The 72,089-nt window shown below is 30.7% G+C and overlaps 6 protein-coding genes across 6 annotated transcripts; 3 read left to right on the top strand and 3 right to left on the bottom strand.

Moving 5' to 3' along the window:
- The first annotated feature begins 7,984 nt into the window (after positions 1 to 7,984).
- LOC130950211 (transcription factor bHLH113-like) lies at positions 7,985 to 9,505 on the top strand. The gene is made up of 5 exons (XM_057878737.1): positions 7,985 to 8,341; positions 8,424 to 8,543; positions 8,761 to 8,826; positions 8,909 to 9,046; positions 9,347 to 9,505. The coding sequence occupies exons 1-5, from the start codon at positions 7,985 to 7,987 to the stop codon at positions 9,503 to 9,505; spliced, it is 840 nt and encodes a 279-aa protein (XP_057734720.1).
- Positions 9,506 to 19,873: 10,368 nt separating this feature from the next.
- LOC130948541 (methylthioribose kinase-like) lies at positions 19,874 to 22,734 on the bottom strand. The gene is made up of 6 exons (XM_057877301.1): positions 22,368 to 22,734; positions 21,948 to 22,257; positions 21,390 to 21,564; positions 21,091 to 21,292; positions 20,253 to 20,467; positions 19,874 to 20,157 (listed from the first exon to the last, which is right to left on the bottom strand). The coding sequence occupies exons 1-6, from the start codon at positions 22,551 to 22,553 to the stop codon at positions 19,986 to 19,988; spliced, it is 1,260 nt and encodes a 419-aa protein (XP_057733284.1). The 5' UTR covers positions 22,554 to 22,734; the 3' UTR covers positions 19,874 to 19,985.
- Positions 22,735 to 26,036: 3,302 nt separating this feature from the next.
- Positions 26,037 to 26,931, top strand: LOC130948542 (uncharacterized). The gene has a single exon (XM_057877302.1). The coding sequence runs from the start codon at positions 26,083 to 26,085 to the stop codon at positions 26,782 to 26,784; it is 702 nt and encodes a 233-aa protein (XP_057733285.1). The 5' UTR covers positions 26,037 to 26,082; the 3' UTR covers positions 26,785 to 26,931.
- Positions 26,932 to 28,857: 1,926 nt separating this feature from the next.
- Positions 28,858 to 32,307, bottom strand: LOC130947479 (methylthioribose kinase-like). Its single transcript, XM_057876183.1, has 6 exons — positions 31,965 to 32,307; positions 31,527 to 31,836; positions 30,908 to 31,082; positions 30,614 to 30,815; positions 29,758 to 29,972; positions 28,858 to 29,281 (listed from the first exon to the last, which is right to left on the bottom strand). The coding sequence occupies exons 1-6, from the start codon at positions 32,148 to 32,150 to the stop codon at positions 29,110 to 29,112; spliced, it is 1,260 nt and encodes a 419-aa protein (XP_057732166.1). The 5' UTR covers positions 32,151 to 32,307; the 3' UTR covers positions 28,858 to 29,109.
- A 7,643-nt stretch (positions 32,308 to 39,950) lies between these two features.
- Positions 39,951 to 44,794, top strand: LOC130950744 (triacylglycerol lipase 1). Its single transcript, XM_057879312.1, has 9 exons — positions 39,951 to 40,206; positions 40,479 to 40,601; positions 41,013 to 41,153; positions 41,724 to 41,834; positions 41,921 to 42,064; positions 42,148 to 42,188; positions 42,290 to 42,366; positions 43,523 to 43,618; positions 44,237 to 44,794. Exons 1-9 carry the CDS (start codon positions 40,042 to 40,044, stop codon positions 44,557 to 44,559), a joined length of 1,221 nt encoding a protein of 406 aa, XP_057735295.1. The 5' UTR covers positions 39,951 to 40,041; the 3' UTR covers positions 44,560 to 44,794.
- Positions 44,795 to 46,389: 1,595 nt separating this feature from the next.
- Positions 46,390 to 48,120, bottom strand: LOC130948612 (putative UDP-glucose glucosyltransferase). The gene has a single exon (XM_057877409.1). It carries the CDS (start codon positions 48,024 to 48,026, stop codon positions 46,545 to 46,547), a length of 1,482 nt encoding a protein of 493 aa, XP_057733392.1. The 5' UTR covers positions 48,027 to 48,120; the 3' UTR covers positions 46,390 to 46,544.
- Positions 48,121 to 72,089: the final 23,969 nt, after the last annotated feature.

A 72,089-nucleotide genomic window follows, 5' to 3' on the forward strand; every position in this document is an offset into this window, starting at 1 on the left:
AACTCAAGCTAACTAAGCATTATGTAATATATTTAAAGTCAAATTAATCTATATACAATCTAAATATTTTTAGTTAATAATTTACTGATTTGAGTACATAACATGACAATAAAAATAAAATATAAAAAATAACGACATAAAAATTAATATTTTTATATTTTATTTTATAATAAATTAAATATAAAAAATAAATTATAAAAATTTAATTTGTTTTTATTTTTTTCATACAAAAAATTTAAAAATAAATATATAAAAATAAAAAATATAATTATAAAAAGCTAATAAAAATAATAACAAATAAATTAAATTTTTTATCAGTATTTTTATATTTTTTTCCTATAAAAGATATTGTTTTTTTTTTGTCAAAAATAATATAAATATACTAATTTAATATATCTAAATATAATATATATTTATGTTTTATTGTCAAATATAATTTTATATTTTTGTGTTTTTGTATTAGTGTTCTGCCGGTAAATAAATCGAGTCGTATAGTTGTATTTAGAGAAAAAGACAAATAGGTCACTAACTTTTTTTTTTACGGACATTTTCGTCCCCAAAGAATGAAAAATACATTCATGTCTCTGACCCCTCCAAAATGTAGACAAATTTATCCCTCCGTTAAAGTCACTCCGTTAGACACAACCGAAAACGCTGACGTATCTCCCGTGATGCTGACCTCGCTGTTACGGGATGACACGTGTACTATAGCTTCTGAAAAGAGGTCGTATTAGTCCCCAAACTCCAAAACGACGCCATTTCTCCCCCACCCCAATTTTTCAAATTCTTGAGCCCTAATCCTTCGAATGCACATATAGGGTGAAGTGGGTGAAGCCGATGAATTAAGAAATTGAGCATTTCATCCCTTGATGGAGTATCATGTGGCTCGAGAAGAAATGGAGGTGGAGGAAGACAAGACCAGTTCGCTGAAGGCTCGGTTCCTAATGGAAAGAATGACAAAGATGGCGTCTCACCAAAGTGTTTCTGTGGAAAAAATGCAATCATATTCATGTCGAAGACGAGAAATAATCTAACAGATTATTTTTGGGATGTCCATTCTATAAGGTATGTGAAGCAAGTTTGTGAAACTCTGTTTGTGTTAGGGTTTATCCCCAAAACTAAATTTTTTTTCTGAGTTATGTGGACTAATTTTGTGTAGGTAAGACAACCCTATTGCAAGTTTTTTTTGTGGTTGGATGAGCACATTGCAAGACTTGGGATGACTGATACAAGGTATCTGGGAGAGAAAGAAATTGGTATATTAAAGAGCATAACTGGATGTAAGACATGAAAGACAGCATTAGTTTTTTTGGAGAAGAGGATAATAACTTTATAAATAAATAAAAAAACTAATAGGGTGGCGTATATGTGTGATTTTAATTGTCCTGATTGTTGCTGTTTTAAGTTGTAAGAATTGATCATTGGTTGAAAATGATAAATATAATAATTTCTTGTCAGAAAAATTCAACATGTCCTTTTTATAAACGTATCAGTATTTAGCCTATATGCTGCAATGTATGTTTAAAATGAAGGCTGGACCAAATAAAAAAAGAAAACCGATTTGCTAGTAATGTCTACACATGTATGCCATGTTACCATTAACAAGTTTTTACTTGACCAATAACGGCTAACTAAAAAATAGCTAACAAAAAAGGAAAATATCTGGAATTTGCCATTAAGAATTACAACAGTAAACATTTATCGCGAAATAACATAATGGCATGACTCTTCATTCCTTGAAATTCTTAGATGTTGACACACTTGGTACAGTTGGGAGTGGAGCCTCCTGATTCTGTACAACAGTTTATATGTTAGATGGAGTTGGCATGTGGGAGACTTCCTGAATTGTTACTGCCTGCTGTATGTTAGATGGTGCTAGTCCTTGACCAAGGGGAGCTGGTGGCCTGAAAATCTTCTACTTTGGTCTGAACTTTGATGGAGCTTTTTCTGGAGGATTAAATAGACGGCTCGAAGTTGAGGCCGGTGGCCTACCTTGAGTAATTGTTGGTCCTGGTGGTGCTATCACAAGTATAGATCTTGTAATTCTGGTTGGATCTGGTGCAACATTTGGAGAACTTGGGCCAGCTGCACTCAGAACCTGTAGGAAGGAGCAGACCAAAACATGACAAAACATAAAGTACATCAAGCTATATTCAGTCAATGCATATATCAAACAGATTATAATGACAAATAAGTTCATCATTACAGTAGAGTGTTGTTGCTGGGGTGTTGAGCTGTCTGGTTGACTATTTGAAGCATTCTAGACATAGTAGTGAATAATACTAAGATATATTAGTCCCTCAGAAATAGCATACTAAGACAGACAAGTCCTTGAAGATTATGGTACTAAGACATACTAATCCCTAAGGTTTATAGTACTAAGACAGTTTAATCCCTGACTTATTTAATGATAAGACAGAATTATTGCTAAAGTGTATAATCAAACACACTATTATCCATAAAGTGATCTTATCTCTGGTGGGGGAGCTGATTGTGACAAAGAAAGCACAACTAGTGCTTGTGAGGTGCTACCTTCCTTCTTCTTAGGCCGCTTTGTCTTCGACTTCCAATTGGGGCTCGAAGGAGCTCCCTTGCAAGTTTTGTAATTGTGGCCCTTTTCACCACACTTGCTGCAAAACACAGAGAATGACTTCTTCAACTTTCCCCCTTGCATCAATGACTCAGCAAGATCTTTATGCTTATTATGAACTTTTTGCCGGCTGATCCTCTTTTCAATTTTTTTGCTAATCCAATGCTGATCAACTGCATTACTCCCTAAATCTCTTGCACAAGTATGTTCAAGCTGGTACATCTTAACTTGATAATATTGTAGGATTTTGTTGTATGACAAATGAATCAAGAATGGACACTCCTCATCCTTGCAACCCACTCTGACCCTCTCCCTATCATTCTTGATCCATTTCAGCTACCTCCCTTCAGCAATGAATGAATCATTTACCACCTCCTTAAACCTTTCAACAATGACAAACCTCGTTCCTAACTCAAATCTGCCCTAACCATGAGCATAATCATCATTAAACTCATTAAATTTTCTATTGTTACCTTCATCCTCATATGAATTGAGTGTATGAAATTTTTCAGACTCATACTCAAATATAATTTTCTCCATTTCTGTTGGAGCTTCACTGACATAGAATCTACCTAGCACTGGATTATCTGGTTGTACATCAGGCCCATCACTACCACCTCCTTGATCATTCGTCCCATAAGCTCCCTGAACTCCACCTTCACTACCTATCCCAACATTAGCGCCTCCACTATTTTCTCCTCTTGCATTCACACTTGTACCATGTTGAACCCTCTTCTTTTTAATTTTAGACATTTTCTTTAACCCTTGTCTCTTTGCAACTGGCTTCTTAGAAATCACTACCTTCTTTTTATCCTTCATATTTCTTTTTTTTTTTATCACCAGCAATCCTGTCATTACTGTCAGTTTCAGTACTATAAGTCTCAAATCCAACTGGTGGAAGTTTATACAACAAATCTTTTGTGCTCTCGTACCCATCATCTGATGAAGAGGATGTCTTCAGTTCCTCTAAAATTTCATCTGCATTCACATCCACTGCGCCATCACTATTCTTGCCAGCATCATCAACAACCTCAGGATCATCAAAATATATATGAAACTCAGAAGTCTGTTGGTTCTTTAATATGTTCTCTCGCATTGCATTGATCCATGCATCCCCAATTAATATGTTCAGTCCATACTCAATGTCGGCACTTGCTGGATCATATCAGTATACTGCCTTGTATAAATGGTATTTCAAACCCTTGAATAATGTTACAAGATCTCCAAAATTCACAAAGTCCAGGTTCATCTCAGGGAACCTCTCTTCCTTTCCATTCTGATAAACCAAAAATCCATCACTTCCTCTGACGAAGTTACCTCCATGGTAGAAAATCGGCACCACAAAAATATCAACCATTTGAAATTAACTCATGAACAACTATGTGTCAATCCAAAAGCAGTTACAAAAATTATGAATGAAACCCCTTTGCCCTAACACAATCCCTCCTTCTAATTCTAGACACAACATTTTAAAAATAATTTTTTCACTTCATAACACCGTTGTTACCCACACTGTCAACATGCACACATAATGCCTTCACCCGTAGTTCACACAACAATAACCAAAACTTCAACGCTAAGTAAGGCGCTCTTACCTTCTGACGAAAACAGCAATTACGACCTCAACAAAAACCTTTTTCTTAGTCTCCGATAGCAACTTCACGCCGCATCAATTGTTTTTCTATGTAGTGTAATTTTTGGAGAGAGAAATAGGGAAGAGAGAGTTTGATCGTTTGTCTTCTTAGGATTTTCAGTAATTCAGAAAATCAAACATAGGTATTATGGGTATTGCAATGAGAATTAAAGTGTATTCGGAGGGGTGGGGGAGAAACGGCGTCGTTTTGGAGCTTGGGGACTAATACGTCCTCTTTTCAGAAGCTATAGTACACGTGTCATCCCGTAACGATCAGGTCAGCGTCACGGGAGCCATGTCAGCGTTTTCTGTTGGGTCTAACGGAAGGGTAAATTTGTCCAAATTTTAAAGGGTAGGAATATAAATGTTTTTTTTTATTTTTCGAGGACAAAAATATCCGCAGAAAAAAAAATCAGAGACCTATTTATTTTTTGGGAGTCACTTAGATAAAGACGCCTAAAACGTCTTTTTTTAAAGATGTTTTTCAGTAATTAAAATTTAACATATATAATCGATTAAATCATGTTATTTTTGTCAAAATTAGGCTAGACAAATTGATTTAATAAAAAAAATGGTGAATCAAATCTTGAACTAGTCTAAATTAATATTATTATTTTATAAAAAATGACTACAATATTTTTATTATAGAGAATAATTAAAATACTCTTATTTTATATATATATATATATATATATATTTTAAAATTCTAAATTCTAACCGTACGATAAAAAAATAAAGGACTAAAATTTAGAATTCTCAAAATTAATATATATAATAGAAATATTTTAGTAATTTTCTATAATAGGGTATTGTAATAATTTTCTATAAAAAAATAATATTAATTTAGTTCAGTTCAATATTTGATTTACCATTTTTTGATCAAATCAATTTATTTAACATAATTTTAACAAAAATAACACAATTTAATCGATTATATATATTAAATTTTAATTATTAAAAAATATCTCTTATAAAGACGTTTTCAGCATTTTATCTTAGTGGCTCCTTTATTCTTTTCTCTTGTATTTATAAACGGAAATTTCCACCGTTAAGGCGAGGTCTGTGAGGAGCGTTGGAAGTACGCATGATCCATCTGATCTTCAGTTACGTAGTTACACCAAAAATATTTGTCTTAAACTCTTAATTTCGTATTAATAAGTCTTCCCCCTTTAGTGGCTCACAATTTGGCATTTTGGCAACTCTTTGACTTACGTGACTTCATGATGATATCACTGAGAAAACTTGGTTTGTTTCAAAGAGATGATATGGAGACATGGAGTGCACCATTTTTGTGCGTATTTAATTATTATTTAGAGTTTTTTTTTTTTACTTTTTATTAATAAGTGTTTTTAGAAAATTGGTTCTAAAAGAGTTGAAGTTGTTATTAGTAGAATTCTTTTAAATTTCGTTCTTAATATATAAATACACTGCAAGTATTTAAAAAGCTACCTTGTCACAAAAAAAAAATTAAAAAGCTATCTTTAATGATTCATTTAAAAAAAAGTGACAATTAAATCCAAAAATATTTTGATTTCAAATTAGTTAATGTAAAAAAAATATTAATAATCAATTACAATAATAAACGATAAATATATTATATCTTTTTGTTAATAGATAATGTAAAACAAAACAAAATTATTTATATGTTTTATTTTTTATAATGATTTATCCCGTGATTATATGAGCATAAGAATGATATTGTCTTTGACGAATTCTAATGAAATAACTGAAATTTTGTTTCAAAAATTATTATTTCTGTAATAAATTTTCATAAATAAACACGTAATTGTAATTAATGATATTTATAAATATTATTATTAAATTTTATATGATAAATTGACAAAAAAAAACATAATATATCTACTATTTATTATAATAAAAGACTTAATTGACACTTTTTTTTCAAAATCTAATTAGTTTCAGATGAACTTTAAAAAAGTCTACTTATTACTTTACATTTTTAAATCCCGCTAATATGTATATCATTTATATTTATAATTTATAATAAACACTTGACGTCAGTATTTTATTGGCAATCATATACAAAGTCTGTTTGTTTTGTTAATTAAAAATATTAAATACATAATTAATTAATAATAATTATATTTTTATACAAGTGTTAAGAGTATTTGATGTAAGTTTTTATTTTTAAGTTTTCATATAGATTAAAAAAAATGTTAGAAGACAATATTTTTATCAATTTTAATTAATATTTTAAATTAATACTTTATTTTGATGTTACTAAAATTTAGAGTACAAAATTTAAGATTTAAAATTTAGTACAAAAATAATATTTATTACTCAATTTTTTTTAGCCAATAATATTTTTTTTAGTAATAAATTCAATTGATAGTTAGCTGATCGCCAAAAATAATAAATTCTGATAATTTTTTAACATTTTTTATGAAAATTAAATAATAGATTTGGAATTTAAAAAATAAAATAAAAATATTTTAAAAAATAAATATTATAAAAATTTCAGTTTCTATTCTTAAAAGTTTTAGTTCTATATATCTCCATTTTTTAGAAGTATCAAAAAGATTAAAATTTTATATCTTATGACTAAAATTTTAATTCTAATATCTAACTAATAAATATATTTTGTATCTCAATCTCTTAATTTCAATCTCAACCTTCACTTTCAAATGCTACCAAAATAAATTAAATTATTGACTAAAAATAGCGGCCACTAAACTTTCTCTTTTCTAAATGCATATTCATTTTTTAAAAAGCCACTAAAATTTTAAAATAAATACTTATGAGAATTGATGGAATACGTTTTTTTCTTTTTTTTAAATGTTTTTAACAGATATGAATAAATGCACCTACTTAAAGGAAGAAATTCATGTGTGAACATGAACCTCTGCTTATTATGCTCTTTTGACTTTTCATTTTTTTGTTTTTGTTATCTACCCTGCTCTTTTCAGTTAGTAATAGACATGCAACTTTAAAACCAATTATTTAAAATTAAACTTATATATTTACAAACTCTGTTGAAGTAAAAATAAAAAAATAAAAAAATAAAAAATATTTACTAGTATTTCTTAAGAAATTGATGAGCAGAGTTAGCACTATATTACTATAGAGAAGTAGCATCCTTGTAGGGTAAAGCAAAACAGAGGGTAAGAAATAAGTAAAAACTCAAGTACAGTTGACTTCACATGAAATTAATAGTTGAGAATTGTTAGATAATTTGACTAAATCTTCATCTAACTATTCTCAACTATTAACTTTATGTAAAGTCGATTCCAGCTGAGTTTTCACCGTAAAAAACTGATAAGAAATTGAGAATAGACAAGGTTGCATTTGCATTGGAGGGCGAAACCACTGTTTTCTCGGGCCTGGTGGGTTTGACCACTTCTTGCCGAAAACCAAAGCCTTCCTTGGAAATAGCCCACTCTCTCACTCAGCCCAACTACACTAATATTTAACCGCATTTTCATCATAAAAAATGAAAACGAAAATATGAATTACCATACTTTTTGTTAAATAAAAATTAACCACACACTTACCACTTTAACTCTCAACAACAGTGAGCAGTGGTGACATTAACGTGGTTACAAATGTCTCTCACACTTTCTGCCACTTACTCATTTATGACCTCTCCCTTTATTATTATTATTACTCTTCCTCCAAATAAAATAAAAAAAAAAAGAAAAGAAAAGAAAAGAAGAGAGAACTTCTCTTCTACTCTTGTAGCTGTGCCTGCAAATTGCTTTTTTCCTTGTGTGTTCTGTTCTGAGTTCTGACATCAGTCTTTAATGGAGGCCAAGGTTGATTTTGAGGTGGACAATTTGACCACAGCTACAGGGAGCAGTAGTTTCTCTCAACTACTCTTCGGAGATGACGATGATCATCATCAACATGCATTGGGTTTTGCTGCCACTGTGGACCACTACAACAATACCCATCTGCCTCTTTTCTCCATTGACAAGCCACCCAAAATGCTCTCTTTTGGAGACTTTCACCATGTACAAGAACAACAACAACAACCTCACCTCTTGCTCCCTGAAACCAACGCTACCCCTCAGAAATCTGTAATCACTTCAAGTGATTCTTCTTCTGCTTCTTCATGCAACCACACCACCACCGCCATTAACTCCATGTCCAAGACCAATGTAATAATCTTCCTTTTTTTTCTTTCTTTATTTCTTTTCTTTTTCTTTCAAATATTTCGTTTTGTTCACCGTGTGGCTCAAGAGTTTGCAGAAAAAGCGAAATTGGCCGGGGCTACAACCCATTGTGAAGGTGCCTAATAGTAACAATAAGAAGAACAAAACAGAGAATCCTCCGAGTTCAACTTCAAGCGGTCATGCAAAGGTGAGAGGAATTTCAAACATTTTTCTTGTTCGGGTTTTGCAGTTGCATGACCCTTTTCTCTTTTCAACTCAACACTTTCGCTGTCACACACACATGACACGTCCTTTTCATATTAAAAAAACAACAAACGTTACATGTGTGATTCTGTTTCTGTATGCATATATACAAGTATATGGTTTTATATATTTTATATAATTAATATTTGGAATTGGTTTAGCAGAAGAAGGAGAAACTCGGGGAACGAATTGCAGCATTACAACAGCTAGTTTCTCCCTTTGGGAAGGTTATAACCATAATATATTAATTAATATTAATAAAATTCATATTCTTCATTGATTGAATGAAAATTGATGATGCATGCGCAGACAGATACAGCTTCGGTGCTTCACGAGGCAATGGGCTACATAAGATTTCTCCATGACCAAGTTCAAGTGCTATGCTCCCCTTACTTGCAGCGCTTGCCTTCTTCTTCTTCTTCTCCTTCTTCATTTCAACATCAATGTGTACGCTTTCTCTTTCTCTCGTCAGATTCTTGTATGCTTATGATTTATTGCAATTAATTGGTTTTCTAAACGAATCCACAAGAAGCCAAGGAAAGGAGTTAGAGACGGTAAAGTTGTGATGTTGAGGGTCCTACTTTTGATGTGGACAACACTACCCCACCCACCTTCCAAACCTTACACTTACTTGAAAATGTTGACCTTTGTTTAATGCGTCAAACTGTGACAGTTTCCCATTTCAAGTTTCAACTCTTTTCATTTTATGACACCACATTTTTTTGGTTTCTGTACCCGTTTTTTCAGGGGGAGGAGGAGGGACTGAAAGAAGACAAGAGGGACTTGAAGAGCATGGGACTCTGCCTCATCCCCCTCCAATCCACCCTACACGTGTCAAGTACCAACGGTGCTGATTTCTGGTCACCTGCTGCTGCAGCCAACAATGTTACACCTTATGCCAAATAGACCATACAATTATTATTATTCAATTACACTCATTTCCTTTTTGTTATATGCAAAAGAATGAGTTAGTTGTAGAAAGTATATTAATTTTCTCATATATGAATTTATTATGAATGAATATATAGTTTACAAATTTTGTATCTTTTGGGGAATGGGGGTGACAAATTTGGAGATGGAAGGATTAGAGGGTAAAGTATAGGAAAAGGGAAAGTGGATATAACTATTAACAGGAATAGTTCAAAGTGTACACATGGGGGTACAAATTGAAAGGTCAAGATTTTGTCCTAAATTATGTATCATCTATTTTGTGGAGGGACCCTTTTCTCAGAGGAAGGATTTAGGGATATGTGTGGCCTCAACTAGGATTCTAGGATGCCATATATTTTTAATCTATGTTTTTGTCCCTTGTAAATCTCGGTAGATTCAGATACTAGTAATTAAAATGAAGTTATTCCAAAAGGGTTGGCAACTTTTTAGCTAGGACAACAATTCTATAATCCAAGTCTTGAAAATGTGAACAAAATTCATCTGCTAAGAGAAAGAATAATATCATATTCAACTAAAAATGTTAGTATTGGAATAATCGTATCAGGGATATTTTATTACCGGTTTCCTCAGTCGTCACCTGTGACGGGATGTGTTTTAGTTGTAGGGTTGTAGACATGGTTTGATTCGTAAATTAGATCTTGTCATTTTTTTCAGTTGTTTAATAAAATATAATATTTTATTATTGTGAAAATTCAGGTGCAGTCGACTTCACACATGAAGTTGATAAATGAGAGTTGTTAAATGATTTGACTGATTTAACTAAATTTTTGTTTATCGATTTTCGGTTATCAACTTCACGTAAAATCGACTACATCTGATTTCAACTTTTATTATTTAATTTTTTTTATATATTTTTTATTTTATTTAAAAAATAAAAAAAATTTACATCTTACCAAATAATTAAAAAAAAACAACTGAGAAAATTTATTCTCAAATTTTAACTTCATAATTTATCCATCTGGCGGATTGTGTTGCTGTATATTCAGACTAAATTAAATTAAATGTGTACAGTGAGTCCGTCAAAGTGAAGAGAAGAGAATATTGTTACGGTCTAAAATTTTGTTTGTGCTTTTTTATCTCAAACTTTCAAACATACCTAGAGAGGCTAATTTTTTGTATGGCAAATTCTATGGTGTCTATGAGTTTTTGTCTAAATGTTGTCTAACTTATTTTTTGTAGTAAGTTTTGATTTTTTAAAAATTATTTATTTTTATAATTTTTAACCCTTTTTAGTAAATAAGCACCACATTATAGGTATCATAGTATTCATCTTTTTTTATATTAAAATATTATTAGTAACTTTTGTTAATATTATGATATTTTAGTGTAATAAAGTGATATAAAAAATATATAACATAAGAAGAAATTGTGAATAATGATTTTAAATAAGACAAAAAATAAAAAAATAATCAAGAGATGAATTACAATTTTAAATAGTACAAAAGGTCACTAGAAATTATGAGTTACGATTTTAATTTTTTAATTTAAAAATTTATAATTTTTAAAATCGTAAATTACAATTTTTTTTATTATACAAATTAATCCACATTATTTATATTGTACATCACACTTATAAAATACACCAATTTAAATTCATATTAGTGTACTACACAACTTCATCAATTATATAAAAAATAATTAGTAACCTAGAGAATTAGAACAATTTTTTTAAAAATTACATTATATGTACATTGTAACACTCTATCACACAAAATCTTAAACTTAAGTCATAAAGTTGAAGTGGCAAGATATTACGATTTCTAAAAGTAAAAAAATATATATAATAATAGTTGAAAGAAATTTTAACTAGAAGTCTATGAAAAAGAGTTAAGAAAGACGTTAAACAGAAAATCGCATCACTCGCACAAGCGATAAATATGAGAGAAGAATTCCAAAGATACATATAGCAAGGCTTCTGACTCGACTCGCGAATCTAGAATCGGCCAAAGCAAATATACACATATACATACATATATAAGATTCCCAAAAGACCCAAAATACAATTTACAGAACCTGTTTCTCCAAGTTGACCTCTAGGAAGGATAAAAACATAAAATATACTTAGTGGAGATATAATAATATCTATATGTACAACTTAACCAAAACATAAACCCAAAAGACTAGGATCCTTCGCTGACATAAGCTCCCAGAATGCTTCAACGAGGTGCGTCTTGACCTGCATCTGAAAATCACAACATATGTATGGGGTGAGAAATAGAGGTTCTCAGCATGGTAACGCTACCCACATAACTAACATATAAGGTCCCGAAAAAGCCAAAAGTGTTCCTATAACTTCCGACAATAGATTATAAAACATAAAAATTTAAAACGGAAACCATAAAATAGGGTGATTCTCTAAGGTAGCGTTTGTTTTGAGGTACCGAGATAGAGACTGAGAGACTGAGACTCAGTATTATGTTTGTTGATTCAGAGACTGGTATTAAAATTTCTGTCTCTATCCTTAAAATTTTAGTATTTCAGTACTTCCAAAAAGTAGGGACATAGGGGACTAAAATTTTTAGAGATAGAGACTGAAACTTTAATAACATTTTATACATAAATACCTTCATTTCAATTAATTAATTTCAATTTTACTCTTTGTACAAATTAAATTAGAATTTCATTCTTGTTTCAATTTCTGTCTCCCACTTTGCACCAAACAGAACACTAAGATTTATTTCAATATCTGTATCTTAGTCTCTGTCTCTCAGTCTCACTATTTCAGTCTCTGTCTCTCCACCAAACACTACCTAAGGTTCTTCAATTTAACTAAACTCTAACTAAAACTCTCGACTATTCCCCCTTCCTCCATAATCCTCCTAAACACTAGTAAAACTACATAGACAAACAAAATAGACAAAGTAAACACAGGTAGATTACAGATACGACAGATAACAATTATAACAGGTAAGCATAGATTATAAATTAGGCAATCCCAAGAAGCAAACTCAAACAAATGCATATGATAAATGCCTACCCTATGACTGATGATATCATTTGTCGATTATATAGCCAACCCGACATGTCCTGATAGCTAACCATGGACTGAAACACCTATTACGGAGCAAGTGAATTTGAGTTACAACCCTCTTGCTACTACCCGCTTAACCCAGAGCCAGTGAAATAACCACTACTGCGTCTACTACCCAGGCGGGTGTTTAAAAGCTCAACTTGGAGCAAGCGGGACGAACCACAATCCTTTTGCTACTGCCTAGGCATCACAAACATTGACCTGGAGCAAGTGGGATGAACTACAATCCTTACCACTGTCCAGGTATCTCAATCACTTACCTAGAACAAGCGGGACGAACCACAATCTTTGCTATTACCCAAATATCTCATTCAAGAATTCATTCAATTTCAAGTCAAACATTAAGTATAATTCATAATCATTTCATCATTAATCATTCTCATTTATCATGTTCATTAAAAATTCTATAATTAACTCTGTTTTTCATAATTTTTCTTTCTCATCTCTTATCCGGAGCAAGTGGACAACGCCACAGCTTATTACTCGGTCACATATATCTCTTTAAATTACAAATCCTCGTTACTCTCATATTCCTCATCAAATCAAGCATCCCTTTCCTCAACTCCTTCGACACTATTTCCATCTTATCCCACTCACTAACCCTTACTCCGTAACCCAAAACCTAACTAATAGATCTTAAACAGAGTTTCTAGTTTTTCCTATAATTTCAAAAATTCAGTTTTTATACATAACTTTTGATATTCATAACTTCTTCTACGAAATTTTGTTTTTCACAAAGTTTATACCATCTTAAAGCCTTTAAAATTATCTTTAATTTGAATCAAAATTCACTCAAGTTCAATATCCGAAACTCAAGTTATGGACTGCCGAAATTCGTTAAAAATCTGCTTTTACCAAAAGAGTTCAAAACCTTTATTTTTCAAATTCTCCTTTTCAAACCAAGTTTCACAACCCAAAACAACATTAAATACACTCAAAACAATTCCATAACCATTTTCTTCATTTCACAATACTTCAACACTCAATTTCATCAACTCTAACCCACAAAATCATAAAGCAACAATACTCATAAATCATTAATATAACATCATCATCATTTACAATCAAACTCAAACCTCATCATTACTCAATAATTCAGCAACACATTCACATATTCAACTCCACAGTTTTATTAATTCACTAAACTTTAACAAGTCATCCTGGTTCAACCTAACCTAGGGTCAACTAGTCTAAGTTTTCACAAGACATTATATTTTAATTACGAGAAACCAAAACCATACCTTGGCTGATTCCTCCCTAATGCTTGGAACACTTCAATTATCCACTATTTCTCAAGTTTCAAAACTCCAACTCCTCACCAATTGAATTTTAGCTCCCAAAATTCAATTCCAAGCTTCCAATATTCACCAATTTAACCCCAATTCAACAAGATACACGATCTAATTCATACAATATCACAATAATCAACACTGAACACACTAAATTACCTATTCACAAGGGTTAGAATTTCCTTACTCACGAGTCAAATGGACAAAATTTGGTGATTATCCACCAATAGACTACCCCTAAACCATTAAAATCACAAAATCTCTCAATTACCAAATCAAAATTACGAACTGCAAAAGGGGAGAATTGGGTGACAAAACGTGATTCACTTACCAAATTGATATATGGGTTTTGTAGAAAAATTTTGAGATGAACGCGTAACTGCTGATGGCTCGTCAATCGAAACTCCAGATTAAAAGTTACGGAGGATTGAATTTTTGAAACAAGGTTAGGTTCCTTTACGTTCTTCAATCTCCCTTCTTCATTCCCAGCGTGAATTCCCTTATGATTTTGAGGGAGGAGGGCTTATGTGTTACTTATATACATGGGCCTTGGGTTTAGTTTGGGTCGATTTGTTTGATTTGGTCTGTTTAGTCTAATTTTAAACTAAAATCTTTAAAATTAATGCTAAAATTCATATGTTAATTATTTCTAATTCATAAAACTATAAAATTTAATTTTTTTAAATAATAATTAATTTATTGGTTAATTATTTACTAATTACTCAAAATTTACATACCTCATCAAATTAATTCTCATATAGTCACATAAAAAATTACTTATTATATATTTGTGTATAAATATAAGTAAAATTAATTTTTTTAATATATATTTTATATTTTAATATATATTCTACACTAATAATTATTTTTTGTAACTAATTTTAGTGCACGCCAAATATGATTAAAATTTGTGTATATAAAAAAATCAATATTTTAGCTCATTACTTTCAAAGATTATATTTTATTGTTAACTTTTTCAATATCAAAAATTTTGACAATAATCTTTTAAAGAAAAATATTAGAGGCTATCAAAATTCATTATTAGCCTTCTAGCATTCATTTTTTTAAATGCTAACAAATTAAACGATAAAATTTAGTGAATTTTAAAAATTGTTAGTCGTTTCACTTTAAATACACAAGTTTATAAAAATATAATTTTTTTAAATTTAATTTTTATTTTTATTAGTTTTTCTATCTTTTATTTTAAATTAAAATATTTTTTTATTAATATTTATATTTTAAAAATGAATATAAATATAAATAAGTTATTAAAAATAATAAAAATTGTGCGGTGTAACTTATATATTTATGTTATGTTTATTTTCTCAATTTTACTAGTAATGTATGCGAAATTGTGATATAATCTTTTTTTAGCATTAGCTGAAAAAGGGTAAAGTATAGATTTTGTTTTTGAAGTTTGTCAAAAATTTGAAAAGTATCTCTAAATTTTATTTTATTTTTATTTTGTACGAAAAATTTTTTATTTAAATCAAATATATCTTTAAAGACTAACTTTTTAAAAAAATTAAGACCAATTTAGCAAAAACTTTTTATAGACAACCTTTAACATAAAAAATTAGCTCTTAATTATCAATCATTATTATTAAATTAGTCCCAAATTTTTTAAAAATTTAGTTGTCAAAGATATAATTGATGCAAATCGAAAAATTTTTGGCACAAAATTTAAACAAAATAAAATTTAAGAACATCTCCAATGAAGTGTTTTTAGAGTATCACTTTCAATAATTTCAAGAAGTGAATTGATTTAGAATTGAAATCTGCATTGGAGTTGATATATAAAATGAAATCGATATTCTCTTATAACCTTATTAGAGATATCATATCAATTTGATGGAGAATCAATAAAATTTTGTTATTTGTATAATTATATTGATAAAATAATTAAAAATAATATAAAATTCTAAATGAACTAAGATTAAGTATTTGAAGAATAAATTTCACTTTAAATTTTAAACTACTATTGAAATTAGAGTATTTTAAATTTTTTTACAAATTTTAAGATAAAAAATATATTTTAGTCTATAATTTTTTACTGTCATTTCAATTGATAAATAATTAAATATAGAATTTTTTTTGTTGGTATTAAAATATAGAATATTTTTATTTAAATAAAAAATCCCGTAATGCAGTTACCAGATGCTATCCAATATGCAGAATAACTACAGCATGAGCCCCAACAAACAATTGTATATGGGCCAGTAGTCCAAATTTCAGGCACGGAAAGTTTTTATTGGCAATGCAAAAACTAAGAAACAGGGCACAGACTCAAATAAACCCTTTGAAAGCATTGGTGAATATTTGTCCCTTTTTTACCCTTAACACTTGTGAAAAAACCTCTTTCAACCATGTGTATTGGACTATTTGTAAATGATAACCTTCAACTTCAAATAGGATGCCCATGAATTTCCACGTAATGGCTTGTATTGACTGCAAGCAATATGAAGTCATTCAAATGGCAGAAGATTACTTAACAAATTTTGTAATAGGAAGTCATCCCCGGTACCATGGATTTTAATTTCTAGACATTCAAATGTTAATAAGTCTAATCAATTAATAAGTCTCTTGCTAACGTTTATTGTAGTAGCCAGTTTTACGGAACAATAGTTTGACTTGACCCAAACAAAGTAGTCATAATGAAGTAGCTACTTAATTCAACATGGTTGTACATTCAGGATAGCGTCGCCACTGCATAAACATATCTTTATATAACAATAATTAAAAATTATTAAATAATTAATATATTTGATAAATTATTATTTTTAGTTATCATTTAATCATCAATTTAATTTTTTTAGTTTAATTCTTTTAATTTAATAATCTAACAACATATTTTATCATACTCTTTAAAATATTAATAATTAACTAATAATTAAAAATAATAAATATTAATAACCTATAATATTTTTTTCGTTATTATTTTCACACCAAAGCATTTTTCCCTAGGTAGTTAATATACACAACTATGAACAGGGTTTAGAGCTTTATGCTTTAAATAATTATAATAATGTCAAAAGTCTTTATAAAAGTTGACTCGTTAACAGAACCAAAAAAATTCAAAAAGAGTGAACTAGCTTAAACAGCAGTTTCCCTCAGTCAGTTGACTTCGTAATACAAATCAAGAGTGAACTACCTTAAACATGTATTAATATAGAGACATCCAATGAGACAATTTAATTTGTTTATTTGCTAACTACGTATTATTATTTTTAGTTTAACCAAAAAAATATATATTTCTAAGAGAGACAGACCAATTCAAACTCCATTTCCAATTTTCTCTATTATTATCTCTTTAAATTCACATCACGTGCAGGCTACCTGCCTGCCTTAGCTAATTAGTAATGCTTTGAATAATGTTTGATATTGTTGCCAAGCTTTACAGGTTTAATTTCCAGTTAGGCAAATTTCTTCTCTACTCATAATATAATAACTTCCATTGCATATGTGTGAAAGGAAACCTTTGAAATTGAGACATCGGTCCAAAAGTAAAACTAACAAGCTAGATAAATAATAATAATAATAATAATAATAACAAGATGGAAGAGATCAGATCAGAGGCATATTGTGATTTGTTAAAAAGTGATTAAAAATGACAGAGATAAGGTTAAAAGGAAGAATTTGGTAGCTTAATATAGTTTGATGGATGTGAAAGAAAGAATTTTGTATATAGTTTGATTGGTTTCTTTGTAAAATTAAATAACACCCACCTAGTTATATATACTTGTATTATTTGTATTAGTGATATTCCAACTAGGTAGCTGACTTATTCCTAACATGCCCCACAACAAACACAAGAAACAAAAGGCTAATTATAGTAAGATTTTTTTTTAATAAGCGCTAACAATAATATTTGTTAAGGTTTAAAAACAATTATAAAAAGGTATAATTTTTAATATATTAAATAGTTAAAAATAAAAAAATAATAGAGAACTATTAAAATATTAGCTATTAACCCAATTCTTTTAGTCTAATTCGTTTAGTTTAGTAATCCAACTAACATAATTTATCGCATATTTTTAAATATTAATAATTCATTTATGACTAAAAATAATAAATTCTAATGACTTTTTATTTATTTCTCTATATAATATTTATTTATTCAAAGTTCAGAGTAGAAAATGAAATGAAAGGTGATGAGAAAATAATAACCTTCAAAGCCCGCTACCTAACTCGGGCCAAACGGTTAAAGTCAAAGAACAAATGGTGCCTTATCAAACTTGAATTCAAAGAAATGAATAAGCAATTCCCACGCTAGCTAGTAGCTATATATAGAGAACTTGTTTCACTCTCATCATGCTTCACACCAACCCATTCCAATTCCAATATATATTGCTTCACTCAAGTAAAGTCCTTATTAAAGAAAAAAAAAAAGAAATGAAAGGTTACTACTCTCTTTCAGTGGTCATGGTCTTGTTCCTCTTGTTCCTTTCATATTCTATGAATACTGTTGAGGCCAGACCACTCCTCAAAGATCATCAATCTTCCTCTGCTTCTTCCTTCATAACATCCATAATCAACCGGGCTTATTCTGGGCCAAGCCACAGAGGTATTGGTCATTGATCACCAACAAATTAAACTTCATTTTTTCATTTTCTTTACAATTAAATTATATGTATTACTATACACTAGGTATGGCAACTGTATGTGTTTAATTAATACTTAGGAAAATTGGATTTTCTTCATGTAGACAAAACAATGATATAATAGTTGTAGCTTATAATGAGTAGGATGAACATGCACGTGACAATTTCACGTGACAATTTGCTCTTATTTTTAGTGTAGCATAAAGCAGTTTGTTCTTATTTTTTTTTTTCAATTTATACAAATTTTATAATATAAACGATTGTATTGTATTATATTGTAAAATGTATTTATATTATTGCTAGTGCTAGTTCTAGTATAATTATTGCATCTGTCAGCTTAATGAAACAGTAATATAAATATATTATATATATGAATATTAATAAACTTTTTCTCTTAATTAGTTGTTAGAAAGCTGGTAATTAGGTGTGAAAAGACACACTTTCAACATACATACACGACTCTATTATGTTAAATTAAAACAAATAAAAATGAAGAGACATACAAGAGGGTGGTTGGTTGAAACATTTTTTCAAGAGTAATGAGTAATTCGTTCCTTTTTGTATTACATTCATCCATGCGTTCACATGTTACGTGCATACAATGAGCAATGAGACAATTGAACCCTATTTTATGTAAACAAATGTGGCTTTAATGAAACGCAAAATTGGAAAATATATTTAAAGGTTTCATCAGATTAAAAGAGATTACCAGCAAATACACTTGCATATATGAAAATTTAACGCTGGTTAAATAACATATATTCACATAATCTATATATACGTATATCAGCGTGGCAGATCAATTTTCTGTTGTTAGTACTAACTGACATTTTGCTAATCTATCCATACATGATTAAGTAAGTTGGGTTGATCTAGTGATTAGTTCACTATTCAGTTTAAGACTTTAAGCAAATGTCAGTGATTTAAATCTCACAGCAGTTCATTGTATATAACAAAACCAATATATACATATAACTATTGTGTATAACAACAAAACCAATTCAAAGCCTATAATGCCGGCCACAACCAGTAACATTTTTTATCTCGGTTTGAATTGTTCCCGACCATGTATAAATGTATGATTACAAGCAACATAAAGTGTCAATAGTCAACAAAATTTTATAAAAAAAATACTCTATACACCCAAATCAGTTATGAATATATTTGTATATAAATATATATATGATTTAATTTATTTTCAATATGTATTTGTATTTTAACATGTATTTTATACTTATGACTGACTTTAGTGGTTAATTTTGGTATACACTTAATATAGTCGAATTTTATATGCTTTATTTGCAATATGATTTTGTTTTATCTTGTGCAGAGAAATGAAAATCATATTCAACATAGAATTTCAAACTGAACAAAACATGAATAAGATTAATAGAAGAGAACCTATCTTCAACTCTGGTTGATTTATTTACTTACTCAGATGATGCGATATAAATATGGTATTTACATAAGATATAAAACATGATACATGATGGGGTATCTATATAAACCATAACTCATGATTCATATTTCCGAATTGCTGATACAATTTCAGCAATGCCTTCAAAATTTCTCCTTTCTTTGAGAATTGTCTTAGCTAAATCAAGTGCCCGCTTTTCACATGTTGCCCGTTTAGCAGCATCAGCAATGGATTCAAAATCTTCAACATGTGCCACACCAACTATTCTCCTGTGTATTAGATAATAATCAAAATGATAAGTGTAAGCTAATATAAACAAAACAAGTATAACATTCTGGTGAAAAATGATGATCAGCAATCTCACCTTATCATTTTGGCAGCACCAAACCCAAGACTATCATGAAACAAATCCGTCATGTATTTCTTCTGTACAAGCAGCTGAACCTCAGGATTATTATAGATAGCTGGAAGATATGCCTCACCAGCACCATTTCTATGCTCATCCCAAAGAGCAGTGAATTTGTGCTGGAAAAGATTCCAGGTATCTTCAATTGTCTTAAGAATCCACTCCTTGTACGCCTGCATATCGTAACATCAGTATATATCAGAATTCAGACAAGGAATAACACACTTTTGCCGCAATAATCATTGGTCTTCGCCATTATCTGATTATCATCAAATGAAACTATAAAAAATCCCATCATGTCATTGTTGCAGCAAAGCTAAGCAATAGAATTACCAGAGCCACAAGTCCAGCAAAATGAAGAGGAAATGCAGCAAAAGATAATGGCAGTTATAACTGACATTCCTGCCGAGTCTTGTTTTATAACTAAGAGAGAGCTCATATTTCTGTGAAACTATCCCTACAGCTTCTTAGATTTCAAATGATATAACTCTGATTGCTCACCAATGTGCACAAAGAAATCCTTCTTAGGATAACAAAGCAAAGTCACTAGCACTACACAAACAAGACGAGAAAACAGAACATTCCTTCAAACCTATAAAAATGCACAAATTTGGATCTGAAATGAACCAAAGAGAATCAAAGTGTTTAAGTCAGATTACGTAAAGTAGGAGGTGAGCAAGTTTTTCTGTTTCCTTCCTTTTTCTTTTACAGTAAAAAATTTTGGACTATATTAAGATCAGAAGGCACACAGAGCCACAGCAGCGCACAATCAATATACCTAAAGAAAGAAACCTACTTTTCGATCATTTGCTTGATCAGCATGTCCATCTTGAGAACAGTAAGCCAAAATCAAATTTCCTAGGAATGCTCCAATATCATAACCCATTGGTCCATAAAATGCAAATTCAGGATCAATAACTTGTGTTGATTCATGAGTAACCATCATAGAACTAGTGTGCAGATCTCCATGTATTAGAGCCTGGGCCCTCTCACAGAACCTACAAAAATGTATATTATTATAAAGTAAAAAAAAATCCTAACACCACAATTGCTGCTGCACATACTGCAGTAAAAGAAGAGTGTTGGTCATAATACTTGGATTTCAGCTCAGCAACTTCGAGCTTCAGCAAATTGTCTTCCCGTAAAGCCTCAGCATCATGATCAAGATAAGGGGAAGTCCAACGATTATATTCAGAAACTTTATAAGGGTCAGAGAACACGACCTGCTCAGTGAGTCTGCACATCTCCACATTACCACAATATTCGGCAACTGCATGAAGCCAGCATGAATTCAGCTTAACACAAGCATGTCTTAAGGCAACATCAATAAGCAATGTTCCTCATACTCACAGAAGCAAAATATCAGTTTATCTATTACATCCATTTTCAAAGGGAGAATATACTACAGAGGCATCACAAATACAAATATGCAAAGTACAAGCAGCCAAACAAGGGAAGGGAACCATTTTTTCTAACGCAAAACTCAAACTGAAATAAAAGTTTCAGCTCAATCAACTTTGAAGCAGAGTAATAGATTAATGAAGGCGACACTATGAATCAGTGAACTTCTTAGTTCTTAGATAAACAAATGTACTGAATTGTACAACAAATGAATTGAGTGTGAATCAATCAATAACAATGGCTCACACATACCGTCCCTTTTGTGCTCAGAAGTTGTACGGAAAAGGAGAGAAGTGAAAAAGAGTGTCTTGGCCATGAAATCAGCCATGTGCTCTGCAAGCAAAGGGTACTCAATCCCAGCCACCAACCCTTTTCTTAGTATTATGTGCGGCGGTTCCAAGTAACGCATGCCGATCAATGACATTGTGCGGTCAAAGTGGTAGACTTCAGGAACATGCTCAGGGCACAAACGACCCTTTTCTTTCAGCGCCAACCATTCAAAATATGATCTCTCCTTCGTCATTGCCCATGACTCTCCAATGGAACGAACATACGGCAAAGCCTAAAAAAGAAACGAACTTTGAATCAGAAAGCTAAAAAATAAACGAAATTTGCGAGTGCCCACGAGTTTTTGGATAAGTGGGGTAGTAGTTTTTTTTTTTTTTAAATTACCTGCTTGATGACAAAAGAACCTGCGGAGTTGAGAACAATGAAGACGAAGTTAAGGTTGCCATCTCCAACTTCTTTGACGAACAAGTTGTCGAAGTCGTTGGCGATCTTAGAAGAGAGGGCAGGCACTGATTTTATGTAGTCGATGAGGGAGTTGTCGTGGAGTGGTCGGAACTCTGAGAAGGCCATTGGAAGCGGCGGAATAGTGGTGGTAGTAGGGTACTAAGCGGGTGGAGAGAGAGCAATGATCCCCAAAGGTGGGAATCTTCAATCTTGTTTTGTGGATTTGGTGCGTTTTGCTTTCGGAGGAGGAACGCCATTAGCTAAAGGTAGAATGGGTGTACTGAAAGACTCAAACTTGGAGCGTCAATGATTCGAGTGCATTGAATCTGGTCACAATTTAGATTAATCAGCTTCGATTCTGTGGAAATTTCAATGCTTCATTCAAAAGGGAGCCAATCCAGTTTCTGCGCTTGGCAGAGTGATCAAAATTTCTATGCCTAATTTAAAAATTTAAAGATATTCTTTTTAATAGATTCTCTTCGTTTTTTTTTTGAGTAATATTATTTTTTTTGTTTATTCAAACGGTATTCCCAACCCGATAGGTTAAGGACTAATCGGTCGTGGATCTGAGCTCTATTTAAGAATAATATTATTAAATATAATTTTTTATTATATAATATTAAGCTAGGCCCATTATCAGACATAACATAACTATGGATTATAATCCATAAAAAGATTCTGGTGGGCGTCTAGTTATCCAGTTATGTTGCCTCCGACAAAAAACCCTAAAAATTAGCCACGAACAAAAATAAATACTTACTACCATCCAGTTTGTCAGTTTTCAACCCAAAATCAATGTCAAGGCCCCAAACACCAAACCCAAATTCAAGAAAACTACTTGCAGTACTATTTTGTAAAGAGAATATCCCCATGACCAAAAAGGAAAAAAAAAACGAAAGAAAAGAGAATACTATCCCATGAAAAAAAGAAACCAGAGAGTATATTATAAAACTTAATAGAATTTTTTATTTGTTTTTTTATGTAAATAATAATTTTTGTGAACAATATAAATAATAAATTTTAAAATTGACATAATAAAATAAAAACACACTACATCCTTAAATTATTCACCTAAATCTTAATATTAGGTCCATCCACATACCTAGTAAATTAGTGTGTGTTTGGATTGTGGTTGGTCAAACTGAAGTTTGAATAAAAGTAATTTTATAAAATTGATTTTGGATAGAAGTAAATTTGTGTCAACATAATTTATGTTTGGCAACTCTTTACCAAAATTGATTTTGATAAAATAAATATTGTTTAAATAATATTAGTTAAAATCACTTTTAGATAAATAATTACTTAAAAGAACATGACATTAAATTATAATATTTTTTATACATGTTTAATTTTTTTTATACTTTTTTTATATGTTTTTTATATAGTATATTTTTAATACTCTTAGTACTCTTTTTTAGTACATTATAATATTTAACTATTATTATTATTATTATTATTATTATTATTATTAATTTTTTTATTTAATTTATTTTACCTAATGAGATCAATAAATTCTATTATAAAAAGATAATAATAAATATAATATACAAAAATTGTAACTATAAAATTATATAATATCAAATAAAAATTAATAAAAAATATAAATAATAAATAATAAAAAAAAAGTTAATATAGAGAAGAATAATAAGAATTCTATAAATAATGCAATAACATGTATAAAGGATAAAGTTGGTAAAAGAAAAATAAATATTGAAGGTATTGGCTAAAAGTACGTTAGTGCAACGGAGAAGTTAGAAATTATTGTTTCTTGTAAACGTGATTTTATGAACAAAATCACTTTTGCGTTTGTAGATGAGAAAATTAGCCAAACAAAAAAGTGAAGCTTTCAAGAAGCTCTAACGTACTTTTTTCATTTAAACGTGGTTACCAAACACACCCTTAAACATCCGATATATCCATTATCCACATTATTTAGTATTTTCATTATTTACCAATATTTTTCTTTTTTCTTTTTCTTCTTTTCTATTTTTTTTGAACAATTCACACACACTCTTTGATAACTTTCTCACGTTTCAACTAAACTTGTACCACTAATTACTAGGTTTATTGAGCCAAAATCATAATATTACCTTGTATTGAACCAAGTTAATTAAAGAGGACTACTAACGAACCTCAACATGAAAGAATTACTTTCCAAGGTAAAATATTCTAAAAAAAATATTTCCATAGAGACTTTTAAGGTTTCCTTCTACGTACAAGCTAGTTTTGTTTCATTATTTAAGCTTAATTTAGCGAGACAAGTAAAGCAATCAAACATTTTGGTACGATTAGATTTAGATTTAGATTTAGATTTAGTAGTAAATTATTTTATTTATTTTGAAGAGAGAAAAGATAAGAAAAAACAAATGAATTTTTTAGGGAGAATACTAGGAAAATAATGACTATTTTGAACAACATGAATAACCACCAATCAAATAAAGATATACTACATTCTAATTTAATGCTACTAATTTAAATTTACTCTTTTAATCCTATTAATTCACATTATTCATACATTGTTCAAAAATATTGTTGGTTACCTATACTTTTTTATTTTTTAAATACATTCAAAATAATCAAAGATTGATATTGAGACACGATAAAAGGAAGCAAACAAGGACATGAGATGAGATGAGGAACTAGCAAGAAAAAATAGTAGGGTAGCCACAGGAGGATAGATAATAAACTTGTCGTGTCGGTTTTAAATATTAGTGTTAAGGACTCTGAATATTCAATATTGACTATAATATAATGCGGCGGCCAGATAATTAACCAAGAGAAATTGACATATGTCCGTAAATTAAGGGTGCGCGCCTCATATTTATTTTGAACAAGTCAGTCAACCCAAACGACCTAGTGAGTAATGACGGCCTTATGAGTTTGTTTGTGGTATCTACAATCGATTCTACAAGGGGGATATCTTAAGAGGCCGGTTTATCATTTTTTAATTTTTGATTCAATCATAATTAACCTGGAAAACATTTATTTAATTTCCTTGGAGAACTTCTTGTAAGCAGTTATGTGTATATACATATAGTATATGCTAACAGAGTTGTTATGTTTAATATACAGTTCAACTAATAAAAGTTTAATAATTTAGCGTTGGTTGCGTCTCATTAATTGCGCTAGCAAAATGAAATGCAACATATTTTTCTTTCTTATCCACTAAGATATAAGAACATATGTCTTTCCCCGTCATGTTAGCAACCTAGAAGACTTGACCAGGTCATCCATTCTCATTTCCCAATTTGAACACAAGACTAATTAATTAGCAAATAATAAATTAATAATGATAACAAGGTGAAAATTTTGCAGTCAACTTTACATGAGGTTAATAACTGAACATCATTAAATAAAAATTTAATCAAATCAATCAAATCATCTAATAATTTTTTGCTATAAACTTCATGTGAAATCAACTTCATCTAAATTTTTAACTAATAACAAATAGAACGAAATATAGTGAATACCCAATTAACTTTACATAAAATTAATAATTAAAAATAATTAAATTATCATCTAAATTTTCCACCGACATCAGCAAAATTTGAATTAGTAAATGTAATTAACTGACCCCTTATTTTTGTCTCTATATAAAGCACCCTATAATGTGTCACAAAACAATAAGCAATAACCTGAAGAAGCAAAGAAAAGCATGATGAAGCATACTCATGAAACCACGCTGTGTTTGTTCCTAGTAATCCTTGCAGCGGGAAGAATGCAAGGATCAAGTGCAGTGGACTACACCGTAACGAACAGAGCCCTCTCAACTTCAGGGGGTGTCCGATTCCGTGACCAAATAGGTGCAGAGTACGCAAGACAAACCCTTAACAAAGCCACACAATTCATATGGTCAGTGTTCCAACAAAACAATAACCCCTCTGAGAGAAAAACCGTCCAACAGGTGAGCTTGTTCGTTGATGACATGGACGGTGTTGCGTACACCAGCAACAACGAGATCCACCTTAGTGCAAGATACGTTGGAAGCTACTCAGGTGACGTGAAGACAGAAGTGACTGGCGTGTTGTACCATGAGATGACTCACGTGTGGCAGTGGAACGGGAATGGTCAAGCCCCTGGTGGCTTGATTGAAGGGATTGCGGATTTTGTCAGGCTCAAGGCTAACCTGGGTCCTAGCCATTGGGTCAAGCCTGGCCAAGGGAATAAGTGGGACCAGGGTTATGACGTCACGGCTCGCTTTTTGGATTATTGTAATGGCCTCAAGAATGGCTTTGTTGCTGATTTGAACAAGTTGCTTAAGAATGGTTATAGTGACCAGTTCTTTGTTCAGTTGCTTGGCAAGACTGTTGATCAGTTGTGGAAGGATTATAAGGCCAAGTATGGCAACATATCATAATCATTTTCAATATCTAACAAAACAATAAGATCAAATCATACTACATATGTATACGTTATACGTTATACCGTAATTTATAATCATCAATAAGTGTTGTATGTTCTACCAATTATATTATAATGGTTTACTTATTGCTTGTTCGATTCATCTTTAGTTATTTCTCTAAGACTAACGTAGCATATCACCATGAATACTAATGAGATTTGAAGAACGTAATAAATAATCTAACTTCAAGGCAATCGTTCATATGCAATTGTTTTTATATAAAGTTGATAATTAAGAATTGTTGGATGATAAATATGTTATAACGACAATTGTTGCCAAATTTTAAACTTTCAGTTTTTTAAAACCATATCAAAAGAGTGGTTAATCTGATTAGCAGGTTATTCTTTTAAACTTGAATTATTGACATAAAATATATTACGTAAAAGAGTTAATATTTATTTAACTAAAGGTAAAAATAAACTAATGCACCAAAGTTAAGGTGACAATAGGATTCGACGAAAATTAATTATGCAAAAGCTAAAGGTTTATAACTATTATTACTCAAACATGCATGCACCTAATTAAGCATTCTAATGCTAAAGCAGATTGTAGTATTATCTTGTGAAGTTTTACAGTCTGGAAATGGGTTTGTGGTGAAATAATGACAAGACAGGCTTATTAAGTTATTGATGCATTTTTTCAGCTAGTGGATTAATTAAGTGCCACTTACCCATTATTCCAAGTGGGGATTGGGGAACCTGCACTCTATCTGCCATAATCAGGTCTCATTAAAGTAAACTCTATAAAGCACTTCTGTTTCATGGTTGGATAGTGTTTTTGATAAAGAAATTAAGTAGCAACAACTAGTGTACCGATTGTTGATTCGAACCGAACATTTTGTTTTGAAGTCGTACCAAACATGATTACTATCAAAGGAAATTTTAGCGTTGATAATCCACCTTTGACTAATGTAACATCGATCTATTTGTAGGGCCGGTTTCCAACAATTGAGAAGTTGAAAATTTCTGGATATGCATATTCTAAAGATCTATTTGGACTTGCAATATGGATACTGCCTGTTGGACAATCTTTGTGCCAACAAAACCTTGTTTCACAAGTAATTTCCACTTTATCACACTCATGTCATGCTCTTGTTCCTTCTATTAAAGCCAAACAGCAACTCAAACGATCTCTATAGTATTCCCAACACAAACAACAATGGCTCTAATCCTCAATCACATGATCCTGTGTCTTGCACTAACTCTAACAGCTGCTACCTTGGGGAATGCAATTGAATACGTTGTGTTAAACAATGCCCTGATCAGGAAATTGGTGCTGAATATGCCCAGCAAACACTCATTGCTGCCACCAACTTCATAGACAGATTATTTGGCCTAAACAGCAAATTTGCAGCAGTCAACAAAGTCTCCATCACAGTTGAGAACATCGATGGAGTCACATTCACTACCAGCGACAACAACATTCATGTGAGTGCAGGGTACATTGAAAAGGTACCCTGCTGGTGGTAGGTATATCAAAAGGGAAATAACCGTGGTCATCTGTCACAAAATGGCGCATATATTGCTATCCCATGGGAGTGACAGGGCCCGGCCGCCTTCAGGACTTGTTGAAGGCATGGCGGATTTTGTGAGGTTGAGGGCTAACTATGCTGCAGATAGCTGGGATGATGTAGGTGAAGACTCTAATTGGGACCAAGGATACCAAGTCACTGCATACTTTCTAGACTATCTGAAAATATCTGAGCTGGGTTTGTTGCGGATTTGAACAAGTTGATGATGCAAAATGGATACAGTAAGAGCTACTTTGTTCTGCTTCTAGGGAAGCCAGTTTCTCAACTTTGGATTGAATACAAGGCCTTATATGATCTCAACAACTGATCAATCCTTAGTTTGTAGCTTTGTAAGAATTACGACATAAGAATAGTTTAAAGTGTTTTTCTAGCCTCACTCACAAAAAGGTATGTACAAGTTATAAAAAGAAAAGCAAGTATAAATTAAATAAAGTTGGTTGTAACTTGTAAGTGTGCCTAAATGTGATATATTAAATGTGTGTCCATGTAAAAAGTAGTTTGCACATAATAATATATCTACAATATAATAAGTAACAACTGAGGTGAACAAAGTTGTGTTAACAAAACGTCCTTGCTGCAAGTAAGACGTAACATAAAACTGTAATTAGTACACTCAAGCAGAAAATTTATATTTTTGATACATAATGTTGACAGTGAAAGTGTTAAATGTAGCAGAACACCAAAATCTCGAGTAGTGTATAGGAGGAAAACGTGATACATGATGAGGCATCGATATGGAAAACCATGAATCAGGATTCATATTGCCGAATTGCTGATACAATTTCAGCAATGCCTTCAAATTTTCTCCTTTCTTTGAGAATCGTCTTAGCTAAATCAAGTGCTCGCTTTTCACATGTTGCACGTTTAGCAGCATCGGCAATGGATTCAAAATCCTCAACATGAGCTACACCAACTATTCTCCTGTGTATTAATGATCAATTGATCATAATGGAAGTGTTAGCCATGCCTCCTAAGAATTTTCATGTTGCTCAAATCATAAATACAAGCCATTGCTTCAGAATCATACTGTTCAAGTTCAACAAATATATATCTTACTGAATATAAAATCAGAACATGGCATGCACAATGGAGATAGTTCTAGGGCCGGGATGACCTCAACTAAACATCAGTGTAAATGATTATATACACATTAGAAAGTAGAGAGCAATTCCAACATTGTCACTGAATTTTATACCTAATATGTTTCCTCACACGAGCACTTTAGACTAGAGTCATGCAAAAGACACATTCTAATATTACCATTCCATATTTTTTATAGGAAGAATGCAAACTACAATCAAAATTGTCGCCATTTTAATAGTTTTATATCTAACTAACAAAATAAGTCCCATTAAACATATAACATTCTGGTTAAATATGATGATCAGCAATTTCACCTTATCATTTTGGCAGCACCAAACCCAAGACTATCATGAAACAAATCTGTCATGTATTTCTTCTGTACAAGCAGCTGAACCTCAGGATTGTAATAGATAGCTGGAAGATATGCCTCACCCGCACCATTTCTGTGCTCATCCCAAAGAGCAGTGAATTTGTGATGGAAAAGATTCCAGGTATCTTCAATTGTCTTAAGAATCCACTCCTTGTACGCCTGCATAATGTAAATATCAGTATATATCAGACAACGAACAACACACTTTTGCCCCAGCGATCAACGGTCTTCACAATTATTACTAAATGCACAACTATAACAAATCCCAGCTTGTCACTGATGCTGCAGTTCTAAGCAATGACATTACCAGAGCCACAAGTCCAGCAAAATGAAGAGAAAATACAGCAAAAGAAAATGGTAGTTATAATTGGCATCCTACCAAGTCTTGTTTTATAACTACAGCTCATATTTCTGTAAACTATCTCTATGACTTCTTGGATTTCACATGATTTAAATCTGATAGCTCACCAATGTGCACGTGCACACCAGGAAATTATTCTCTTCATTAGTATAATAAGGCAAAGTCACTAGCACTACACAAACAAGACAAGACAGGACAAAACAACAGAACAGTCCAAGGTATTTCAAAACTGTAAAAATGCACAGATTTGGCCTCTGAAAAGAACCAAAGAGAATCAAAGTGTTTAAATCAGATTATGCAGAATGGGGTGTGTGTGTGTGTGTGTTTCTCTGTTTCATTCCTCTTTTTTTCCAATAAAAAACTTTGGACTATGCTAAGAGCAGAAGCTGCAAAGAGCCACAAGAGTACACAACCAATATACATAAAGAAGGAAACCTACTTTTCGATCATTTGCTTGATCTGCATGTCCATCTTGAGAAAAGTAAGCCAAAATCAAATTTCCCAGGAATGCTCCAATATCAAAACCCATTGGTCCATAAAATGCAAATTCTGGATCAATAACTTGTGTTGATTCACGGGTAACCATAACAGAACCAGTGTGCAGATCTCCATGTATTAGAGCCTGGGCCCTCTCACAGAACCTACAAAAATGTACATTCTTATAAAGTATAAAAACCCTAACACCAAAATTGCTACACATAATGCAGTAAAAGAAGTGTGCTGGTAATAATACTTGGATTTCAGCTCAGCAACTTCAAGCTTCAGCAGATTGTCTTCCCGAACAGCCTCAGCATCACGATCAAGATAAGGGGAAGTCCAACGATTATATTGAGAAACTTTATAAGGGTCAGAGAACACGACCTGCTCGGTGAGTCTGCATAACTCCACATTACCACAATATTCGGCAACTGCATGGAGCCAGCATGAATTCAGCTTAACGCCAACATGTCTTAAGGCAACATCAATATGCAACAACGTTTCTCATACTCACAAGTAGAATATCAGTTTATCACTTATCACTCATTTTCATATGGAGAATAAACTACAGAGGTAAACTTCCACAAGTACAAATAACTGAATAAGTAAAGCACAAGCAACCAAACGAGGGAAGGGAAACATTTTTTCTAATGCAAAACTTAAACTAAAATAACCAGTTTCAGCTCAATCAACTTTGAAGCAGAGTAATAGATTGATAAAGGTGATACTATCAATTAATGAAGAAGACATAAACAATCTTCTTGGTTCTCCGAGTAACAAATATATCGAATTGTCCAAAAAATGAGTTGAGGAGTGTCAATCAATCAACAACAATTGCTAAAGAAAATAGTAACAATGGGAAAGCTCACACATACCGTCCCTTTTGTGCTCGGAAGTTGTACGGAAAAGGAGAGAAGTGAAAAAGAGTGTCTTGGCCATGAAATCAGCCATGTGCTCTGCAAGCAAAGGGTACTCAATTCCAGCTATCAACCCTTTTCTTAATATTATATGTGGTGGTTCCAAGTAACGCATGCCGATCAATGACATTGTACGGTCAAAGTGGTACACTTCAGGAACATGCTCAGGGCTCAAGCGACCCTCTTCTTTCAGCCCCAAGTATTCAAAATATGCTCTCTCCTTCGTCATCGGCCATGACTCCCCAATGCAGCGAATATAAGGCAAAGCCTTAAAATAAAAAAAAAAAAAATCGAACTTTGAATCGAAAGCTACAAAATAAACTAAATTTGCGAGTGCCCACGATTTTTGGATCAGTGGGGAGAAGTTTTTTTCTGCATATATATAAAAAACGTTACCTGCTTGATGACAAAAGAACCTGTGGAATTGAGAACGATGAAGACGAAGTTAAGGTTGCCATCTCCAACTTCTTTGACGGACAAGGTGTCGAAGTCGTTGCCGATCTTAGAGGAGAGGGCCGGTACTGATTTTATGTATTCGATGAGGGAATTGTCGTCAAGTGGTCGGAACTCTGAGAAGGCCATTGGATGCGGCGGAGTACTGAGGCGGGGGGAGACGGAGCAATGATCCCCCCAAAAATGGGAATCTTGTTTTGTTTTGCTTTCGGAGGAGAGACGCTAATAGCTAAGCTTGAAAGGTTGGACTTAAAATTGAAGTGTCACTGATGCGAGTGCATTTACGGAAGAGGTGGATTAGTTGGTAGTTCATTAGTTTGTTTGAACAAATATTAAGAGATTAAATTTTATTTTGTATATGTAATAATTATTAATTAATAAATTTTTAAATAAAATTTAATACTATAATATATTAATTCTTAACTTGAGATAGTCGAAATATATCCGGTGGCAAAAAGAAATGATGCTAGTGCATTGAATCTGGTCACAATTTGGATTAATCAGCTTCGCTTCTGTGGAATAAAATGATGGAATCTAATTATTAGTAATTACCACCCAAAGGAAATAAATAAAATTTAGGAAATTATGAAAGGGTGTTGTAGTGCAATTGAGTCTCACTTGCTTTCCCACTCATTTGATTATTTCACATCATCAAATTAAATTAACTTTAATAGCAATATATATAATATTAAACATGCTGAAGCATGCTTCATTCTAGCTTTCCGAATATATTCGGTCAACTCTAAACTCATCCCATTCTATCTGTCAAGGATGCGTTTATTCATAAGCACGTGATATTGAGATAAAAATATAAAATTTTATTTAATAAATACGATATAAATTTTATAATTTATTTTAGTTTATTATCAAATAAATTATTAAAATATTAAATTTTGTATCTTTATTATTTATGTCTTATTTTTAATATTTTATTTTATCCTATTTTTATAACCAAACCCATCTTAAGTTATCACATGGAGGATTCTTTTAAATTATTTGAGACTTTATTTTCTAATCTTTTATTAATTAATTAATCTACTTAATATACTAAAATTGGGTTTTCCCTCAACTAATAAAGGTGAGGTATCGATCTCTCGTGACTCCGTTTTCCCTCTAAAATGAACTTTCTTATTTTTTATTCTAAATTATTTTATAAAAAATATTTTTATTATAATTAATATTTAATGAATAATACATAATTATACTAATTTAGGAACATATCTTTATTATAATTATATCAAATCAATATTTAATGCATTATTAAACTACTTATCATTAAAAATACTTTTAATCATTTTAATAATAATAATAATAATAACGCACATTAATTTTATGATATTAATAACGCACATTAATTTTATATATTTTTAGTTTTTTAATAATAATAATAATAATAATAATAATAATAATAATAATAATAACTTGAAAAATTTGTATATAAACTATTTCAATTACGTGTGTATTATTATTAAAATTCTATATGTTCCTAAATATAAGTGTTTTTCAAGACTATTAGTGTAGAGTTGTTTAGGTTTGTTTAGGAAGATATAATAGAATTTATATTTCTAAATTTTAAGACATATATTTCTATTTCAATCTGTGTATATCAAGTATAATATTTTTATTCATTATCCGGAATTTTTCTGATTATGATAGAAGATAATGATTCTAATCATATTATGACAAAATTAATATATAATGTGTAATTACTGTATATAATAAAAAATTATCTTAATAATAAATAATTTACATATTTATTTTTGTTTTACGAAAGTCTATATATAGTGTTTTTCTGTGGTACATGAATCTACATTTGAGAGTCAACTCATAATTTTATGTTTATTATTTTTCTTTTACTACTTCATAGAATAAGAATGTATTTTTCGTTTTTCATCGAAGTTGATTCTTTTAAGGTATAATTTATATTTTTTATAGTATTTTTTATATACTCATTCTATTATATTATTTTTTATTTCTTTTATCTTTATTTATACATTTCATTTTTTTATTTTTTTAAAATTTTTGTTTATTTTAATTGCTTATTATTAGACGCATTTTTTTTCATTTAGCTTCTGATTAACAAAAAAGATGTGTTATCTTTACATTATTTTTAAATAATCTTACTATATTTGTCATGTGTATTTCAATTCATATATATATATATATAGTCTTTTTTTTGTTATTCACAATTAATATATACATTGTTCGTATATGTAGTTTATATATGTGTTAATGTTATTATGGATTCTCTTATTATTATTATTATTATTATTATTATTATTATTATTATTATTATTATTATTATTATTATTATTATTATTATTTGTGTGTCTCTTTGTTGTTTTTTATTTTAGTTATATTCATCGATTTCTCTGATACTCTTTTTTTTTGAAATATCGTGACAATATTTAGAGTGTATGTTGTGACCTATGTGATATTCGTTAATTTATTGTATCTTTTAGATGGTTTATGTTATAATGTGTTTAAGGAGTTGACTTAAAATTATAATATGATTTATAGTATGCTAAAATATTAGGACATTATCATATAGATATTTTTTTATTTGACCATTAGATTCAACGATATAGGATCTTGAAAATTATGCAATCATGTGATTAGTTATTTTTTTATATAATTATTGTATTAATTATTTTTATTAGTGATGAGACTATTTTTTATTAATATTTATAAATATGCTATTATTTATGTAATTGATTGAATCATCTTATTCGTTTACATTTAATTCTATTGAATTAATTATTCAAGGTGCCATGCTATTTCTATTTTTAAAGAATTCTTTATTATTTAACAAATCTAATAACAATTAAAAAAGACAGAACAAAAATTTTGTTAATGTGAAAATAGGCAAAAAAATAAATTTATTTAATAACTGTTTCAGGATATATATATATATAGTAAGGCATGAAAATTATTAAATTTTAACAATAATTATTAAGGATAAATGATTATTATAATTAAAAATAATGTCAATTTAAATGATATACAAATAAACAATGCCAAATATAATAACTTAAAAGGGTTATTTTTGAAAGAATATAGTTTATGATATTTAATTTTTTACTTTTTATTAAAAAAAGCATAATTAATTAATGATATTTATTTTTTAAATTCACTATGCATGCAGTTTTTTTTTTTGACAAAATTTTACTTATGATGGTAATTCTTCTAATGGTGTAAATGCGGATAATTATATTTTTATATTTTGATATAGTTAATATATTATTATTAATGAATGGTAATTAACCCCTCATATTTTTAATCAAAGTATTTTGACGATAGTTTCTATTTATAGATATTAATGAATGATCGTTTCTTTTAAAATAAAATGGAGTACAATTTTAGGTTATTTCATAATTAACAATAATACTTGATTATTTCTTTAAAAATAAATTACATTATGATTTTAGGTTATTTTATAATAATAATTAATGTTCATAATATTGAATTACTCTAAATATTTTTATTTTCTATCGTTAATAGTTAATCCTAAATTAAAAATATTATGTTAAATTGTTGAATAGTCTAAGTATAACCAGAGTTAATTTAGTTTATTTGTTTATTAATATAATTGATTGAAAGCATAAATGATAAATAAGACAAGCAAATAATTAAAAAAATAGAATGTTAATAATTACTTAAAATAGATAACAAAATAAGTTATAGGGTATTACTTTATTTAAATTATTAATAATTAAAAGAACAAAAGGTCAATAATTATTTTTAAAATAGACATTAAATTTAGTTTTATAGTACTAATTTATTTGAGTTTTTAATAAAATTTTATAATTTTTAGATTTATATCTACTCAATTTATGTATTTTATTTTATTCTACTTTAATAAAAAATTATGACGTGCATTTTTAATTATTTATTAGATAGTATAGAAAAATGAGTTATATCAATTATAATTAATTAACGATAATTGATATCAATTAATTGATTGTATTAATTTATAATATGAATAACATATAATAAATGTTATGAAATTAATTATAATAAATTAATAATTAATAAATAAAAAACTAAAATGAACTTTTTATTTTTTGAATGGCTATAGTTTTGATAATTTCACTTTTTTTATCTCTTCTTTTCACGTTTATTTCTTTTAATTTATTAAACTAAATCAATTATACTAATTATTTGTATTAACTAATTAAGTACTTTTTAATGGGTTATTATAACTGTGTTTTTAGACCATAAGTTAAAAATATTATAAAAAATATTTTATAAATATTATTGAAAAATAAATATTTTTAAAATGTGTCCTTAAGACACAAATTAACTAAATTATTTTTCAATTTAATGTGTTTGATTCATTCAATTGTATTAATTATAACTAATCAATTATGTAACTTGATTTGATTAGAATAAATATTTTATCATTTAATATTTTATTTGATTCATTAAATTACATTAATCATAACTTTAAATATTTAAATTAGAGTAAATATCAAATTATTTTAAATTTTGTTTAATTCATTAAACCAAATTAATTATAACTAATTTATTATTTAATTTGATCAAGATAAATATTAAATTATTTAATAAATATTATATAAAGTAATAAAATAAATGAACTCAATTAATTTATTTATTATCTTATTATTTTATATATCCCTTTTCTTCCTCTTTATTTTGTACTTCAGGTAAAATATTTGTAATTTTTATTTTTGTTTGTTTATCTTAATTTTGCTAATATATTTCTATGATTTTATTTTATATTAATTCTTTTTTATTTATTTTGATTAATAATTCTTAAGGGTATTATTATTTTATTTAAAGATAATTTAAATTTTTTGTAATATTTTTATAAAAGTTGATTAATAGGTTCTTTTTTAAAATATTGTTTTTGAACTTTTTTTAATAAGATTGTATCTTAATTTTTCTCTTTCATCCTTTGTATTAATTAATTATATTAATCTTCAATTGAAATATATTTTTTATCTACTCCTCACATTATTTTTTCTATCTTCTTTTACTTTTCTTAATTGCTCTTTCTACTTTATTTTTAATTGTTTATTTTACTTTTACTTATTATATATAGATTTATTATAGTTCATCAAGGTTCTTTTTTAATTTAAGTGATTTTTTAGGTTATATTTTACCATTGATGCTTTTATTTTGTTTAGTGTATTTTTTTTAGTCTGTATTTAAGATAATAATCTGTAAATATTTATTATATTATATAAAAATTAAATTTCTGCACTTAATGATAAAACTGTCGGCATGTTTCTGATTGTATTTTTTTATTTATTTTTTTTAACTCATTAAATTCAATTTATTATAATAAATTATTTATATCAACTAATTGATTTTGTTAATTATTTAAATATCATACAATTTGTTATAATTTCTATTAATCAATTAATTGTAATTCAAATTGAATGATTATTTTGTTACAAAATTATTATTTCCTAATCTATTTATGGGCAATACATATATTAATTATAATCGCAAATTAAGCTATTTTACATTAAATCACTTATATAATGGTCATCTCATTTATTATCATAAATGTTGAATTAAATAAGTCATTATTACTTTAGATTTAGAATTAAATGAGAATAAAATTAGAGATACTATTTTATTTGGCCTTTCGGGTTTAATGGGTGTCACACTTAAATATAAATAGTGACTTCCAAATTTTGGTCTTCAACACATCAAAGCCACCTTCGTAACTCTTTTTCCATAAAGAAATTGTAATTCAACTATATCAGGGATACAGAAGGTTTTTAAAGAACAAGAGAATGGTCTGAATTTACACGAATTCTAAATATTCGAATTGAACTTACGATGTTGTTTCAGTTGGTTGTCGTTACGACAATGACTCTAATCTATACGTATATAAAGACTAGAATAGATTAAATATTATTTAAGTAATTTATTTCTAATATTGGTATTTGATTAAATTAGTTTTAGAGAAATTTAAATTGTTGACTCAATTTATATATTACAACTATTCTTTTTTAATATATTATTTTTATATTTTTTAATATAAAAATTCCTTTTTTTTCTGATTTTTAAGTTTTTTTTTTGGATATATGTATCACTTTTTTTTTCATTTTATATTTCAGATTAGTAATGTGATTATTAAGAAAAATGTATATAAAAGAAGAAAAAGAAATATTAAAACATCACTATTTAAAAATAAAAAGAAAGATACGTGAAAAAAAGGATAATGAAAAATTAAAACATCACTGTTATAAAAAAAACTGTTAATATACGTATGAATGGGGCTGGAATTAAGGAATATATATGAATATAAAAAATAAAAAATTATTGCACAATTGTAGAATAAACAATAATCATATATATAAAATAAAATAATTATAACAAAAAAATAATTAATATATGTGATTTAAATGTTTTTAATAACCAGTAACATAAAGTTTAACAAAATATAATTTATATATTTTTTTATTTATGTATATGTATAGAATTATTTATATATATGTATATATATTAAGAAAAACTACCGTAATACATACATACATACATATATATATAATTATTTAACAAAATTAAATATAAGGTGAAAAGTAGTTTCATTTAAATTTGACAAGAACACAAGACGACTTACATAAAAATGGTTCTCATGAATAATAAGGTAAGTTTATTATTTTTCATAATTCTTTCAAGTGATGCTAGGTCCATTTTTAAGTTTATTTGATAAATAAACCCTTGCACGAATCAAAGACAGTGCGATTTTATAGATTTATAAGTGCTAATAACCTTTATATTTAATTTGTTTTATAGTGTGATAATAGCCAATATATTTGTTGGTGAATTTAACTATTACTATATTATTTATGATCACATTCAGTATATATGTCTGATTTATTGAAGAAAGTAGATTATTAAAACCAATTAATAACTATTTTAAAGTTAATCCAATTAACACTAAATTAAAAAAAACAAATAATGCATAACATGTTTTTTTTTATTAATCAAATTATTATAATTCAAAATAATTTTTAAAAAATAATTTAAAATTATAATTTCAATCTTATTACGTGCATGGCACAGGTAATTATACTTGTGGTATTAATAAATTTTAGGATACTCACTGAAATTTGCCTCCCTTTTTTGGGTCAGGATGGGACCCTATTCGATAAAAGCTACTAAAACGAGTAAGCCCAATAGTCATTCTCCTTTTTGTTCGACAGGGTGGTATCTCTTTTTGGGCCAACAAAATACGAAACACTAAGCCCAGAAAGTTAGCTCCTGGATGGGCCTAATTTGATGAAAAAACAAAAAAAGTAAAAGGCAAACTAGAACGAGTACCCAAAAGAAGAAAAAACATCTGGCGTCCTGAATTATTGATAAATAATAAAAACATAAAAATAATAAAATTGTGATGGAAGTGGATAACTTGTTTAAAAGAAACACAATAATTAAGAGTTTTGATTAGGGGATGACGTACCCACTCGCTACGAAATTGCGCGTGGATTTTCACTCCAACCAGAGCGCGCCATGTTTCATCCCCGCCAAAGAGCGGTGGTTGCGGTTGGCCATCAACAACCACCTCTACGGTATACTTCCATGTCCATGAAACTTCCCTTAACCAAGCTACTTCGAAAATTTGCAATACAAAAGTAAATGCAACGTAAACACCCCCCTCCGTAAAACCAAGCTACTTATTGCGCCGTTCCCCTAAGCGTCATTCATACTCTACCCTCTATTAACATTAACATACGTTAACGGAACCACCGATATGAAATGAGAATAACAGTGTGAAGAAAGAATCGCAAATGAATAAGTTGGAGTATTTTTAACGGTAAGCAGATAAGCAGTTGCAAATAAATAACTAACTACTAGTCCTGTACTGTTGAGAGTATGAGTATTTGGTAGTTTTTGCATCACGCGCCGTGAGAGCGCGTGGTGGTGTCCAATCCCGCACCTATTATAATAGTGCTACTCTGAGGCTTACACTCAGAAGATCGTAGACTCATCCTTCCGCTGCGATTGGGAGGGAGCGAGGTGCATTCAATCTTTCAAGATGGCGCGGAGGTTGTTGGCGGCACTGGCAGCCATTTCCATAACCGTCTCTGTACTTTTCGGAGATTCCGTTGACTGCTTCGACGGTGGCGGCAAATCCGAACCACAGCCCACTCTCTGCGACGAGCTCATTCTCCCCGCCGGTTACCCCTGCTCCGAATACATGGTAACCCCTCACTCTCTATACCTTACTTCAACAACCAATTCACTCAACCTCTTTTTTCCTTCTCTCTTAAACATCGAATATTTGATATTATTTGCAGTTGCAGAAATTCAACCTTTAATGCTAAAATTGGATCATTCAGATTATTATTCATTTGTTGTTATCATTGTCATTATTCGTCTGCTAATACTGATAGTGTCTTTTGGTGTCAGCTAATAGCCAAGTGTTGGAGGGTTGTTGTTTTAATTTGTCCAGTTTTCTGTGTTGATTTTCAGATTCAAACGAAGGATGGTTTCTTGTTAGGTCTTCAGCGTGTGTCTTCTTCTTCATCTTCTCTTCGTTTCGGGCATGCAGGAGAGCGAGGCCCTCCGGTTCTGCTTCTGCATGGCCTATTCATGGTTGGTGCCCTCTCCTTCATTTCATCACTTTACTCTTTGTAATAGATATATGTTCTTATAGCAAGTTACAGTGTGTTTCAACTCACTCCACTTTGTCATAGGGCTATATTTGGATAAGAGGAGGGCTAGGGGCCAGCAACTTTTGTAATTTGTAGCTATCAAGTAGCCATCAATGATGTTTTTAATGGTGTGAGATTTCATCCAATGGTATGGGATTACTCACTTTTCTTTCGCTGGTTACATGCTGGCCAGAATTTAATAAAGTTGCTAGGCCCCTAGACTTTTCCTTTGGGTAATTGGATTAATGTTACAAGTTTACTTGTTCAGGCTTTAGTGAAGTTCCCTTTTGAAGTTTTAAACAATCTGATTGAACCTCCATTTTGATATGTTGATGTTATTTGACTTGATCAGGCAGGTGATGCATGGTTTCTAAATACTCCTGAACAATCATTGGGCTTCATCCTTGCAGATCAAGGTTTTGATGTATGGGTAGGAAATGTACGGGGAACACGCTGGAGCCATGGCCATAGGTCTTATTCAGTGAAGAATAAGGTGTGTGGCTCTTCTTTGGCCTATAGAGATGCTGAGGGGGTGTTGATTAAACTGAAAATAATATCAGTGCATAAAGTTCAGTGCTAAAATAATTATGAGTCAAAACCAAGAACCAGATGTTCATTTATTCTGAATTTGAATTGGGGGAAAACATTTGCAATTGATATGAATGAGGTCACACTTTAGTAGGTTTTATCATTCGATTATTTAATAGTAAAAGGGCTGGTGCTGAATGTTATCAAGCCTTTTCTATTTACTTTGATATGTTTGAAATAAGAATTATTAAATTATTCTCAGTGCTGAAGCTACTTATATTCAGCACCAAATTGAGTTCCAAAGCACTGTTGATGATCACTAATCACAAGAAGGGAAGAAAGCATGGAGGAGAAGAATTGCAACATCCATAAGATTGTTGATAACCACTGATCTTGAGAAAATATTCTAAATTGTCATGATACTTATATTTTCATTTCACTGTCATTTTCAGTGTATATTATTTTTATTGGAATCGTTAGAGCCAGAGTTTGTACAATGCATCATGTGATTGATTCAACTTTGGTCCCTTTATAGAAATTCTGGGATTGGAGCTGGCAGGAATTAGCCCTGTATGATATGGCAGAAATGATCAATTACATATATTCAGTAACAAATTCAAAGCTATTCATAGTTGGGCATTCACAGGTAGTTATGATTCTGGACATCATCCTTTTCACTTGCTATTTGGTGGTTGTTGTAGTATGCATTTTATTAATTTCTCTTATTTCCAGGGAACAATTATATCTTTTGCTGCCTTCACTCAACCGGATATAGTAGAAAAAGTTGAAGCTGCGGCCCTTCTTTCTCCAATATCATATTTGGATCATGCCACTGCACCTCTTGTGCTTAGAATGGTTAGCATGCACATCGATCAGGTATTTCTTATTTACTCTATGACTACAAGTTTCAGTCTGAAAGTGGGCCTTTGAGATTAGTAATGACTACTGGTTTTATTCAGATGGTTCTTACCATGGGTATTCATCAACTGAACTTCAAAAGGTGATCCTCCCGTCACTCTCTTTTCCTTTTGCCTACATTTCTTGAGTGTATTTCTTGTTCAGTAAATGTTTAACTTCTCTATTTTCCATACTCATTTTCAGTGAGTGGGGAACCAATCTCTTGGTTTCCTTGTGTGATACGCGTCTAAGCTGCGGTGACATGCTTTCATCCATAACAGGTTCATGTGCCCAACACTATCTCTGTCCTCTATGCTTAGAAGGGTTTGACTTTATTTCAGATGCTAGGCTATGAATGTTATTATTGGTTTATGTGTTTGTTCATGCTGCTATTATATTCTCCAATTTCCGGAACTCAAATATGTGGTGTTCGTGGTACTGATGAAAGTGATTAACTATCCAATCCAAATAATTTTCTCCAGATGAGAGTTTTCTATGGTCAATCTTCATGGGGTGATGGTCAGTGGACTATCTTTTTCTTCTTGTTTAGATCCACTGATGTAAGCTTGTTCTCTTTTCCAGTATGTGAATTGTGAAGTCTGTATCTACTTGAGTGGAGGTGAACCCTAGTCTGATTTAGCTGTTAGCTAAGTGTTCTGCTGATAAGGCGGAGTTTGCAAACTTACAACCCTATCTGATTTTTTCACTCACTAAATTTTCAGCTTGCACCTTGCATATCAAATATTGATATCAATGAATCACCACCTTGCACTTTTTTCTTTCACTAAATTCAATTTGGAGTTGCATTTCAATTTTGTGTAGGAATCCTTATGTGCATTGCCTGTCTTATTGAGATATCATGTTTGCTAGGTAGGAATAGTTGTCAGCGATAAGGTAGTATGTTCTAAAATAAAATAAAAATCTTCTCATGAGCCTCTTAATTCCCTTGCTGCTTTCCCATTTCCTGGACTTGCAGCTGGGTATATGGTGGAATGGAAATAAAGTTATGCCTTGAACAGAATTTATAAAATACTTTAAAGGTTAAAGAAGTGGAATTTATGGTGTGGACCATGTTGATGTCTGCTTCCCTCAAAAATAGTTTTCCTGGACTTCCATTGAAGTTAATTACTTCCTTGACCTGAAACATTATGGTGAAATCTGTTTCGCTCTAGCTATAGTGAAGGCAATGGCATAATGCATTGAGAAAATCCAAAGGATATCCTCTCTCTGCCTTTAAGAGGTAGTAGATGTAATCTGCGAACTGATTAACTAGTTCAGTAACTCATTTGGATCAAATAATTGGGAAGTTTCCATTTGGCTTATTCCACATGCTTTGTTGATTTTTTGTTTCGATTTTTGTTCACCACCTGGGAGCGTGGGGGTTTGTTAAATGTTTTTTTTTTTTTTTTTGCTCAAGCCACTTCAATGAAATTGCAGGGAAGAACTGTTGCTTCAATGATTCACGTGTGGCCTATTATCTCGATCAAGAACCTCACCCGTCATCTGCCAAAAACTTGAACCACCTTTTCCAGAGTATGCTCCAATATCCTTATTCAGTAGACTGTAGCTTTAAAGATAGCACGCATAGCTTATGAACATTACTACTTGTTATTTCCGTCATAGGTTTTCATCATATCTGATACCTCTGTTCTTTTTTCTTTCTTTCTCTTTTATTTGCAATAATCATGACTAATTATGACCATGGCATTTGCATGATATAAAGTAGCTAAAGTAGTCTCCTAGATAAATATATATTGTAAAACAGGTATGAACTCTCAATCAATTTTAGCTTGTGGCCTTTTGTTATATTATTATCATTATTTTTATGGTTTACAGCATTGTTCATCTCTTAATGTGTTGGAAAAATGCATGTTAGTGAGAGTAAGGAGAATTACTGGACTAATGAATTGGTGAAGCAAATTCTATTACGTATCTTGTGTTCAATTATGTGTACCTAGCATTATTGGCCCGGGATAAATGTTTATGTTGGGTATGATGTGTTTTGTCTTGCCAAAAGCTGAAAAGCCACATCCATAAAATAATGAATTTCTAGCTAGTGGCATGTGCTTCTTATAATGTTGGTTTCACTTTTGATGTAATGGTTTGAATTAAATACTTTTACGGTCTCTCTAATAATGCATGTGTCTACAGTGATCCGCGAAGGTACTTTCTCCAAGTATGATTATGGAAAGTTAAAAAATGTGAAAGTGTATGGAAAGTTCAAACCACCAAAGTTCGATCTTAGCCGCATACCAAAATCATTGCCTTTGTGGATGGCTTATGGTGGAAATGATGCTTTAGCAGATGTAACGGATGTCAAGCACACTCTCCAGGAATTGCCATCCACACCGGAGCTGGTTTATCTTGAAAACTATGGCCATGTTGACTTTATTTTAAGCTTGCAAGCAAGACAAGATCTATATGATCCTATGATTAATTTTTTCAAGTCATCGGGCAAATATAGTAGCATTTAAAAATACAATATTATAATATTTGCCGTTATTACTTGCACCATGTAATATAGTAACGGTTTATTGATCCGTGAATCCCTCCACTTTCTCCCTAAAGTTAATATTCTGTGGAGCCCATCTCTTGATCTCCTTCCTGTAAAAATTATGAACCATAGAGGAAAAGATTCAATGGCAATGCAAGCACATACCTTCTGTAATCTCTAAAGCATCTTTTATATGATTATTGTTATTATTATTATGACGAGGTTATTTATTCCTTCATTAATCATTATGGTGTTGCTCTCTCCTTTTCCTCCGTCTAACCATTGCTTGCAAAAATATAAGCAAGCAAAGTATCTTTTGTACCCTTATTCTATCTCTTGGTATCAAAATTGTGGTAAATTATTGATTCGTCATGTGTCTAAATACGGGATTTATTTATTATAAAAAAAAGAATTTTAAACTTTTTGTGTTAAAAAAATATCATTCTGGATCCAATGGCACATTCAATAAAGATTTGATAGATATGTGTTCGAATATTCCTTACTATTGTATTAGAAAAATGGTAGAAGTATATGCAATAATAATATTAAATAAAGGTGAAAACTCAGCTGAAGTCGACTTCACATAAAGTTAATATCTGAAAGTCATTAGATAAAAATTTAATCAAATTAGTCAAATCATTTAACGGCTCTCAAGTATTAACGGCTCTCAAGTATTAATTTCACATGAAATCGACTGCATCTAAATTTTCATCTTAGATAAATACAAAAAAAAAAAGACAAACTAAAATACTTTTATTTCTGTAACCTCAAAAGCTGTGTAGTACTGTGTACTCGTTAGTGTTTAGTCATGATTTCTTAAGACACTGGGCGACAAAACATTGATTTTTGGCCAGTATCCGATTCTCATTTCTGATTTCTCGTTTCTCATTTGAAATTGAATCAACGTGTTTCTCATTTCCGTCTCTAGGACCGTTTCACGAGTGCCTCAGTAAGTGCCTCACCAATAATAAATAATACACCATTATATATAAATAAACAACAATCCTATATTTCCAATGATTATTAACATTTTGAGCCAATATTTAATTAATAATAATTTACATTCACACTTATAACAATTTATTCATATAATTTATATTTATATTTATATTTATTAAAGTTAATATACATAAATTAATAAATTTATACTCATTTATTAAAATTTATATATATAAACCAATAGGGTGTATCTATTAAAAATAATTTAATATTTATACCTACTAAATCTTAAAAAATTACAACTCCCAAAATTTTCTCATGAACAAACGTTAACATTCTCTCTCTCTCTTTACTTACCCTATACTACGGTCTACGGCCATGGTTGTCTCCTATAAAGGTATTGAGTAAGCCTAGGCATAAAAAAAAACGCACGTGATCTGAGCCCCTCCCATGTGCATTGTACGATGGTGCTAATTAAGTGCTAACCTTATAAATGATTATATATTTCGGTGATAAACTGATATTAAACGGGATCACTCATTCACTCACTCACCTAACTCTTTTCTTCTTTGATTTCTTTGTTTACCTCACCTAACTCTGCTCTTGTAACAAAAATAAAGTAAATTCTTCTGGTTAGAAGACTAATATTCTTACCAAAGTCTTCCCCTACTTTCTTCTTTTCTTGCATGTGGATTCATTAATAATGTATCACACGCCAACTAGAATTTCAATTTATGTACCAGACGATAAAACAAATGAACACGTACAACAATAATTCAAATACCCAAAAAGGAAGTAATAATAATGGTTTTTGTTTAGTTTCTGGAAGTGGGAGAACTAGTAGGAACAATTCTTTTGGAGGCTTTAGAAATGGAGAAAATAAATCTTCATAATTAATCTTGAATACGTTAATTCCAACAATAATAATGCATTAGAAACACTTAATAACAATCTGGTGATGAGAACAAAATGTTACAAATACAAATAAATCTTTTTAAAAAAGGAACAACATTACTCATGATTCCCTTAATATGGAATCTTATTATTATTATTATTATTGTTGTTGATGCTGCTAATGACATTAAGAGCAGCAGCACCACGATTCTTGATATCTTCAACAAAGGCATCAAGATTCCGATCAGAAGAACCACCGTCAGAGATAGCATCGTCAGCCGCCTTCTTCCACTTCAACGCGTTCTGCTTCAACTGCTCTGCTTTTTCCCCAACCATGGCTTCTAACAAACACTTCTTAACCTCATCTCTGTTAACGATCTTATTCTCTGCTTGGCTATAACCCAACCTGATCCCAGCGCCAAAAACATCGACGATGAACTTGGCATTGGTGTTCTGGTCACCCCAGGCAGGAAAAGTCAACATTGGAACACCAGAAGCCAGTGATTCCATTGTAGAGTTCCAACCACAGTGAGTGACAAAACACGCCACAGAAGGATGAGACAGAACCTCCTCTTGTGGACTCCATTGAACCACTTTTCCCCTTTCAGCAGTTTTCTCAACGAACCCTTCTGGAAGAACATGTGGCTTCACGTTCCAGTCCTTAGGTGGCAGCTTCAAAACCCACAAAAACGACACCTCAGACTCCAAAAGCCCATGGGCAATTTCGTCTATTTGCTCCTGCGGGTGGTACACCAAGCTCCCGAAGCTTATGTAAACCACCGAACGCGGTTCTCTCGAGTTCAGCCATTCAACGCAGTTCTCTGACTTTGTTATCATGTCTCCACGAATGTTACTTCCTCCCATTCTTGCTTTCGGGTTCTTGAACAACGGGCCCACGGGCCTTATGCTCATTGATTTCGAGAAGAAGCTGATGAAATCCTTCTCTAACTCCTCGTATGTGTCCACCAAGATACAGAAGGGTTTGGACAAGTTCTTGAACTGTTCTAATATGACCGTTCCCAGAATCGGGAAGGGACTGAAAGGGTGCAAGAAATCTGGGATCTCGTTGTGTTTGAGAGTAACGGAAGGTAAATTAACATCGATGTAAGGTTGATCGTGTGAAGGGAAGCTAACCAGTTTGTGGTGGTAGTGATAGTAAGCAGTGAAGACTGCCGTTGACTGAATCCATAAGAGAGCAGAAGGAACACCGTGTTCTTCAGCAACGTCGCAAACCCACGGGAAGAAAGGGTTGTTTATGATGCAAGAGATTGGTTGGTTTGACTCTGCGTGCTTCTTGATCATTTGAGAAACGAATCTCTTGCCAACAACTTCCAGATGCTTCGTGTGATCGCCCAGATTCTTCCTGATGGGATCGTCGTCCTGTAAGCCATCGTCGAAGAACTCGAACTTGAGGAAACCATCGCCGACCGGAGCAACGAACTTCTCGGCGATGTTGTTGGCGTTTCTGATGTCCCTGCCGGCGTCCTCGGTGGTGGAGAAAGTGACGAATAAGCCCCTGGCGGCGAGGCACTTTCCTAGCCTCAGGAGAGGGTTTATGTGTCCCTGTGCTGGAAACGAAATCAGCAAGACGTGTATGGCAGCTTCAGACCCCATTTTTGTGCTTCTCTTTTCTTTCTTTCTCGCAAATAACACTCTCTTATGTTTTCTTCCACTACGTTAAATATAACAGGAATACTCTCACCATATATCTTCACACCAAGATGCAATTAAAAAGAGGGGAATGCTAAATTTTTATGTCTTTAATTAATTATTAATATTTAAAAATATAAAATAAAATATATTATAAAAATAATAATCGGGCTACGCTATAGTAAAAAAATGGATTTTCTTTCATTTTTTTAACATTTAAAAAAATACAATATAATTTTTTATTATTAATTTTATAAGTGAAATCAAAATTAAATATAAAAAAAATAACGAAGAATGAGAAATCATAATTGATACCATCTCTTTTATAGTAGAGTCTATGTCATAATAAATTATATTATAAATTAATTTATTACTTATAGAGAAATGCTCTTGTACAGTTGTAAAATGTCCAACTCTGAGGAGATATGGATGTATACTTCCATTTATTTTGTTTGTAGTAACTAATAACACTCACTATAATTTTGTTAATTTATTCTTATTCTATTTTATTTTAGCCACGCTTTTGCTTCATTTTTTAAATTATTTTTCTAATCTTCAAAATTTTTTTAAGATTTAAGAGTTACGATTAAGATTTAAAATTTAAAATAAAAAAACAAAAAATATAGACAATAAGAATATCAAATAATATAAATAATAAATATGTTGGATGTTTAATTTAATAGGTATGTAGATGATTATATTTATTATTTTTAATTGAATAGTTTAATGGTTATTTCTTTTGATTCGGTTTACTCATATATAGTTAATAATGGATAGATATTCAATTCATTAGATGTGCAGATGTTAGGATTTAGGAGATAATTTTAGAGTGAAATGTTTTTTATTTTATTAGACCAATTCTAGAGCCTATTGTTCATATTGTTCACAAAAATTATTATCTATCTAATAAAATTCATAAAAAATTAATTAATATTAAATAAAAAATTAATTTCTACTACTATTTTTTTATATATAAATTTGCTAAATGAACTAAAGTGTGGATAAAGTTGATACACATTATATTTCCCAAAAAAAGTTGCGTGTGAAATAAAATAAAATATTAGAATAATAAACTTATACCTATATTAGAATATCTTATGAAAGTTGCATCAATGAGTGTGACTTAAATAAGATTAAATATTATAATAATAAACGTTTACCTATATTAGAATCACCAAATGTAACACAAACTTTCCACTGTTTATTATTTATTATATTTAAATTTTATAAAACTTTTGATTTCACAATCAAAAATACAGTTATACACAAATCATGATTGTTATATTGTTGCCCATCATTATATTGCATTTAGGACCGCTGAAAAGTATGTATAGTCTTGGTAGCAAAAAATGTTATTTTCCGAGAAAATAAATTGAAAAGAAAAAACTTAAAAAACATGTAAAATCAAAGTGAGCTACGGTAGTTATTTGCATATTCAAAATTCCTCACGCAAGTTGATGATGAGGACACACTATAATATATGTGTTTCATCGTCATCATCATAACTATGCGACACGAGTCCTTTTAATGAATTTCCTTCTTTTTCTTTTTTTTTTTTGTCAAAGATGAAAAATAATTCCTAACATAATTAATATAGTAAATATTTTTTATATTCACAACTCTAAGAACGTTTAACAAAAATAACAATAAGAAACTTTTTTATTTGAGCTGAAAAAAAAATAATGCATATATACAACTGCTGCATGCGCGGAGGACTTTGTATAAATATAGATAACAAGAGTATATAATTAAAATAAATATTTTAATGAGCATGAATATGTTTTCTATTTTAATTTTTTTAGTATATACCTAAATACACATCTTTTGAAATTGAATATTTTTTTCAAAAAAAATTATTACGTTAAAAATTTTGGACTTTACAAAAATAAACCATATAAATCTTCCTTCGTCATATTTTTAAAAATTTATTTGTCTAACTAAAAATGATAAATCTAACTAAAATATAGATTTAACTAATATTTACCAAAGTGATTTGACCAAAACAAAGTTTAACCAATGCTATGCATGCGTGCTTAGCTGTAATGTGAGAACGACAAATTTAATTACGGTGATGAAAGCAGCTTTTAGGTTCCCATTAAGTGTTACATATACACGTAATATGTACGAAATAGATTATTTGCTCTTCTAACTATTTGAAAGAATTAATGAAAATTTTATTTTTCATAAAATAACTTAATAGACAAAATAAGATAATTAATAAGAACCTCTTAGGGATTATAATGTGAAATAAAAAAAATTTTCAAATATTAATATATTAAGAACTCAAGTGTTTCTTTTATGTTTTTCATGAGAAATGTGAAAATCATGGGCAGCTGCTACCCCCTACCAATACGACCCTAACTCCTGACCTTATTTCAAATTATTAAATCAATTATTATATATTTAGTGTATATTTGCATATAAATATTTAATTTATTTTTAATATATTTAATATTTTAACATATTTTAAATCGATAATTAATTTGATAATGATTTTTAATATGGACATGTCATCATAGTTTATATATATGTATAACTATAGATATATGTGAATTCAGATTTAATATTTTAATGTTATTTTTAATCAAATCATCGAGCGGACAAAAACGAGGTTAGGTTTAAGAATTAAGATGTTATTTTTATAATTTAAATTTTAATAATTAATTTTAAAATAAAAGATTTATTTTAAAACAAGCAAAATAATTTCATATTTATCAGGTTTTCATCCTCATCAGCACACAGTGTAACTTGCCACGGGATAGAGAAGGGAATTAAATGAGCATCATTAATACGATAATTAAAGGAATTGCTAAGTATTATAAACAGAAAAGGCTATTTAAAACAATTATGGACGGAAATCAAGGATAAATATAGGTGTGTAGTTGATTTTACGTGAAGTTGATAATTGATAATTATTAATAATTTGACATTAAATTTTTATCAAATAATTTTTATTTATCAACTTCACATCAAGTCGACTGCAGTTAAATTTTCAGCTAAATGTAAGCATGCTTCACGAACTCAACCCAAACAATTACTTAGATAATTACTAGAATATTCAATCGGTATTTGACTATTTTGTTTGAATTGTTTGAGGCATATTAGCAATTTTAGCACAAAATTCACCTTAAAAAAAAATCTTTTTTATCCGAGATTATTTGTAAAAAGAAAAAGGGATAAATAAAATAAGTGGCAGCCTGGCGGGTGCGTAAATTTCTCTATTTTAACGACATCTTTTCTTAGTCTGGAACAATTTCTATAAATAAAAAGATTTTAAATTAAATGACTAGGGCCACTAGGGACTATGTCTTGTCTGTTTCCATTTATATATTTTATTTCTTATTAAATTATGTCCCAATTGGACCCTGTATTAGTCATTTAGTTGTGTATAACTATTATTACACGAATATATACAAACACTAAATAAAAACAAATTCATTGATCCTCGGCATGATGATGAGATATTATTCACCAATGCATGCATTAGATTCAACATTGTTTATATCAAAGACATTCGATTCAATATTACATAATTGATTACGTCATAGGAATGGATATCCCTTCGTATTAAACATTGACGCATAAAATACGTAATTTGAATATCCCCGACAGTATCGAACTTTCATGTAACATACGGAGCAGTGTATAATTTTACAGTGGAATTAACTATCTTTTAAATATGATTTTTTATTTAATTTTTAAAAAAGAGATAAAATAAAAAGTAAATAATTTTAATTTTTGATCAATTAATACGTAAAATTAGGTCTTTAAATAAATTAAACAGTACAACTAAATAGTTTTTAAATATTATCTTTTATTCAACCATTAAAAAAGAAAGAGAATAAAAAACAAATAATTCTCTTAATTTTTTAAATAATTAATACATAAAAATAGATATTTAAATTAATTAAATAATAATAAATTTTTAAAAAGATTAAATAAATACTAAAAATTAAAAGACAATTAATATTTTTTATTAAATAATAATAAATTCTTAAAAAAATCGACTAAAGACAAAAAATCAAAGAACAACTAAAATTTCTCATCATTCTATTATTAGTTGACCTCTTTTAATTCTTTTTGCTTTTTGTACATTTTGTTATACTTTATCTCACTTTTCTACTAACGAAAAATCCGTGCCCGTATAAAATTATGAGGCCTTGCGTGCCCATATACAGAAAATATTACAGCGTATATAGGTATATAACAAGAATTCAACTAGACTAATTATTTTTCAATCAATATTAATTAATTTTTTAAAATGATTATTTTTTATTTTAAATTATAAATTTGAAATTTTCGTGGAGAATAATAAAAAGTGGTGGTAGTTGACTTGCGTGGTTCAGTTCAAAATAACGTGTTTCTCTAAGAGTGGCCACCACAAGTTATGATGATCACAAATAACGTGAATTATTAGCCTCCATAAATAGTAGTCAAGGACGCTTTGTTTGTTGACTTTCTTCATGTTACTTTCTTATAGCTTCATACAATCATGCTTCATACTTATTAACTCAATAATTAACTGCAAATTTAATTAGTTTCTAGAATATAAGTCTAGTATCAATTACTATTATTATTGTAGGAAACATTTTATCAGCGTCATTATTAGATAGCGTTTGTTTTGAGGTATTGAGACATAAATTATAAAATAAAAATTGAGAGACTGAGATTATTATATTTGTTAATTTAAAAATTGGTATTAAAATTTTTGTTTTTATTCTCAAAAATTTAATATTTCACTACTTCTAAAAAATAGGGATACAGAGAACTAAAATTTGTAGAGATAAATACCGAAATTTTTATAATATTTTATACCTAAAATATCCTCATTTCAATTAATTAATTCTAATTTTATCTTTTGTGCAAATTAAATTAGAGTTTCATTCTTATTTCAATTTTTATCTCTCACTTTGCATCAAACAGAATATCGAGATTTATTTTAATTTCTGTCTCTTAGTCTCTGTCTCTCAATATCAGTCTTTTTGTCTCTATCTCTCAATCAAATACTACCGTATTGATCTTGATAAAACAACTTTATTAGATAATTAACTAGGATACCAGCCAACTATAATTAATTAATAGATGAACTGTAAAAAAAATCATAAAACAAATTATAACTCTAAATCAAGAGTAATCCTAATTAATCTCATTTAGTTGTGCTGTTTAGTATCACTTCCAACAGTTTCCGTCATTGTTCATACCATCACTGCACTATTATGCCGTGTTGTCTATCACCGTCCGTTGCTCAGCTGTCGTTCACTGCTAACAGATGTTTTTTGTTCCTACGAATGTATAAAAAATAAATAAAAGAAAATTATTAAAAAAGAAATAATTTTGAATGTTTCTCACATCCAAAATTTGGATGTTTAAATTTAAGAGATATTGAATAATAAAAAAAATATTCAAAATATAAGAATAAAAAGCATTCAAAAATTAAGAAAAAAACATCTAAAACTATTAAAAAAATAATTCAAAACCTAAACAAAAGAGATATTCAAAACATAAAAAAAAAAAACGGAAGAAGTGGCAGCGCAACAAGGGGAGTTAGAGGGAGATGACGCAATTTTGCGATAAGAGGAGTTCCATGCAAAGGACACGACGACGTAGCGAGACGAGTTAGAGGAAAAGACTGCAGCATAAGAATTTGGAGAGAAAAATCGCAATGCGATAAATTAAAATGAAAGAACACGTATTTTTTTAGTGTAAACTTAATTTTTTAAAATTTTAAAAAAAATTGACTGCTAAGTTTATCAGTTAATTACTTGTTACATATATTTTTTATTTTTTATTTCTAATAATTAAGTGGCAAGAGAAAATATAAAGTAACATGGGTATTAGTGCATCAAAATAGTCAATTAGCAAGTTGCTTCTTACTCAAAGCCATGCTACTACTACATACTACATTTTGTTAAATATAGTTTCTCACTCACGTGATTTATTTACTATTTACAAACTTAAAAAATGTTACGAGAATTGAGATCTGAGCCGCCCACTAAAATAGAAAAGGTATTTAGCTTTACCACGTGACTGAAAAAATTCTAGAAGCATTATTATTAAAAGTAGGTATCCTTTTTTAATTTGTTGGTGAGGATTCGGGAGAATTATTACTTGCTGCTTTGCATATTAGTTAGTAATAAAATATAAGTATATTTGAGGAATTCTAAATAGTTTATTACGACTCTTTGTGGTTCGTAACTTCCTATAATATATGAGCAGGTGAAGGCAACGGGATGAAGTGTTTTGTTTTATTCATATCCAGCAGTGGGACATGTGCAAATGGCCACAGTTGCATTAAACAAAATAAATTAAGAGAACAAAAAAAAAATGGTCATCAAGTGGTGTAAAGTGAGGTAGGTAGAGTGAATAAGTTAATACCTAATTGCTGTCATGTACATCTATATCTTTAATTTTAAATTCGACATCGGAATGTAAAACAACATATATTAAAACAAAATAGATACACGTACATGGTGGAGGACTTGCTAATTAATTAATTAATGTAAAAGTAGTTGTGTTTAGATATATGGTCGTTAATATTTTGATCTCTCAAAGCTGTTGCGTATGTATAATAATGATAAGGGGGTTTAAATTTAAACCGATCTAAATTAAACCGTTTATCTAATTCAATTTAAATTGAAAATCGATTAAAACTGTATTAATTTGAATTTTATTGCATTCTATTTTTTACAAACCGTTGAATTGAATCAGATTTTGGATCTATTTTTCATAATCGATCCAATTCAATCTAAACCGCACAATGTGTTATAATATTATTATTTTATTATTATATTTACAATTATACTTATAACATGTTCGAATTTTTATAGATTTTTATATTATTTATATATTATTATTATTTAATAAATATTTTATGTTCAAAATGTTATTTATTTATTTATTTTTAACTAACCTATAATTTTATTTCTATCGTTATGTTATTGATGATTATTTAAAATTTGATGTTGAGACTTGTTATATGTATTTAATTTTTTTAATTTATAAACCGTAAATCCAATCCAATCCAAACTGCTTGAAATTGGATCGGATCGGATTGGATATTTTTTTTTAAAAGCATCCAATCCAAACCACACTGCAAATAAAATTATTGTTCGGATCAGATAAATTTTTTACTCAAAATCGATCAAAACTGTACCGCAAACACCCCTAATAATGATATATGGACGTTTATTATTAGCTTAATCATATATATATATTTTATGGTATTCGGATTCATGATTAATTTATTATTAATTAAAATTTTATTTAAAAATTTATTATTATTTAATAAATTACTACATACATACTTAACTTAGTTAACTTAATTAAATCATTTTTAACTGACAATTAAGCACTATCAAATATTGATATTAAATTTAATCATGAATAGTGATTCAATCATTATATTTAGGCTCATTTTAACGCATAACTCGATAAGATTAGTATTTTCTTCATATTATACGCATTGAAATTTGGCAAACAAATTATTTTGTTCTTTAAGATTACTTAATTACAAGTCGAAAACTAAAAAAATGGTAATTTATAAGCCAAAACACTTGTAAAAAAGCACCCAAATCAGAAAAAGAAATATATATGTTAGAGTAAAGGATATTTTTGTCTCCGGCTTTTTTTTTTCAGACATTTTTGTCCTCAAAAAATGGAAAATACATTTAAGTCTCTGACTCCTGAAAAACGTGAACATTTATGTCTTTCTATTAAATTCAGCCATTTGCACTGGACAGAAAAGGATGAACTGACAGAGGTGGCGCTGAAAATACAATGATACTTATCTATAAATTTAGTGGTTGTCATAGAAAGGTTGAGGGGTTCTTTCAACAGAGAAGCATTGTATAAGGAGAGGGATTTGGAAGTAGATGAAACTATTTCATTCTTGAAGGAAAGGGCCTATTTAAAATCTTTCTCTTTAAGGATTGCATTCAACTATGTTGACCAAAGGACAAAACGTCTAGCACAAACTTTTGTGCCATTCAACTATGTTCTATTTTAATAGAATGCTATAGCATTGCCTAATCCATTGGAATAAGGCTTAATTATTTTTGTCAACTGTGTTCAATTAAACCCTAATCTACTCAAATTGTGTAAATATAACCTACAGAAGAATTCTCAAATTATAGAAAAATTGCAACAGGTAAAAGGAGTGGACCAAGTCAAGCTGTAAGGGTCATATGTGTAGTTGAAATATTTAGTATGACAGTTAGCAACATCACAACATCCCTTTCCCAATGCAGCAAACAAAATTTTTCTGAAATTCGGCAGCATCTCAGTAGTATATAGTACATTTTCCAAAGACAAACAAACAATGAAGTCAACAGTCAATTATAGGTAGAGAGTGTAGATCAAATAATCAAGTCTCACTGAATCAAAATTGAAGTTCAATATGCATTAAAAACTCAGCATCACTAAGCAAGAACAAAAACAAGTAACATGAACCATAATCAAGCATAGTGAAAACCAAGTAGTACAATCAACATAAGTACAACACAATGGCTTGAAATACAACACAGAGAACAAAAGCATCAGATTCAAGCAGCAATTCTCATCGAGTTCAAGAATTATATCAAAAGTAAGCTACATGAAACCTAACAAAAGTGCATCATTGAATTAAAGGAATTAGCTCATTTTAAAACAGAGATGTGGCATCAGACAGCAAAATGAGCACATAAGAATTCATTGTTAACCAAAACAGGCAATGAGAATTCACACAGCAGCAGTGTAAAATATTAGTCTCAGCAATTTTCATTAACCAACCCTAATCCTAACAATTCAAGAATAATTGAACAAACTAAATATAATGAACTACAAACAGTGATTGCACAGACAGCAGCATTAAGCAAGCAAGACCTAATCCATTATTCACGCCAGATTCTCTAACAACCTAATGTAACTAACTAATCTAACCAAATTGAAATTAGCTAAACAAAACTAACTAAACAATATTAATTAACTAATTGCAATAACATAGTGAATTAAATAGAGAGAAAGAAGACCTGGGAAGCACATGGGTGGTAATGAGAGAGAGAGAGAAGAAATGATGGTTGGGCCCTAGTAGCGACGGTGGTGTGCCGGTAGAGAGGCGGCGGCGCGGCGACAGTGGGTCGCCGAGAAGGTTGTCACGGACGAACGGTGGGTGGAAGGAAGGTGAGAAGAGAGAGACTAATGGGAGTAAGGGAGTGAGAAAGGAAAGAAGACGCAAAAAGAGAGGAAGGAGGAGGTCGCCGGCGTTGATGGTGGCTGACAGAGGCGCCGCTGTGCGGCGGTGATGGAGGCAGGGGCCAAAGAAAAAGAATGGAAGGGAAAAAAGACAAAGGAAGAAGAAAATGCAGAGAAATTCGAAACAAAATTGGGGGAGGTTACAAAAACGGCGTCGTTTTTGTCTCCAGGGACTTATATGTCCTATTACGAAATGCTCCATGCCACCTGGCCTCCGTTACGGCCACCTCAGCGCCACATTTGCCAGCTCATCCTTTTCCGTCCAGTGTAAACGGCTGAATTCAACGGAAGGACATAAATGTCCACATTTTTCAGGGGTCAAGGGCTTGAATATATTTTTCATTCCTTGAGGACGAAAATGTCTGCGAAAAAAAGGTCAGGGACGAAAATGTCCTTTACTCTATATGTTGTTTAGGAATTTTTTAGAATAGTAAAAAAGGATTGAAGGAGTTTATGAGGGATTTAATTTTGAAAATTTTAACGGTATTTTTAAGTAAATGGCATAAAGAGAATTTTAGTGATATTAAGCAGAGAATAAAATAACTGAAAGATAAACTCAAAGGTAGATAATATAGTTAGCGATAGATTTTAATTTAGGGAACATTTGAGGTAAGAAGAAGGATTTTTATTAGCTTTTGTAAGAAATAGTATATTAGAAAATAACTATATTAAAAATAGTTGTCAAAATCTCGGCATGCTAAGAATATGGATAAGAATATTAGATATTTTTATAATATAATTTCAGCAAAAAGAATGAATAATCGAATTGATGCCTTAGTGATAAATGAAAGATTGGTGAGAAATCAAGTTAGGATCAAAATTTATATAAAAAACTTTTTACAAGAACTTGTATTATCAGGAAGCGTTGTCTTCGATAAGTTTTCGTGATGGACTCGTTAATTAGATACAAGAAGAGGAGTCGTTTGTGGAATTGGAGAGGATACTATCGATTAAGAAAATAAAAGATGTAATATGGGATTGTGAGTCGTCTAAGACTCCTAATTATGATAGGTACAAATATAAACTTTATTAAGAAATAATGAAAAAATATTGGTCAGAATTCATTAAAGCTATCATGGATTTCTTTTAACCAGCTAAGTTATCAAGAAATTTTAATGTTACATAGGTGGCTCTAATTGCAAAATTTGTTGGAGTTAAGGAGATTAAGGATCTTCGACCGATTAGCATGGTAGAATGTATGTATAAGGTCATATCAAAGGTGGTAGTTCAGAGAATAATGAGGGTTATGGCAGGATTAGTTGGGGAGACTCAAAGTACTTTTGTGAAGAGAAGGAAGATGCATAATGGAGTTCTAATTGCATGTGAAACTGTGCAATGACTGAAAACGAAAAAGAAGAGCTCGGCAATAATTAAGTTGGACTTCTAAAAAAATATATGATAGATTAAAGTGAAGTTTTGTGGATATTATACTTCAAAAGATAAATTTTGGACAAAAACGGATAGGATGGATCAAGGAATGTATATGCACCGCATCTATGTCAATTATGATAAATGACTCGTTATCTAGATCTTTTAAGATGGAACGAGACTTAAGACAAGGAGATCCTGTTTCTCCATTTCTATTTATTCTTATTATTGATGTCCTCCATAGAATGGTAGGAGAGGCAGCAAGACATGGAAGGATTACTCCTCTGTTAGTCGGATAGGACGACAATATTAAGTTGTCTCACTTGCAATTCGCGGACGATACCATATTTTTTTGTCCTCAGGAAGAGGAGTCTATTAGAAACTACAAATGACTACTATGGTGTTTTGAGATGATGTCTGACATGGACATTAATTTCGATAAATCTAATTTGATTCTGGTTAATTACGAGCAGAAGTGGTCACAAAGGATGTGTAAATTGTTAGGGTATAAAGAAGTTTTGTTGCCAGTTAAATATCTTAGTATTTTTTTTATAGCAAATCCGAAATTAGTCAAGACATGAAAATAGATAATAGATAAAGTAGAAAGGAAACTCAACTTGTGGAAAGCAAAAACACTTAATAAAACTGGTATGCTGATCCTCATCAAATTTGTGTTTAATAGTCTGCCAGTTTACTACCTCAACTTATATAAGATGTCCAAAACAGTGACAAAGAAGTTGATTTCTTTGCAGAGAAAATTTCTGTGGAGTAAGGAGGTGGCAAGCATAGAATATCTTTGGTGAGGTAAAAAATTATACAGATTCTAAAAAGATTAGGAGGTTTGGGTGTGAGTGATACAATTATTCGAAATACAGTTCTGTTGTTCAAGTGGTGGTGGCGATTTTCGAGAAAAAATTATTCATTATGACATAAAATTATGTGCTCATATAATAATTTGAATCTAAACATAGTACTCTTTTGTCATGACTAAAAAAAGAGGTGCATGAAAGGATATATGCTAGTTACAGATAAAGGAGCAACATGTGAGAGATAATATGATCAGAAGAATGTCTTTAGAGGTACAGATGGTAGAAGAATTCGATTCTAAAAGGATAATTGGCTACCATGTGGTTGTTAAAGGTCGTTTTTCCAAGGTTTTTTCGATCTCAAACCAAAGTGAATTTGTAATAAGGAATTATAAATTGTGGGATGGACTAGAGTGGATATGAAATTTTTAATGGAGAAGACAACTATTCCAATGGGAGTTAGAATTAATTAACCAACTCTATGGAGTCCTTCAGTCAATCAAATTAACAAATGAGAGAGAGGACCGACTAGTGTTGAAATTTGATAAATAAGACGTTTATTCTACTAATTCTTTTGCGTAAGTTTTGCAAGCTGAAATAATACTAGAGAATATTATAAGTTATAGTTTAACTTAGTACCACCACAAGTTGAGTTATTTATCCGATTTGTATTAGTGGATAGGATTAATACCAAAGAGAGATTAAGTAGATTTAGTGCTATTGATTAAAATGATAATATTTGTGTTTTATGTAAAAAGAATACTAAGAATAATTACCATTTATTTTTTTATTGTGAGTTTACTTGGTAGATGTAATGTGTTTGGTCGTTCGCCTATAATAAATTATAGTTTATTCCAAGAACAATAAAACAATATTTTAATAGATGGACATGTGTACTTGTAAAAAAAAGTCCGTAATAAATAGTTGATTATTTTTTTATTATTATTTAAAATACTTAGCTGAAAAAAATAAAATAACGAAAATAATTAATAAGTTGATTAGGAGTTACAAAAAATAAAATTATAATTGATTTTTATAGCTGTTAATGATAATATCAAAAATAACTATGATTAATTTTATTTTAATTGTTTAATATTTTTTATATTATTATTCTATTTTATTGTGTTGAATTTTTTATTTAAAAAAACTTCATAAATAATGTTTCCATTGACTTAGGATTGAAATACCTTTTGATATTCGCATATTTTCTTTCGCCAGAATAAATACCAAACCTAACTTTCTAGAAGACCAGCTATATTTCCTTATACTTGAAATGCACAAGAACAATTGGATATGCCAAATTGCCAATCAATGATTCTCTCCACTTGAGGCACATACAAGAGAGGCTGGCCCCCCACTAAAGTTTGCAATTCCTTTACTAATATATATATGCCCCTTTTACTTTAATTATTAGCTCCCATTGTTAAAAATATTTTGAATTTATTTTTATATTAAATCTTAAAATATTATTATTTAGATAAATTTTAGTAGTTTATTTTGTTATTTACTAATTTTTTTTTAAAAAAATACAATGACTTTTTTGTATGCCTTAAAAATAAAAATACAATAATTTCCTCTCAGTTACTTGTTTATTTTTTAAAAAAAATTACATTTTTTAAATTAACAATAATTAAAAAAAGATAGAATTAAATATACTATGTTTAATGATGCTAAAATATATTTTGGTATTATTCTGAAAAAAAAATAAATATAATATATTATTGTTGGTTTTGTATAAAAAATATTAAGATTATTATTTAATATTTTGATAATGTAAAAAATGAAAAATAATTATAAATTCATTTTTTAATAATATTTTACTAGTTACTATTTTCATATATTAAATGAAATATTTAAATTAATATAGTTAATTATGCTTAAATTTTATATTTTATATATACATACGTGAGTGCACGCATATATATTAATTTTTTCTCCTATTGATTAAAACTTATGAATCCGTCGCTATCCACCCAAGAACATGTAATAAATATTACTCCATTGTCAAATTCTTTGGCTCAAAACTATAATTCAACACATTATTATTATTAGTCCATGGCACTAATACGAAAATTAATGGGACCAACCAATAGTGCTACGATATGGCCCGGGTCCAGGGAGAGGAACCAAAGGAGGCTTGAGAAAAAAAAAGTAATGCTATATATTTAAATTTTTTTATGAATCAAATCTAATTAAATTAAATAATAAAATTTAAAATATTATTATTAGTCATAACTGATTAACAGGAATGACGATAAACCATGATTGAACAAGGATGCTCAAGCAATGCATGAGGGTGTCGTTAAGTATAAACTCTTATTTAGGATCGTTACGTTATATATTTTTTTGGTGAAAATTTAGGTGTAGTTGACTTTACGTGAAGTTGATGATAGAGAGTCATTAGATAAAAATGTAGTCAAATTAATTAAATCATCTAACTGTTCTTAACTATCAACTTCACGTAAAATCAACAACACATGAGTTTCACCATTTTTTGGCATTTTATTTTAATTTATCTCTTGCTGTGAGATTTGATTTAATTTTGTGTTGTTACCATAGATGTATTTATACTCTGTTGGTCCTTGGTCTCACATCCCTTTACTGAAAGGGCATTACTCGTAAAAAGACGGTAAAAATATTTTTTTTTAAAAAATATTCATTTGGTCACAGTTAAAATAATTATTTTAAAAAATTTGAATAAATAATAGAAACGTAAATTATGAAAAAAAATTGAATTAACAAATAAATTAAAAGATTTTAAGAGAAAAAAATAATAAGATTATTTAAACAAATAGACCAAAAATTAATGATTCTAATTAATATTAATTCAAATAATATTGAATTTTTTAAATCAATACAAAATATTTTTTTAATCTCAATTTTATAGTAAATTACTAAATTTTATTCAAGAAATTAAAAAATAATAAAAATTATTAGACTAAAAAATAAAACAATTAGCAATAGAAATTAATATATTAAAATATAAATCTTTAAAATTAGAAAAAAGAATTATAAAATTATAAATAAAAATTAAACTGGTAAAATAATTGTTAAATTTGCAAAAACTAAAAATATCAAAATGATAATAAGATAAAAGTAAAAAATAATTTATAAAAAATAATTCTCTAATAAATTTTTTATTAAAAAATTAAATTTTAAATAAATTAAAAATTGGTGTCATAAGTAATAACTAAAATAATAATTTAAAAATATAACAACACTTTTAATAATAAAAATATTTTTAATCTATATCACATATTAAAAATTTAATACATAAAAAATTAATTAATAAATCAATATAATTAAATATTTTTTAAATATTATTTTTTATTCAATCTTTAAATAAAAAATAAAAAACAAATAATTTTTCTAATTTTTTAATTAACTAATACATAAAAATAAGTATTTAAATTAATTAAATAATATTAAATTTTTATAAAGACTGAAAATCAAAAAACAACCATTTCTTTTAATAAACTAGATCCGACATCTTTATTTAAAGTTCCGTGAGATGTTAAGTTATCAACCAAGAAAAATCTGTCCTTTTGTCGATTGTCATCTTGCAAAAAGAATATAACTGGCTCCCATGCAACGGGGGAGAATCTTATATATTCCCCATCCAAACAAAATGTCGCTTTTTCGTTATTTTAATTGTATGTTATTCTAATTGAATTGTATTAAAGGTAATTAAACTTATTTATCATAAATTTAGATAATATATTTCGATTAAATTTGATAAAATTTTTAGTTTTTTTAAAAAAATCTATTAAAACTAGTTATTTAAAAATAATAATGTTCCGAAATTCTTAATTGAATAAACAATGGAAATCGGGTTTGAAATAAGTGTATGTGGTTAGTAGCTTTTGGATCTTCCCAATGATGCTTTGTGTACTTATGTGATGGTCGATTTTAAGGTATAGCTCGTTTTTCTGATGCTCAGATTCGTTTTTTCTTGGATAAGAGAGATGATACGTCGGTTTTTTCCAAAAACGACGATGTTGGACACCTCCAAAAACACTCCAACGCTCATGTTAGTAAGAGTAAAAGATTAATATCAAATTACTCAGAATGAATAGTGTACCCCTTCCATGTTAAAAAATGATGTATTTATAGAATTGTTGTGCTACATGCGGTTACTTAGTGGGTCTAATATTGTGGAGCGTTGAGAATGTGAGTCTAATTATGTAAGCACGTTAAGAGAGCAAAGCACGTACTCCACGTAGGAGCACGTGTTTATTTATTTAGTTCTAAGAAGATTCCGATTTATAGTTTTACTTGAGTCAGGTTATAGTCAACCGAACATAGCTCCCAAGCTTGACCTGTGAAAGTTTTCAATTAAACAGGTTGAACTTCCTACCTATAAATTGGAATTGTTATTATAGCAGCCCCCAAGATCAACATGTTGGATTGAAAAAGAAAGAAAAAATATTGGTAGTGAAAAAGTTAGATGGAAAGATTGTGAACGATTGAACAAATGAAATAGATAAACAAATAAATAAATAAAGATGGATAAAAAAGATTAGAAAGTGATATAGTTATGTCTATCTATAAATCGGCTATGCAATGAGTGATAGCCCCCAAACTTAGTCAGTTAGTCGATATTTATTCAAAAACAATTGAATGGTAAGAGTTGTTCGATTAATATAATTTTGTGGGGGATATTTTTCTGCTTGAGAACAATTTTTTATGGATGGCATATAGTATTTGATTGACATAAATTGAAAAGTTCGAAAATATGTATTCGTTGACCGAATTGATTGTATGATTTGAGAATGTAATGATCAATTGCCTTGAGAATTTTTTCAACCCACAACAACTTATTGACGAATTTCTTGCCCAAAACAATTAATTATTGAATATTGAGTGAATAATAGAGTTTTGTAACATAAATAAAATGGATTGAAAGTAAACATGCATAAATTATTGTAAAATAGAAAAATAAAAAGGATGAGCCAATCACGTATCAAGTAATTGTGTTTTTGTTATTGGTAAAAAGTCATTTTTTTGTCGGATTGATTAATAGCCAATTTTATTTTTGGATTGATTGATTGATTTGATACATAAAATGATAAAATATATACAAAATACGAAGCAATTCGAATATATAAAGTAGTAAAGCAAATTAGATCATGCATATACATGATTTTAGCGAAGTAGAATTGTCAATCTTGACTTATAGGTTCTAATATGGCCGTTATGTGTTAGTTACGAGTTATAGCTCGGCAGGCCTCCTTGTAACCGACGCATTGACTCTGCCGATTTATGGCGATAAATGATCTTTATTCGGTAACGTCAAAAATCATTAATCCAGGAGAAAACGGCCGTCTTCCTCGCCTGGTTATAAAAGGAAACAATCAGAGTTTTGAAGGTATGCTATCTTTTCCAAGATAAGAGTTTTTTGTGAATATTCTAATTTACTGACTTGAGCGTCGGAGTACCTTTCGCAGGTACTCTCTCCCTGTTCTATCTGTGGCCGACATATATCATGATCCAACCAGGAAGTTGATAAACACCTACTGGAGGACGACCTATACCTCGGCGGATTAGGCAACAATATTTGACGCCCACCGTGGGGCCGAAAATTTAGAATACCTCCCTTTATAGGCCCCAAATATCCCAACATCCGTCAATGGCTGATGTACCTCCTCCCACTCCATTCGAGCTAATTCGGATGGTAACTGAGCTTCAACAGGCAAACCAGCGCATGGCTGAGGCAAATCAACGTATGGCGGAGGAGAATCAAAGGATGCAGCAACAAATTGAGCAATTAGCCCATGCTCGTCTTGAACACAATAATGATCACCACGAGCGGCAGACAAATGACGAACATCATTCTGCGCCAACCCATGTCTCGAAGACGCCTCGGAATGATGATGATGGAGGTCCTCGGAATGACGAAGCTTCACCCGAGGGCGAGGATGATGAGCCTGATAATTCTGCAGGGCCGTTCACAGCCGATATCAAGAATTTTCAACTTCCCAGACAATTCACCATGCTGACAACTCTAACTCCGTATGATGGGCTGGGAGATCCTAAGCAACACCATCAAAAAATTCCAATCTATTATGATCGTTAACGGTGCATCCGACCCTATTTTATGTAGTTGTTTTCCGTCCTTTTTAGATTGCCCTGCACTTGACTGGTTTTTCTCTTTGCCTGCAGATTCAATTTCACGTTTCCAAGAGCTGGCGAAGCAATTCAAAGATCACTTTGCGGCGTCGACAATATATTTGTACGATTCCGACTATTTGACTACCATTAAGCAAGGTCAGCACGAAAGTTTGAAAGACTACACTACCCATTTTACCAAGATAGCTATGAGAATTCCCGACCTTCACCCTGAGGTCTATCGAACTCTCAGAATTCGATATTCAGTATCAACCTAGAGGATCTGTTAAATCCCAATATTTGGTTGACTTTGTTGCCGAGTTCACCTGACTAAACCCTGACACAGACAGTACGGAGTGGGTACTATTCATTGACGGAGCATCAAAACCCCAAGGATCAGGAGCAGGAATACTCTTGAAAAATCCTGAAGGAGTTGTCGTTGAGCATTCTCTTTGGTTTTCTTTTAAAGCCAGCAATAATCAGGTCGAATACGAAGCCTTAATTGCTGGGCTCAGGTTAGCAATTGAATTGTACGTTACTAATTTAAAAGTTTAATGTGATTCCTTGTTAGTTGTCCAACAAGTAAATCAATGTTTTCAAACCAAAGATCCTATTCTGTTAAAATACCTAGATATTGTTAAGCACCTTGTGAATAGTTTTTCAAAGATTGAAATTAATTACATATCTGGGGATCAAAATCACAGAGCAGATGTACTATCTAAACTAGCTACTACCCAATCACACACTGCCACACTTTTGCAGTCTACCCTAGATGAGCCGAGTATAAATATAGTCGGAGTTTTTCATATCATCAATGAAAGTAATTGGAAACAACCATATATTCACTACCTTAAAAATGGAGAACTTCTGCCATGGGTCCAAGATTCGAAAAAATTTAAACGACAAGCATCTTTCTTTATGCTATTGAATAACAAATTGTATAGGCGAGGTTATTCTCAATCGCTGTTGAAATGTTTAGAAAGGTCGGAGGCCGACTTAGCCCTAGCTGAGGTTCACGAAGGCATTTGTGGAATACACTCAGGGGCAAGAAGCCTAGCACAGAAAATACTCCGAGCTGACTTCTACTAGCCCACCATATGGGAGGACAGCCGGACAAAGGTCTGAACCTGTGATCACTGTCAAAAGCACGCTCCGATCATTAACATCCCAGCTGAAAATCTACACCATTCAATGGTAAGCTGGCCATTTATTCAGTGGGAAATTGATATCCTCGGACCTTTTCCCATTGCCACAAGACAGGTAAAATATTTAGAGGTGGCAATTGATTATTTTTCTAAGTGGATTGAAGCTCAACCTTTAGCCAAAATTACATTAACACAGATGATATCCTTTGTGTGGCAAAAAATAATTTGTAGATTCGGTATACCTCGTCATATCATAACTGACAATGGTCGCCAGTTTATCGACCATAATTTTAAAGCTTTCTTGCAGAACTTACAGGTAAAACAACATTTTTCACCGGTAGTGCATCCTCAATCCAACGGGTTAATGGAAGCTGCAAATAAGGTCCTCCTACAAGATCTAACGAAAAAACTCGATGACGTTAAAGGCTTATGGGCTGAACTTATTCCAGAAATCTTATAGGAGTATAACACCACGATACACTCAACAACCAAAGAAACACCATTCCGTTTGGTGTACGGATCCGATGCAATGATTGCAATAGAAATTTCACAAGGATCCTTAAGAACACAAGCCGAAGATCATGACCAGGTTTGGCAGGCCGAGCTTGATCTGGTTGAGGAGGTGCGAGTCACCCAGGCTTTGCAGCAATAAGTAGGTCAACACCATGACAAAAAGGTGCAGCCGAGATCCTTTCATGTAGGCGACTTGGTATTGAGAAAAACTGAAGAGGCACGAAGACCCCCTTCGCATGGCAAACTCGCCGCAGCATGGGACGGTCCTTACAGAATCCATCAGGTGCTCAGCAGAGGAGCTTATCAGCTAGAACGATTGGACGGCACAAAACTACCTAGCACTTGGAATGTTAATTCCTTGAAGCAATACTATAGCTAATAGTGGCAGAATGCTAGTACTCTTTTTCCTACCTCGAGATTTTTTTTCCAAAAATGGGTTTTGCTCGAGGAGGTTTTAACGAGACTAGCTTACCTGATTCAATTTGTAAAGGTACCGCATTGAATAAAAATTATTTATCTTCTTGTTATTATCAATGTTTACTTAACAAATTGCTTATTTGACTTAAAAGCTTAAAACCAATTAAACCTATTATTGTTCTACCACTGTTACAACAGTAAAAGGTTATTCCTCATAATAAAAAGTCGCATTGCTACTATATGCACACAAATTAAGCTGACAACTGTCTACTCAACACACTACAGTAATCAGACCCTCTCTTGGGAAATATACAAACAAAATAGGAGCAAACACATCCTAATTTATCAGAAATATATCAGTAGCAGTTTCACAAATCAAACAAGTTTAATATACCAATTCTTACAAGGGTTCCATATGCTGTATTCAAAATAACAGTTTCTACAGGGTTTTCATATCCCGTACTTATTGCAAAACGCCAAAAGTTGAACACAAAGCCAACATTCTATAATATAACAATCTTCAATAAGCTAAATTATCACCTCTCCTCTACGACTTCTTCATCGACAACCAAATGACCATCCCAAATTATCTTGCTCGGGTCCAGAGCAGTAAAATCGTCGTCAGGGGAAAGGAACTTTGCCTGGGTAATGGCACGTTCAAAGCCCTCAGCAAATGCGTCAAGGATCTCAGCTTCTCGGCTAGTTTCCATATTTTTTAACTTCAATGTCACCTCAATCATCTGCTCACTCATGCTAGAAAACTCATTTTCCTTCTTCCTCAACGATTCTATGACCTTTTCGTGCTTTTCTTTCTCCAACCTCAACTCCTCTTTCACATCGGAAAGTTCTTTCTTTAGCTCAGATATGGTAGTCTCTTTTGATTCCAGCTGCTCTTTCAGACCAGCACTCTCCACAGTAGTCTGTAGTGTTTTTCTATGCCTTTTTTCTTGGCTCCGGCCTATGCTAGCCAGCCGAAATCCCAAAACCTATACAACAAACACAGATGACTGTTAGTCCTTAAAATTTTTCTTTTGGGAAGATAATTAAGCGGGCTATAAGAAACATAAAACAACTGACCTACATGAATTGATCTATACCAACGTCCCCGACTTCGTCAATATGAGACACATACTAGGCAGATTGAATAACCTCATCTGCCATAACATTAAATGGAAACTTTCTGTCCCACACTGATGAACCATCACCCTCTTCCTCAAATGAGTGGAGTTTTTCTTGTTTAATAATGAAGTTTACCAGTTCACCAAGCTAAATCCCTTTTTCTTCTTCATCAACATTGATCACATCAGACTTCCTCTTCTTGAAAACAATCCCCTTTTTCTTCGGTGGTGGTTGATTGACTTCAGCCCCACCCTCCATCTTCTCTGGGTTTGAAGAAGACCTTTCAAAATTTTTAGGCCTAAATTGAGCCCTCAGAGTTGATGCTGAAACTCCAGGATATTTACCAGCTGAAAAGAATCAAACTGAATGAGTATATTTAACATACTATCCAACTAAAATGACATAGCTCATAACACCTCACCAAAATAATTTATAACAGACACCCTATCTTCCTCCCACGGAAGCAATTCTGAAACAGATATTAAACCACCTCTGTCGACCATTTCCAACAAAAAACCTATTATGCACTCGTTTCGAGGAGTTATAAGCTCGGGACAAAGTATGTGATGAGGTTGACAACACCAATAAATTGAAAATTTCTCGCCAAGGTGTTCATCTAAGTATAATGGAAATTCCTCATCTACCGATTTCACCTTAAGAAACATTTCCTTAAAATATTTGAAAGAAGATTTGTACAATTTAAAAATAGAAAATTCAGGTATACTATTCAAATTAACCTAAAGGCCTTTCCAGACGCCTTTAGCCTGAAAAAGAAAAAAAAACAGTTCTAGTTCAAGTTCAATCTCTAGAAATTGCATCAAGACTTGGAAACATTTTAAAAACGCCCATCCATTAGGATGGACCTGAGAAGGTGCGCAGTTCATCTGCTTTAATACATCACATTCAAAATTTGTAAAAGGCAGCTTGACAAACAATTCCTCAAGAACGCAGTTATACATGTAAAAATTCTCAAAATCTTTCTTCCTATGGAAAACACGATCTATGCGATTGCATGGCATCAGTTCAATATGGAATCCAGGTCTCACTACTCTTGACAGCTTAACCTCTCCAACACTCTCTTTTTCAATGAACAGAGAGGCCCTTATCTTCACGTCCCCATCAACTCAATCATAGGATTCATCGGCTTCAACCTTAGGAAAAGCCTTTACCTTTTTCTCAGCCATTCTTTTTCTTTCAGAAACCAGGAATTAACTAAGGTAAAAAGTGCAGGAATGTTGTTACTAACCTCTTTTACTCATTCTTTGCAACTCTTTGGAAGCAACACAAGTTAAAGCAGCAGTCTCTTCCCTCAGTGAGTGTAACTTGAAATAAATTTTTGTCCATGCATTTAATAAAACCCTTCAATTCCAGGATAAATCATGACCCTTCATTAAAACCCCACTCCCAACGGTTACAAAACCACTTAGGAACTTGCACCCTACTTTGAAAACTACTATCATCATTAATTTCCGTCATCATAACCCTCCCCATTCTAAATAAAAAGTAATAATATATATTTATATACACATAATTCTATCTAATAAGTCAAGTTGATCTGGGGACTCCCCAATGCCGAGCTATAACTCGGTTATGAAAATTCGAAAGCTCAACCTGCCTCATTAAGTCCAGGCTAAGTTTGAGGACTGTGATATGGCCGTTATATTTCAGTTACGAGTTATAACTCGGCAGGCCTCCTTGTAACCGACGTATTGACTCTGCCGATTTATGGCGATAAATGACCTTTATTCGGTAACATCGAAAATCATTAATCCAGGAGAAAACGATTGTCTTCATCTCCTGGTTATAAAAGGAAACAATCAGAGTTTTGAAGGTATGTTATCGATCTTTTCCAAGATAAGAGTTTTTTTGTGAATATTTCAATTTGCTGACTTGAGCGTTGGAGTACGTTTTGCAGGTACTCTCCCCCGTTCCATCTGTGGCCGACATATATCATGATCCAACCAGGAAGTTGATAGACACCTACTGGAGGATGATCTATACCTCGACGGATCAGGCAAGAACAGGTTCATAAGTTATAACTCTCTGAGTTGCTAGAGGAGGAGATGAAATTTGCTCATGAACTATAATCGAGGTCTACCAAAAAAACAAATAGAAATAAAAATGTAGAGCAACATTACAGTTAGGCCTTTATTTTTGTAGATTTGGATTAGATAAGTCCCAATTCATAACACTATGAATGATAATGACAATTTCATCTACCAGAAATGTGGCTAAGTTTAACGACAAAGTAATATAGCATTAGTAATAAAATTTTGTTGAATCAATCATATAACATTTTTGTGCATAATTCATCAATAGGGATAAAAAGTAGTTATGTATTACGTTACTTTGCTAAAAATCAATGAAAAAGTGTCGTTATCATTGTAAGTTGTTTAAATTTTTTATTGTCGGCAACATAAGAAGAAAAAAGAGGAATTCAGCATAATAATAAATATTATGATTAGAGCAAAGCAATGTAAAATAAAAAATAAAGCGGATACTCATTCATGAGTAATACGTTAATTTAAAATGAACATAAAAAAGATTCACTATCACTAAAAGGATAGAATAAATGATAAGTTTGTAAAAATTTATTCAAAAATATTGTAAAAGATTATTAAATTTGGTTAAAAAACTCGAATATAATTCCAACTTTATGAACTTCAGTGGAGCAGAAATTATTCGGCCCCACTGAAATTAATTTATTCGACCCTTTCTTGTTTCCTTCGTTAGCCCTATCAGAAGATCGGTCATTTTCTTTACCTCCGCTTAGAGAGTGATGTTCATTACCACCAGTTCATCATGATGGGAGAACAACATTATCAGTCATGGACCTGCAAAATAATAACAAAAGGTTGTCGTGGGTTATTTAATTTCTGCCTCACGGTGGGCGCCAAATGTTCTTGTGTGGATAGCCGACTCCAAGGTATATAGCTCGTTTTCCTGATGCTCGGACTCACTTTTTCTTGGACAAGAGAGAAGATACGTTGGTTTTTTAAAAAACGAGGTGGGCACCTGCAAAGGCACTCCAACGCTCAAGTTAGTTAGAGTAAAAAATAAATATCAAATTACTCAAAATGAATAGTGTACTCCTTCCATGTCAAGAGTGGATGTATTTATAGAGTTATTGTGCTACAAGTAATTACTTAATGGGTTTAATATTGTGGAACGGTTGAGAATAAATCTAATTATGTGATAACTTCTCTTTAGTGATGTTTGACTTCTTAAGATAAGTACGTTAGGAGAACAAAGTAATCAAAACTGAAGCAACTACTTGACCGAAAACACACACAAGTCAAACACTATCCCCTAACCATTACCAA

This window comes from Arachis stenosperma, chromosome 9 (assembly GCF_014773155.1).
Source record: "Arachis stenosperma cultivar V10309 chromosome 9, arast.V10309.gnm1.PFL2, whole genome shotgun sequence".
NCBI lineage: Eukaryota > Viridiplantae > Streptophyta > Magnoliopsida > Fabales > Fabaceae > Arachis > Arachis stenosperma.

Coding starts and splice junctions, on each gene's coding strand:
- LOC130948542 (XM_057877302.1), top strand. CDS start 26,083: ATGATGAAGCATACTCATGAAACCACGCTGTGTTTGTTCCTAGTAATC.
- LOC130950211 (XM_057878737.1), top strand. CDS start 7,985: ATGGAGGCCAAGGTTGATTTTGAGGTGGACAATTTGACCACAGCTACA. Junction 8,827..8,908: donor TAGTTTCTCCCTTTGGGAAG/GTTATAACCATA, acceptor ATGCATGCGCAG/ACAGATACAGCTTCGGTGCT. Junction 9,047..9,346: donor CTTCATTTCAACATCAATGT/GTACGCTTTCTC, acceptor CCGTTTTTTCAG/GGGGAGGAGGAGGGACTGAA.
- LOC130947479 (XM_057876183.1), bottom strand. CDS start 32,150: ATGGCCTTCTCAGAGTTCCGACCACTTGACGACAATTCCCTCATCGAA. Junction 31,837..31,964: donor GTTCTTTTGTCATCAAGCAG/GTAACGTTTTTT, acceptor TTTTATTTTAAG/GCTTTGCCTTATATTCGCTG. Junction 30,816..30,907: donor GTTGCTGAGCTGAAATCCAA/GTATTATTACCA, acceptor ACATTTTTGTAG/GTTCTGTGAGAGGGCCCAGG.
- LOC130948612 (XM_057877409.1), bottom strand. CDS start 48,026: ATGGGGTCTGAAGCTGCCATACACGTCTTGCTGATTTCGTTTCCAGCA.
- LOC130950744 (XM_057879312.1), top strand. CDS start 40,042: ATGGCGCGGAGGTTGTTGGCGGCACTGGCAGCCATTTCCATAACCGTC. Junction 40,207..40,478: donor ACCCCTGCTCCGAATACATG/GTAACCCCTCAC, acceptor GTTGATTTTCAG/ATTCAAACGAAGGATGGTTT. Junction 42,065..42,147: donor TTAGCATGCACATCGATCAG/GTATTTCTTATT, acceptor GGTTTTATTCAG/ATGGTTCTTACCATGGGTAT.
- LOC130948541 (XM_057877301.1), bottom strand. CDS start 22,553: ATGGCCTTCTCAGAGTTCCGACCACTCCACGACAACTCCCTCATCGAC. Junction 21,565..21,947: donor TTCTGAGCACAAAAGGGACG/GTATGTGTGAGC, acceptor GGCTTCATGCAG/TTGCCGAATATTGTGGTAAT. Junction 21,293..21,389: donor GTTGCTGAGCTGAAATCCAA/GTATTATGACCA, acceptor ACATTTTTGTAG/GTTCTGTGAGAGGGCCCAGG.